The sequence below is a fragment of the Hyperoodon ampullatus genome (genome assembly GCF_949752795.1).
Source record: "Hyperoodon ampullatus genome assembly, chromosome: 14".
Classification (NCBI taxonomy): Eukaryota; Metazoa; Chordata; class Mammalia; order Artiodactyla; family Ziphiidae; genus Hyperoodon; species Hyperoodon ampullatus.
The window spans coordinates 60,402,854-60,473,719 of NC_136927.1; the positions used below are offsets into that span (position 1 = coordinate 60,402,854).

Consider the following 70,866-nt stretch of genomic DNA (forward strand, 5'->3'; position numbering starts at 1 on the left):
GAAGACCCAACACAGCAAAAATAAATTAATTAAAAGGCCCACTAAAGGATTAGTTAGTTTAGTGGGGTATATACCCGAGTTTGACTTTGCTATTCTGTACTTGTCATGTTTTATCATTTCCTGAAATGTCAAGTTGACACCCCCTTGTTCTAGTGGCGCTCATGCAGTGTTGGGATTATTACTAGGAGCTCTGGCTCCCTCACCCTTCCTGGGCTCACAAGGGTATGGTCATCTTTTGTCAACATTGTATCCTCAGAATTTTGCACAGGGCCAGGTTCACAGCCTGAGAAATAATTATTGGCTGAATGAGTGATCTTGACCGTATCTCTTCACTTCTCTGAGCCTCAATTTTCTTATCTGTGAAATGGACATCATAGCACCCATCTGCAAAGGAAGTAAAGTTTCAGTGAAATACAGAATTCAGTTCCCTGCAGTCCTGTGGGCTTCAGTCCCCCTTCTCCCAGGGGCTGGATCCCAAAGGTAGGAAATGAAGATCTGCTGTGGGGAGCTCATGGTCTGGTTGGGGGTGGTACTTAGTCACTGGAGGAAGGGAAGGTGACTCTCTGTGGGGCCAGGGCAGCCAGAGGCAGCTCCATCTGGTATTTGTTGGGACAGGGAGACCAGCCTGGCTGGGGAAGAGCAGGAAGTAGCCTTAAATAGACCAGGTAGGGTGTAAGGAAGAGACCCTGGAAACCAGGCTGGGGTGTTGGATTCCCCAAAGTTGGTAAGAGGGAGCCATCCTAGGCTAATGAGGGAGGGAGGGACTTGATAAAATCATTTCAGCCAGGAGAGGAGAGCCACCATTGTTGAGCTCCTCTGAGAACCTGGCCTTGGGAGGTGTGTGTGTGTGTGTGTGTGTGTGTGTGAGAGAGAGAGAGAGATTGTGTGTATAAATGTGTGTGAATCTGTGGGGGGGGCATGTGAGAGTGGGGGTGTGAATGTGTGTGTGGGTGTGAATGTGTGTGAAGGTATATGTGTGTGAGTGTGCATGTGAGCGTGTGTGAATATGTGTGTGTGTTGACTGCCATCTGCACCACACTGCTGCAAAGGGCTAACCTTCACTAGAGCCCCCAGAGCTGAAGACTACTACTCCCCCATCTCACAGGTGACCCAATGGAGGCCCAGAGGCGAAGCCATTTGCCCAAGGTCACAGGGTGAGGACTGCACAGCTGTCTTGACACCCCTGTGTGGAAAGAGGAGGGGTTTGGGCGCAGGGTGAGGAGGGAAGGAGGGGGTAATTAAGGGAGTCTCAGTAGACAAAGTGATGACAGATAAATGGTTCCTCACTGTTTCACGTGCTCTTGAGGTCACCTGGATGTTATCTTTCAAAGGAATTCAGCAATGCTCCCTAATCCCTCACCTGGGCCAGGCCCTGGGCTGAGCTCCAGGATAAAAGATAAGGCGTGGACTCCATCTTAAGAAAGTGTCAGGTTGGGGCAGGCATCAAAGTTGGGGGTGGGGTTGAATCCCCGGGGGGCCAGGGCACCAGTCTTCTTAAAACTCTGAGGTATAACTTGTATGCAATGCAGACATTGAGTATGTACTTGATGGATTTTTATATCTGCAAGTCCCCACATAACCACCACTCGGGTGGGGAAACAGCATCCCATCACCCCAGAGGCCCCTCGGCCTTCTCCCCTTCACTACTTCCTCCAAGGATAGCCCCCCCTCTGACCTCTGTCACCAAGCTGTTGCCTGTTTTTGAACATCTGGGGCCCATGCCTCTTTGGAAGGCATTTAAAAATTTATAATCCTGTATTCAGAAAACAGACCCAGATCCCAGTCAAACACAGTGCCATGGTTAAGGGGGGGACAGAGGGGACCACAGTGGTGGCAGGCTGAACCCCGGGGAGGCCCAAGGGTACATTGGCTGGCTGGTGACCAGACAGGGGAGCAAGACCACCCTGACGCTTTGGAATGAGACCGCATGATGTTTCCTGGCTCCCAATAGAGTCCAGTGCACCCCAACCCTGTATGTGGCCACTGCTGTCTCTCCAGCAACCCCCAGTCCCCATGATGCCCGTCCAGTGCCCACCCATACCCACAGTGGCACCACTGTCCAGATGGACAGTGGCTCTTGAACAAAATTCGTAATCTCTCTGTGCTTCAGTTTCTCTGTTAAACCAGGGATAATCTTAGGACCTACCTTACAGGTGTGTTAAGAGGCTGGAGTGAACTGATATTAAATAAGTTAATATTTGTACAGAGTTTAGGAGACTTTCTGATATGTGTAAGGGCTTATGTTAAAACTAAATAAAATAAACTAATGTGGATCGAATCTTGGCTGGTGTGAATATGCTAGGAGACGCAGGCGCTTTTACAGTTGGGCATTAGAACCTTGAGAAGGGGCAGAGATTTTCGTGATTATCATGTAAAGTGGGCAGGGGCTGCAGAAGGCGAGAGTACGGGGTCCTCAGGGATGGGGGTGGGGTGCGGGGGTCCTATCGCTCTCCTTTGCACAAGGAACACCCAGGAGGTGCCTGACAAATGCCGAATGCTTAACTTATTTCCCGGCAGGAGGGAGAGGGTCACTTGGGTCGCATGAACTTAGATTTTGCCTGCCAACCTCAGCCCTAGAGATACGGGCTGTGGAGAAGCGAGGCCCGGGTGCCGCGTGAATTACATCCCCAGGTCTCCTCATCTGGATGTGCAGCCTGCACCCCCACTCCCGCCTTCCCAGAGAACGAGGGCATTTCCCCACCTGCTCAGCCTGTATTCATGCCTGGAACACCTCATCCTGCAAGCAGTACATGTATTTCACAAGTTGGGGCCAAGGGAGGAGAGCTGAGTTCTCTGTCACAGCCAAGGTCCTGGAGGGTGAGACAGGTGACCTCTCTGAGCCCGGCAGGAAGCTCCTTGCCTCCTGTGTGGTCACATGGACGAGGCCAAGGGCTCAGGGCTGATCCCGGGTGGGCTTGTGGATCCAAGTGCAAGTCCCAGCTTGACTAAAGAGTCATTGTGTGAGATTGGCCAGGTCATGTGCACCTCTGAGCCTCAAATTTCTGTGTCTCTCTGCAAAATGGGCACAGCCACCACCACTACTGGATAGTTAGGAGAATTAAACATGATGGAGAGACTTCCCTGGTGGTCCAGTGGTAAAGAATCTGCTTTACAATGCAGGGGATATGAGTTCGATCCCTGGTCAGGGAGCTAGGATCCCACATGCCGCGGGGCAACTAAACCCGCGAGCCACAACTCTTGAGTTTGCACACCTCAACCAGAGAGCCCATGTACCACAAACTGCAGAGCCCATGCGCCCTGGAGCCTGTGCGCCACAACTAGAGGGGGAAAACCTGCACGCCACAACTAGAGAGAAGCCCGTACGCCGCAACGAAAGATCCTGCATGCCTCAATGAAGATCCCGCGTTCCACAACTAAAGACCCGACGCAGCCCAAAAAAAAAAAAAAAAAGAGAAAGAAAGAAGAGCCAGACTACTTGGGCTCTGCCATGGGGCATTAGGGAAATGACTTAGCTTCTCTGTGCCTCGGTTTACTCATTTGTAAAACAGGGATAATAAGAGTTCCTACCTCACATGGTGGTTGGGGGATTAAATGAGTTAATAACTGTAAAGCACTTGGCATATTACTCACCACAGCAGGCATTAGCTGTTATTACTGCTAATAATTTTGCATAGTCAGTGCCAATATGTAATGTGTTGATATTAACTCAGTGGCTAGAAGTTGGGCTCTGAAGCTGGCAGCTAGAGTTTGAGTCTCAGCAACATCACTCATTAGTTGTGTGACCCCATAAAAGTTACACCACCTCTCTGTGCCTTGTCTATAAAACAAGGTCAGTGCTATTATTTACCTGGAGTTGTAGTGTATAAAGGGGTTAATCAATGTAAAGTGCTGACACACAGTAAGCACTAACTATGAATGTTATGTTGCCATCATTATATAACTGTCATTAATATTATTAATATTCTTATGGAGGGGACATAAAGAAACTAACATTTATTGAGCACCTACTATATACTAGCACGAGACATGAATCATCTGGCAGGGTTATTCCAGGACAAGCATCAGCTTCCACATTTGGTAGAGGAGGAAAGTGGGGCCCCGAGAGGGTGACCTGCTTGTCCAAGGTCCCACAGGTGGTGAGGGGTGACCAGACCCCACTGTGCAATGCTTGGGGCAGGAAGACCCAACGCTTAGTGAAGGCCTGCCACGTGCCGAGCACCCTAGCCCCTTTAATCCCCATACTAACCCTGGAGGGGGTATTATTGCCACAACTGTGCCAATGATCAGCCTGAGTCTCAGAGAGGTGGGCGGTTTGTTCCCGCAGCTACAAAGTGGCAGAGCCGGGATTCAAACTTGGTTTTCTGTTGGAATTCTGCTCAAGCAGGTGTTTGGGTTGCCTTACCCTGACTCCCTCCGAGCCAGGGGAAACAAAGTCTTTGTGTCTATAAAACCCAAGAGAGGACCAAATGCTGAAGTCACTTCCAAGCCCTGGGGCCCACATGATCTTCTCCCAGGCTCGTGGGCACAGGGACAAACTCACGGAGACAAGGACACTCAACACCCAGAGGGGCCGTTGTTACCCAGAAATCTTTATTACAAAAATATTTTGCAAGCCAAAAAGTTTAAGTTGCAACTATATACAAAATAGGGCCTGTTTTCTTCCCCGCAGTTTGAAAATAAACTCCCGAAACCATGCTCCTTCCATACTGTTGTTTCGACTCCTTCCTTTTCCTGGGGTTCGGTTCACAAGGTATGGGAATCTCCAGGCTGCCGGGCTGAAGCTGAACTACGTGACTTTCTTGGCCTCATTCCTTACTCCCCTTCCAAAATTCAAAATAAAATAAAATTAAAATGGCACCAAGAAAACACTTTTTTAAAATTCTGTGTGTGTGCGTGTGTGTGCTCACATGTATGTGCTCTCTCTGGGCAGAAGAGAGGGAGACCAAGGTTTACAAGCCAACCTTTTGGAATCCGGAAATAGCTCAAGCCAGGTGGCTGGGCCACTGTGCCCCTAGATGCCACAGAGAAACTCTGGCTTGTGGGGCCAGAGCTGCCCACATGGCCTGTTGGCTCAGCCAGTTCCTGCATGCCATCGTGTAAAACAGATCACTGTCCCGCAGAGAGCTGGGTCTGCACTCGGCTCCCCGAGTTCCACCTGGAGGACCTGCTGATGGGCGGGATGGCTCAGCTTCTGCCTCTGACAGCCTGAGCCAGGAATCCCTTGGGCATCAAATGGCTGGACCCAGGGGGCAGTGAAGATTCGCATCTCAGCTCTGAGAGCTGATCAGTTACACATGAAGACCAAATAAACAGGGCTTGCAACACCTGCTTGCCCTGGGCCCAGCCAGGCCCCCACACTGAATTGGAGGGGTGCGGGGTCCGAGGATAACAGGGTCACGGCCTCTGCCCAACCTCTTGAGACAGAGGGACAGAAGGTGGGTCACTCCTGGCTTCACAGCTGCCCAGTCCTCCTGGCTGTCTTGGATTTATTCCAGTTTGATCTCGACAGGGTTTGGGAGCAGAAATGGAAGATTCCACCTTCAGAGATGAGCTCAGAGAGCTGGAATGGGGAAAACAGCCAGGCTGTTCCTACCCTGCATGGCCCTAAAGTGCTTGTGAGCGGTGGAGGGGAGGGATGGCATCTTTCCTCTCCCCTCTTTACAGGTGAGCAGACTGAGGCATTGGGTCTTGGCCAGACGGAGAAGGAGGCAGCCTGGAGAAGCACGGGCAGGTTCAGACTTAGCAACCGGGGGCTCGGAAGGCAGAAGTACCAGCCTCGTGGAGAGAAGGCTAAGCGTCTCCATGGAGCAGCCAACCTGGAACCTTCTTCCCCACCCTCAAGCCTCTGGGACTGGGAGGAACTCAGTTTCCGCTGTAAGAGAATCCCTCCTGGACAACCGACCGTCCAACCTTAGACTGCACAAGACCCAACCACGCACTTCAACACATGACAAAGAGCCAGGATAACACTGCTGTTGTTTTAAGAAAAATACAGAACAAAACACCACAGATCAAATTTTCTAACACCTCAGTTTCAAGATTGCACATTTCACATTTCTCAATAATTTACAGGCGTCCACAGCGAGAGGTTGTGAGTTAGTGCTTGCTGAAGGAAGCGAGCTCAGGTATGGAAGGGAGAGGTGGGGCCACGTGGAGTATCACCGTCAGAGGTCCTCCAGGTCTCGAGGGCCGTGAGGAGGAGGGGCGTTTTGTCCCTCAGTCCTTGGTGGCGGAGGAGTTCCTCTCCTCCCCGGGGCTTGTGGCTGGTCAGTGCAGGGAGGGGAGGCCAGGACTGCTGGCAGCCACGGCACCAAGTCTCGGGATGTGCGTCCAGCTTCTTCTCCATGGATGGGCAGTTCGATCTAAAGGGAAAACTTTCCCCAAAGCCCCAGGTGGGTGGTGCTGGGAGGAGGAGGTGGGTTTTCTCCCTCCTTACTCTGGAAGATCGGGCTGCAGAGTGTCAAGGAGGCAGTCAGTGGTCTCCAAGACCATGACAAAGACCCACAGTTGATGGACAGAGGCGTGAGAGTTCTTGCACCCCTGATGGCTCTGGCCAGGTCCCAGGTCGGTTCCCTGCCTAGTCTGGCAACACCAGCCTCCATGTGTGGCCACAGAGAGGGGCCATGGCTGCCGTGGAAATGCTGGAGAGCCAGCTGGGTTGGGGAGACAAGAGCTACCCTCACTGTTGGGTCCTGTCCCACCCTGGCCCTCCAGGAACTGGGCTGGCTGTCCTCATCAAGGCTGCCCGCAATGGGACAGGAAGGCTCATGGGGACAGACCCTAGAGATGACCACGGACCTGTTCACTTCCTTTGGACCTGGACACTGGCATACTCCGAGTAGGATGGCTCAGGCTTGGGGGCTGGCTGCTTGGGGTTCCGGTTGAGGTGGACCATGTCCAGGTCGGCGTAGGTGAGGGTGTCCTCGGACACAGGTGATGGGCGGGCCTGAATGCTGGCATACTCCGTGTGGTTGTTGGGTTCGTCGGCCTTGGGGGTGGACTTCTTCCCCTTGGGCAGGTTCAGGTCTGCATATGTGATGTCGTTGTTGTCCTGGATCTAAATGAGATGGAGAGAAGGTCATTCTGGAGCCTCCAGCCACTCACTCACCCTCAGTACCAAGTCTGGTTGCTTCTCTCTCTTCTTGGCCTCCACTGGCTCAGCCCTAGTTCATGCCCCCTCTTCTCCGGCCAAGGTCACCTGTCTCCAGCCTTGCCCTTCCAATCAGCCTCCTCCTCACACGGCCTGAAGGGTCTTCCTAACCATCAGTGTAGTCGCCTCACGTCCCTGCTTCAATGTCACCCCCTCCTGCGGGTCTCGCCTGCCTTTCCTGATGCTCTTCCCTCTGCCTACAGTGTCCAGCCCTCCTTCTTCTTGTAACGAAACCCAATCCACCCTGTCAATTTCATCCTAAGACCCTCCTCTCAGCTGGGTCCAGAGCTCCGTCTCTGTGCTTCCTCAGTCTCTGCTTCTGCATCACCGCACCCACCACCTAGGACTGTCTGTGCCTGTTTGGAGGTCTGAGAAGATGCTGACCCCCCCAGTGGATGTGGATATTCACTTATTTACTCATTTATTCAACAAAAATTCACTAGGCATCTGTTATGATGCAGAAACCAAGGCTGGCACAGAAGAAGCCCCATGGATGTTAAATGAACGAATGAATGAGTGGTGGGTGGATAAATGGATGGCAACAATTTCAGCCCCACTCCTGGTGAAGCTGGGGACTGGGGGACAGAAGACAGGCGTGTGTGAGAATGAGGCCAGCAGTGAACAGGAGGTAAATGTTCTGTAGGCAGAAGTCGGAGTGTGAATCCTGGTTCTGCTCTCTCTGGCTGAGGGACTGGGCAGTTCACTTAGCTTCCCTGGGCCTTGGTTTCCCTATCTGTAAAGTGGGTCTAATAATAGTATCTATTGCCAGGGTCACTGGGAGGATCCGATGAGATGGTCCAGGTAAAGCTCTTAGGACGGAGCCTGGCTCATGCCAAGTACACATATGTTCAGCACGTGTCAGCTGTCATCTGCCACCTGGCAAACCTTAACCTCTCCCACATGCTCATCTTACTACCCACAACCGCTGCCTTGAAATTACCCATCATGAATGACATACTTTGCTTCTTCTGTGCCTGGCACCTGCGCTGTAGAAGTGGAGGGGAGCTACCAACACCCATGATCCCACCTGATGCACAAAAATAACCTCAGTCCCCAACGGCTGACAGGCGCCCTGCTCTCACGTGGATCACCCGATTTAGGCCCTAACACAACCCTGCTTGGTAGGAGTTATTTACACTATTTTACGGTGAAGAATCTGAGAGCCAGAGAAGTTAAATAATTGGGTCAAAGTCACACAGCTAGAAAAGAGCCAAGGTCTGCTGGCCTCTAAAGCTGTGGTCCGACGGCCCACAGCACTGGGAGTCCTAGTCACAGGGCTGCAAGCTCCACAAGAGCCTTGCTCACTGCCCAGGGCCTGGCACATAGTAGGTGCTCAGGAAGTCCCAACTGACTGTGAATTCTGTACAGGTTTCAGTGCTCTTTTCGCCATCCTTCTTTCCCTGCAAAGTTCCAGAAAGAACTCTGACTTTGAAAGCCCCAGAAAGTAAAATGACGGGGGAGAAGGCCTTCCTGTCCCATGACTGGAAATGGTCTTGGATTTCTAATCACCACCTGAGCTCATGCCCAGGACCCGCTGGAGACAGGAAGGGTGGGGTGGGGCTGTGCTGGGTCAGGAGAGTTTTGGCCTAGAAGCACCGTGCCTCTCACCAGCCCTGACTCTCTTCAACAGACTACAGAGACGATGATGACAACTGCCAGGGAAATGTCAAGGACAGCTGCCATGTTCTCATTCCAGGCTCAGGGTAGGGCCTGTCTCCTTACAACGCTCAGAGGAGCCCTCTGCCTCCAAGGTCTGACAGCGTCAGCCGGTGCAGACAGGGCCAGAGTTCTTGGAAACAGGCCAGCCATGGTGGCTGGAAATCCCCTCAGTGATGCTGGGGCGAGAGTGCCAGCTCAAGGGAGTGTGTCCTTGCATGAGGTCATTAATGACATGGGGTCTTCCCATCAGCAAAGGCAGCGCAGTGCTGCATGTTACCCCACGTGAGAGGCACAGGGCTGCAAGGGTGCTCTTGGTGGAAGGACTGGCTGGGCACGTGCACGGAGGCTGGATGGCGTGATGAACACTAAGCCCGACTCCAGGGCACCATTTAGACAGAACACATGGTGGACGGTGCCCTTCCAAGCTGTGCAGTGTTTGGCACTGAGTCAGACTCTCGGTGGTATGATTTCCTTGCATCGACAGGAGTTGCAGATCCTGTTCTAAATTAAGACTCCTTCGCCAGGGTGGGCGGGTGCCAGGGGTGGAGGATCCTTGCTTTCCTGAGTCCCCCCTCCCTCTGCTCCAGCTGGGAGAGTCTGTCCCAGCCTGTTCCTGTTTCCCAGGAAGGGCATCACACCAAGCACCGTACCTGGGTTGTTTCTCTAGTGTTCTTCTCAGGCTCATGCAACCTAAAAAGGAAAGAGACGCACAGATAAAAATACCCTCACTATCTCCAGTGCTCATGCAAATGGATAAGAATAACATTAGGTTCCACTTCCTATATGGGTGGAGGACACGGATGAGCGATCCCCAACAGAAACACAACTGCTTATCACATGTTTGGACCAAAGGGCTTTTCAGCAATGCACTACCTTTTTTTTTGTTTAACCTACTTTATCATCAAGGATCTTTACAAATTATAATACTCGGTGCTGGGGAAGGTGCAGGGAAACTGGCAGGTTCACACACTGCTGGTGGGAGGGGCTGAATGACACAACGTTTTCTGGAAGCCGCTTGGCAAAGTCAAGAGCTTGGAAGTTGTCCTCATCTTTTGACTCATAATCGCACACTTGGCCGGGTTGGGGGGAGGGATTCAAAATATAGAAAAAGCTTTATGCACAGAGGCATTTACCACAGAACGAGATGGGGGAGGAAGGTTTACACCTCACAGCTCCACCAACTGGGACTGGTTAAGGAAATTAGGATAGATTTGTAGATAAAGACTTAAAAGGTTTATGAGGAAGTGTTTTTTTTTTTTAATTACAAATGATTACATTAAAATGATAAGTATAAAAGCAAAATTCTCTGTGGAATGATTTCAATTATGAAAAATGTGTGGATAACACTGGAAGGAAACATAGTAAAATGTTAACAGCAGGGATCTTCGGGTGGTATTTTTTCTTCTTTTTAGTTTCCCATGTTTTCCCAATGTTCTATATTATACACATCTAAGTCACCATTAAGAAAGGAAAAGAGAAGGACCAAGTGTTCTGGTTAATCAAAGAAGCTCTTCAAGCACTTGATTCTGTAATTGGAGGCTGTGGCTTGGCTCACTGCAGGGTCAAGGTGGTGAGCAAACCAGAGCCACTGGCTCTGAAGGAGTTGTGTAAATTCTCAAGCTGGCCACTCTGGGGATGTTAGCCTGGATCATGTCAGAAATGAGCAATGGGGCTTGGCAGTGGGGTTATTAATGGATTTGGCATGAGCGCTTGGCTCAGAAAGCAGCTCTGGGGCAGGACGGGCCCCACGTGGCCACAGCAACGGCCCTCCAGGAGCAGGGACATCGTCTGGAGAGGAGCATCACTCAACTCAGCTCCATCCATACCCCTCCTGCTTCCAACGGGTCTGGCTTCTCACTGCCTTTGGTTCAAGTCCAATGCCTCGCCCTGCTCGTAAGCCCTGTGCAGTCTGTCCCTGGCTGACCTCCCTAGGGGTCATTCACTCCCTCACCCTCATTCACCCACTTATTCACTCACCCAATATTTCTCAAGGGCTACTTGATGTGGCCCACTTTACATGTCAACAACAGCCTTGAAGAACACCCAACCACTTTTCCTCTTGGTTAACCTTTGTTCATCCTTCAAGACTCAACTACGTTGTCACTTCCTTGGGAAGGCTCTGACAGTGCTGGGCTGGCTGGGCTGCCCCTCTGTGACAATTTCAAACTTCTTGCATATTCTCCCATCTGGTTTGTGTGTCTGGCTGTCTGCCATGCTTCTTTACCACATAGGTATGGGTGCTCAAAACTGACTTGGAATGAATGACAATCAGGCTGCCCCAGGGCCTTTGCACACTCATTCCTCCTTGCCTCTTCATCTGATTCACTCCTTCTCTTCCCTCAGAGCTGTTTCAAATAGTTCTTTCTCAGGGAAACCTTCACTGAATGCCAAATTCCATTCTCAGAACACTGGGCTCCTCTATCAGAGCAATTATTACAGAACAGAAGCAGTTACCCATTTTTCACGTCTGCCTCTCCTCCGGTCCCTTCTGTCTCAGTGAATGGCATTGCTGTCACTCATCCCTGTGCTCAGCTAAGGAAGTCGGAATCACCTCTGATTCTCCTCCCTCTTCCTTTAAAGCCTGTGTCTAATCCACTGCAAGGTTTGTCGACTCTGCCTCCAAAGTACATATCGAACCCCTCCACTCCGTCATCACCACCATCCAGGTTTTAAATTTCTGAGGAGCCTCTGGCGTCTCTGCTCTATTCCTGCCCTGCCTGCACTCCACTCCCCCCATGTAAAATGCATCTGCGATGTCATATCATCTTTCTGCTTAAAAGCCTCAACTCCTTCCCACCACGCAGTGAAATCCATCTCCGAGTCCTGACTGCCTGGCCTGCGTGATGTGCCCCCACCAATGCTCTAGTCCTCTGTCTCCGCCCTCGATCACTCAGCGCTGGCCCCCTTGCCTCCTCCATGGTCTGTGAACACGTCCAACTGCTCCTGCCTCGGGGTCTTGGCACTGGCCATTCCCTCTGCCTGGTCCACTCTCGCCCCTGATATTCCCATGGCTAGAGCCTTCTCGCCCTTCAGCTGTCTCCTAAATGTCCCCTCCTTAGATGGCCTTCCCTGACCGCCGACCACACACCCACCCCCTGCCCCCCCAACCTCTGCTCTGCGCCTGACTTTGTGTTATTTAGTCAGTGCCTGCAGCACAGCGTGTATTAACCTCCTAGCTTGTTTGGTAACTTGCCTCCCTGTGGACCACGAGCTCCATGTGGGCAGGGACTAGGCCCATGTCATTCACCACCGGAGCCCTGACACCTAGTAATGGGCCAGTGCACCGTTAGCATGCCATAGATGTTTGTTGAATGAATGAACATCTCTCCCATGGGATCAAAAGTGCCACGAGACCAGGGCTAGTGTCTTTTTTGCTACTCTTTGCAATCCCCCAGCTTAAGGCCTGGCGCTCAATCCAGATGAATAAATGAAAAGAGTCAGGGAAGCCTTAAATATTCCAAGAATAAATTCAGTGAATGTCTGACAAGTGAACAAATGGCCGACCGAATGAACCCCAGTGCCCAATTAAGGGAGCAGAACCACATTTTTCCCTCATCTGAGCTGGGGAAGATTACAGCGTTCTCCTGTACGTTCCTAACCTGGGGAGTTAGAAATAGCCAGTCCCCCCACTGGCCCTGCAACGTGATGGGCCCTTTGAGCTCAAAGTGGTGGCATTGCCCCCTCCCCTGCTCCGCCCCCTCCCAGGGTGCTGGGTTGTTACCCATGCCAATGTCCTCTGGAAAGTGTCTGATCCCAGTCAGCCTAGCTGAAGCTGGCGGCTGCATGGGAAAGCGCCATTACCGCTCACTAGCTAACGTTTTGGCTTAGAGAGATGAAAGGGAGCAAGTGATCTCACGGCTCCCTCGGTAGGCTCATGCTAGAAAAATAAAAAACAGGCAGAAAACGGTTGGCTTCTCTGGGGAAGAAGAAACAGGCAGCAAGAGGCACTGGATCAGCGATGAAGAGCCTCAGCTTCAGCATCAGAGAAATCTGGGTTGACTCGTGGGTCAGCACTTACTAACGGTGGGACCTTGGGAAGGTCACACGACTTCTCTGAGCCTCAGTTTCCTCAACCACAACATAGGGACAACAATAAGCTTCTAGAGCAGGGGTTCTCAAAGTCCAGCTCGGAAGCAGCAGCATCAGTGCCACCTGAGAACTTGTTAGGAATACAAATTCCGCATCAGAAACTCAGGGGGTGGGGCCAGGAATCTGCATTTTAACAAGCCCTCCAGGGAATTCTGCTACACACTCAAGTTTGAGAACCTCTGTTGAATTAAACTGGGACAAGAGTAAATCATAGGATTTTTGCAATAATTAAATCACCAATGGGCTAATATAGGTAAAATCATAGATCTGTGCCTGGAACACAGTAAATGCTCAATAAATGTTAGCCGCTGATGCTGCTGTCAATATTATTATTATTATTATTATTATTATTTTTTTGCGGCACGCGGGCCTCTCACTGCCGTGGCCTCTCCCGTTGCGGAGCACAGGCTCCGGACGCGCAGGCTCAGCGGCCATGGCTCATGGGCCCAGCCGCTCCGCGGCATGTGGGATCTTCCCGGATCGGAGCACGAACCCACGTCCCCTGCATCGGCAGGCGGACTCTCAACCACTGCGCCACCAGGGAAGCCCTGTTGTCATTATTATTATTGACACACCCCTTTTCTTCCAGAAATGTACTGTCTAATTGAGGAGATGACATGTAAAAAATAGTGACAACAATAAAAACAAAACAAAAAAGAGAGACACTTCCATATCCGGGGCTGTGAAGCCACCGACAGGGAGAGTTTCAGGGATTCAGGAAGTTAGAGATCGGGGATTGCTGTGGTGGTTTGGGATGGCATTTGTTCATTCATTTATTCAACAAACCTTTACCGAGCACCCATTCCATTCCGGGCATGGTGCCAAGTTCAGCAGCAATTAGCAGTGAATGTGAGGGAAGTAACCCCTGCCTTCAAGAGGGGTGGGTTATACTATGGGGACAAGTGCAGAGACAACTTGGACACGCTGGGGTGTCCACCCAGGGGCGTCCACCCAGGGGCATCAGGAGAGCTCCCAGGAGGGGCCTCTGTCCCTGGAGGAGGTAACACCCTTGCTGAGCCCAGAAGGAAGAGCAAGAGGTAACCAGGTAAAAGGAAGGGCACCTACACTAGCTTCCATGTGGCACAACTCCCGGGGCGCTGTTCAGAGCCTGCCGTGACTGCCGCCCCCTGAAGCTGTGCAGACCCTGGGTGGCTCAGGAGCAGGGGTGCGGGGCACATCTCAGGGAGAGAGGCCCAGCGCACAGGGCGAGGAGAGCGAGGATGCAGCGTGAGGGAGGAGGTGAAGGGGGGCAGCATCGGCTGAGCCATGGAATGTGAGCTCCAGGAGTGGCTGGAAGTAGAACTGTCCAGTGCAGCAGGTCTGGACCACGAGGGGCTTGAGGGCCTCAGGAGGGCATCTGGACTACCTCGAGGGCCACAGGGAGCCACTGAGGGGTTTTAGGCAAAGGATGGAAGCTGAGCCTTGCCCTTGAGAAAGAGTGTACTTGGGTGGGAAGTGTGACAGGTGAAGGCCCGGCAACAGGAAGCACGTTTCCCTGGGGGCAGCGAGAAGCCTGGTTTTGCTGGAGTGGTGGCTCTGCTTGTTCAGGGATGGGGAAGCTGGGAGGCTGGCCAGGGCTCAGAGCAGGAAGCCACCTGTGGAGGTCAGAGCAGGCTCTCTCCCAAGGGCACCACAGACTCCCGCTGTGGGGCAGGAGGGACACATAGTGCTTCCCAGGGCCCGTCAGACAGGTCAGATGCTCTCGCTGTGTGCAACTGCAGTGCCTAGTATTTCCCCACTGCATCTGTGGTCCCCAACACAGGACACAGCACCCCTATGCCCCCAACCTTGGTATTGTCCTTGACCCTACAATCCATCAGCAAGTTCTCTTGGCTCTACCTGTGAAATATATCCAGAATCTGACCATGTCTAAGCCCATCCCATCACCCTGGTCTAGGCCACCACCAGCTGCTTGGACTGCAGCAGCCTCTTCTCTGGCCTCCCTGCCTGCACCCTCACCTCCTTTAGCTTGGTCCACACAGAGTGGTCAGGGTGATACTTTTCAAACAAAGTCAGATCATCTCCCTCCTAAGCCTCCTCATCCAACCGGGAGTAAAACCCTGAGTCCTAACAGCTACAGGCCCTAGACCCCTGGCTTCCCCTCCAGATCCTCAGTTCTGCTTTGCAATTCTGAAATCCACAAAGCTCTAAAAATATCAAAAGATTTGCAAAACACATTTGGTGGCAAAACCTGTCACGAACCAACATGAAGCTATTTATAGTTTGTATTTAGCGTCCTTGGTGTGGACGTTCATGTTTCCATGCGGGTACATTCACGTGGTAGATGATGGGGCGCTGCCTCTACTCTGCTGGGGTGAATGTCGGGGGCCTTCCCCAAAGCTGCAAAGTCTGGATTAGTCACCCATCTGCTGCATGGGCCACAGCTAAGGTACGTGGGCCTGCACCTCCTGACCTCATCCCTTCCTGGCCCTTCACTCCTTCTGCTCCAACGGCTGGCCTCCCCTATCCTCCCGGCACTGCCCACCTCGGGCCTCTGCCTCGCCTGCTCTCTCGCCCAGCAAGTGTCCCCTCACAGGTCCCCAGCTCCAGATCCCTGCTCATATGTCCTCTTCGGAGGAGGCCCTGCCCCTGCCCTCCCTGCCCCCCAGTCTCCATCCCCTTGCTGTGTTTGATTCGTCACCACCTGACAGGGCATTATACTGTTTTGCCTCCAGGCTTACTGCCTGCTTCTCTCACTGGCATCTGAGCCTCATGAAGGCCCAGACTGACTCTTGTTCACTGCTGTATCCTGAGCGCTCAGAACAGAGCTGGTGCACAGTAGAGACTCAGCAAAAATCACCGATAATGTGAATCAACAAACTAATGTACCATCTGTGATGTAATGTCATCGGCTTAGCTTCTGACCAGGTCACGGGCTTCAGGAGGGCACAGATGCTTCTATCCTACTCATGCCGGCACTGCCAGGGCCGTCTGTGCCAAAGCACTCAATGAATATTTAGTGAACGAAGGAAAGAAAGAGCAAAGTATACAATTTGGATTCGGGGGCAGAATGTGCAGGAGTTTTCTGCCACAGTCCAAATGGGATTTGATAAGGGTCTCACTGTCTGTGGACAGCAAGCAAGAAATCAGTGCCTCTGTGTGCAGAAATCCCCTCAAATCCCCTCATTTGAGATAGTAATTAAAGATGGACCTGGTGAGAAGAGCTTACAAAGGAAAGAAATAGAACGGTTGACTGGCGCAGGAGTGAGGGTCAGTGGGTGTGCATTATGCTTTGCAGTTTTGGAGGCAAACAACAAAATAAATACAAAAGCACCCTAACCCAGTGATGCACTTACCTTGTAGAAGAAGTGGAGCCCTTAGCTGAAAGAGAGAAGAAACAAAAGCCAGTTATTTAACCTGGAAACACACTTTTCTCATGTAAGAGTGAGTGTGTGTGTGTGTGTGTGTGTGTGTGTAGAGGCGGAGACAGAGGTTTACCTCCAAGGATGTTGGGAGGAATTATTGAAATCACCTCTAAACCACAGGAAACCCCACGTCCACCCCACTGGGGTGTGCGGCCCATTATCTTCAATGGAGGAAGACCAGTGAGCTGGGCCTTCCTGCTTTCCCATCTCTGGGAATTGCCAAAGGTCAGATCCCAAAGCAGCCTTCAGCCTGGGAGGGGTCAACTGCCCTACCTCTGTCTGAGCCTCACTTCCATCCATCACACTCCTTACCAGAGACCCTACAGCAAGCCTGGGTCCCCATCAGGGCCCTTCACTGCTGGAGAACAGGTTTTGGCAGGTAGGGGAGTAAATGGGAATCCCACTTCTGCCACCGACTCACTTGCTGTGTGACCCTCTGTGGGTCATTTTCCCTCTCTGAGCTTGGATTTCAGTGCTTTAACTCACAGGGTTGGGCTGGACATTCATTTTCATCTCACCACTTTCCGAAAAAGGATCTTGGGAGGAAAGAAAGGGTCCATCTGGCTCAGAGATTTTAAGCCTGTGATATGGGGCATCCCACAGAGAAGCCACTGGGGCTCAGCCACCATTTGACTCTCATTTTGCTGTAAAACTGTAATTAAAAAGCAACCCGCACAGGCAAATGTGCTTTGCACCACATTTTAACAGGCTGGAGGCTGCCACCATGCAAGAATTCTCACTGCCAGATTAACGCTTGGTGCCTGGGCAGGTACTGGATTTTTAGGTGAGTGACACCAGTTAGATGCTGCAGCTCAGCATCTAACATTTGAATGGAGGCTGATGGGTTGCCAAGTGCTGGGTCATGAGTCATCTCAGGGAGTCCAGTGATGGGACCCATCATCTCCATTTTATACCAAGGACACTGGATGACTCCCTAAGGTCACACAACTGGTAAGTGATAGAGTTGAAATTAGAATATTTCACTGTGAGTATGAGGTAGAGGATGGCAGATACCTCCAGGGACCAATGAGGGAGAAGGGGTGTCTCATTAGGATGGAGGTGAAGTGCAGAGTGGTCTCAAACGTAGTCCCTGGAGACCCACTGTCCAGGTGTGAATCCTGGCCTCAGCATCCACCAGTTGTGAGACCCTGAGCAAGTTTCATAACTTTCCCATGCCTCAGTTTCCTCATCTGTAAAGTGGGGTTAGGTCTGTGAACAGTTCCTGGAACATCAGATGTGACTGAGGGCCAGTTGTCACTGTCTCTAGAGCCTATGTGTAAGAGCTGGGCTCTGCACACAAGCAGACACACCACTCAGGGCTGGGTGGCCTTCACCAGCATCTGCAGTTCTCCAACACCCCTCACCCTCCGGAACACTGGGTCACTGATGCCCAGGCCCATGGTAATGAGCTCACATGTGCCGGAGCCTGATGTGGTGGCCAGGGATGAGGCTCCAAAGGGGACTGGGACACTAGTGGACACCGTGAACGCTCCATCCAAGGGCAGGCTTGTCACTCTTGGTGGGCAACAGACCCTGCTTCCCCACCTGAGGAGGAGTCCTTCCTGTGCGGGGGCTCCAGGAATGTTAGGGAAACCACCCTGTAGATCACCTGGCAGAAGCTCTTCTGGATTCCAGAGATGGGGGCCCTGACGCCAGCCCTCCTGGACGGGAGCTGGAGGCTCAGGCAGTGTCTCAGAGCTGAGTCCCTCCAGCCAGCCCAGCGGGGAGGGAAACTTGGGGACCAGAGGAAAGGGGGTGCGGGAGGGGTGCGTGGCTGATGCACAACATGCCTGTTGAGCTCTGCCTGGAGGTCTGGGCACAGAAGCATAACTCAGGACCACACTTTGCATTTTATAATCTGCGGCATGTGGTGGGTCACAACCAGCATTTTAAAAAGAATATAGTACAAAATATGACAAAAAGGAAAATATCAGAGTTCCAATTTTATAGATGTGTGTGCATTGGGTTGAGACATGAAATGTATTTCTATCACTTGTAGCCAAAAAAGTTTCAGAAACACTGGCTTAAAATAGTCTCCTTCAAGAGTGGGGAAGAGAACATGTATCTTTTTAGGTCTGAGAATGTGTCAGAGCTGCTGTTTCACATGAGCTTATTTGTTTCATAACTATCCTCTAAGGCAGGCACTGCCACACCCATTTTACAGGTGAGGAAATGGAGGCTCGTGGAGGCCAAATTGTTTAGAGCATAAAACAAGGGTCTGGAACCCTAGTTTGTCTGACTCCAAAGTCAGAGGTCAACAACTACACACACACACACACACACACACACACACACACACACACACACACACACATGAGCATGCAAACAAGGGGATGATGTCCTGGATTTGAACTTATACCCTTCTGCTGCAGTCAAAGGCCACACATCTTGGCACAGTGAAGGGAGCTTTCCAGGGAGGTGGCTCATGTTTCCAGGCCCATGTACAATACTGACGACAGGAGTTAATACTGAGCACTTGCTGTGTGCTGGGCATCTTACTAACATTGTACCCACAGTCAGCCATTTAATCCTCCCAACGGCCTCAGAAGCAAGTTGTGGTATTATCCCCACTCCCTTCTAGCCTCCTGCCAGGGTGCTGGGCATGTAACCTGGACAGGTAAGGGGAAAGCAGAAGTCTGCCCGGGGCTCCTGGGAAACACTGTTTCCTCCCTGAGGCCCTCTTGCCACCCTGGCATCTCCCTGCTTCCCACCTTGGTAGTGGTCCCATGAGGATGGGAGGCCTGGAGCAGTGATGGCTGTGAGGGTGCTGACCCACCCAGATTCCAGCCTGGTGAAGGGCCCACACAGCCATGGCACTGTTACCTCTGGACTTCTTGTTACCGGGAGTAACTGGACATCTTTATGGCTTAAACTGTGTGAGGTCTCCCGCTCTGGGAAGGACAGCCCAGGGGCAAACTCATGAGGAGGAACTGAGGGATGCACCCACCTTTCTTCTGTCTGATTCGAAGGAGGTAGAGGGCGGCGATCAGCAGGGCCACCAGCAGGGCACACACTACGCCCACCACGATGAAGATACTGTTCCAGTTGTCAGCCTTGTCTAGGACCACACAAAATAGAGGCTTCTTGTAGGAAAATTTAAAACAAAAAAAAGGAAAACCCACTGCCCCTATTCACCATGAGGCAGGCTTCATTAACTGCAAACATCTGGCTCAGACATTTCAGGCCACATGGGCACGTCCATGGGTCTGCACACACCTCTCCTCATGGGTTATCCACCGGCAGTGCAAAAACTGTGCCGAGGTAACAGGGGGGAAACGCTGCTGTCAGCCTCGGAGAGGCCCAGCTGCAGGGCATGGGCAGGAATCTCCCTCCCGAGGAACAGACATATGTTCCTCCTCATCTAAGTGAGCCGTGGAGCGGCCACACAGGGGCGCAGGTCTGTCCGGAGCTCCTAATCGTAGCTGGGGCATCACACAGCGCAGGGGGCAAGGGTGGTGAGGAGTGCTGGACGGGCGTCTGGACATGCAGAGCCCCGAGGCTGTGCCCTGGTCCGTGCCCAGGGCCTGGGCCTAGGAGCGCTGAGCCCAGGACATGGGACATGGAGACAGGGCAGGGGTGGTGCCGGGCACAGGCAGGGGATCCCATATGAGGGCACAGTGGGAGGCCAGGAGCAGGTCTCAGACACGTGGGTTCAAATCATTGCCCTTTGTGGTGTGACCTTGAGCAGGTCATTTAAGCCCCCCCCCACACACACTGGCTTATGTTATTGAGGCCAATAGTAATCTCTACCTCATTGGATAGCTCTGAGGATTACATCACTAACTAAACCAGCTCACACATCAACCAGCTAACTCACTCTTTCATCCTTTCTAAAAGTATTTCTTGAGTGTCTACTGCATACCCAGCCCTGAAGCTACAATGCTGCGACAGCTATGGTCCTAGCAGCTGAGACTCAAAGCTGGGGGGTCACCAGGGTCACCTCCCTCAACATTGCCAGAAGCAGGCGGAGCAGCCCAGAGACGGGCACTGACTTGTCCAAGCTCCCCAGCAAGACTGTGACAGGCGGAGTGGGTCCACACAACCTGTCTCCAGAGGCAGGGCTCATCCTGTGAAAACCAGCCATTGGTGGCACCAAAGGGCACCGTGACAGGCCCCAAGGCTTCTTTAGAGCTGTTCCCTTGAAGGATGCACGAAGGAAGGAAATGGACTCTATTCTAATCCATTCAAAGGGTCGCTACATACAAGCGTACAGGTGATGGAACATTCCACAGTGGTCCCAAAACACCAACTAGGTGCTGCCGTTTTGAAGAAAGAAGGGAGACACATCGACAACAGGTTGGATGGGGGCTGACGCCTTTCACTCTCCCAGAAGGGTGGCAGCGTCACCATCACCTTAAATGGGCCTAGGAATGTTCCCTGGGAATCGTCCCACAGAAATAGCTGCGCATGTAACAGAATATGTACAAGGACATTTAGTGTAGCATTGATTTTACTTGAGATAAGCCACAGACACCCTGAAGCCCCCATCCCTACTCCCAGTGGGGCACCCTTGCGATGGCAGCCAGGGAGACAAGGCCCAGGTAAGAAAGAGCAAGCCGGAGGGAGGTGGGCGGACATGGAATGGTGAACACAATTACTGTTAGTGAAAGAAAGCAAGAGGCAGGATGCTATGGACAGGACAATCTCTCTCCTTCCCTACTTTCTTTCTTTCATGGATATTTATGTCAAAAGATCTATAAAGAATATACCAAACTCTAACAAGTGGTCACTCTTGGGGGTGTGGGGTTTGGGGGTGGGAACTCACTCTAAAGTTCTATTTTACATCTATTGACTTCTAGAGTGTTCTATAATAAGCATGAATTACTACCTTTAATATTAAATAAAAAAGGTAAAGAACTGGGTCAGTTGGAGTGGAGGCCTCACCAAGAGGTTCATCTGCATCCTGGTTCTTCTGGGGAGCAGAGGCCTCCAGGGTGTGGCTTTTGGTGACCGCCGGCTGTCCGTCATGCTCCACCTGGCAGGTGAGCAGCACAGCCTCCCTGTGGGCAGAGGAGTTCACCACGAGCCAGCTCGTCCGGTTAAAGGTCCCGTCCTTGTTCTCTAGGAGGGTCGAAGCCATGTCTATTCGGGACACATTTCCGTTCTCCAACCAGGTCAGCTGTAGGCGCTGGGGGTAGAACTTGTTCACCTGGCAGGTGACATTCACCTGGTTCCCCGCCATGGGGTGCTGGGTAATCGTCAAGGTAGGCGGAACTGAAACAGCACAGGCAGAAGCTCTGACCTTATGGAACCAACAAGTCACAGGAGAGGGGCTGGATAACAGCTTCCAGCACAGCAAGGGAGTCACCAGAGGACAGGGCCAGGCATGCAGCAGGTGCTCAAACACCGAGGGTCTCTTTGCATATAAATGAAATCATAAGCACACTGCAGGGCACACAGTAGGTGCTCAAGGACTGAGCTCCTATTAGGTTAATAATGTGTGCCATCTACAAAGCACAGCCCCTGGCATGCAGTTGGAATATAATAACTGCAGCAAAATATATGAAATCACCAAGCACATAGGGGCCTGTAGTTGGAGAAACTATTGATAAAGTAAAGGAAACTACTTAGCAGAGTGCTTGGCACATGAGGGGTGTCCACCTGGCAGCTGCCGTTAAAACAGTAGTTAGTGACCAGCTCATCTAGGAGCCTGGTGATGGGGCAGGACTGTCAGGAAGTAGATTCCAGGCAATTTGAGGCCTGGAGCAAAAGGCAGGGAGGAGGAACAGGCTGGGGCCTTGAGGGCAGGTGCGGGCTTAGGCTGGTGTGAGGGGCTTCTACCTCGGATGGTCTCAGACAAGTTGGCTGTCCCACGAAGAGGAGGGTCTCCCTGCAGGGTGATGTGGGTCACCTCGCAGATGACCTGGGAGCGAACATCCCCCGGGGCCAGCACCACCTTGGCTGTGCTGGAGATGCTGTAGGAAACGTTGTTTCCCTCTGGTTCCACGTTGGTCTGGGAGGCTGAGAGCTCATTGCCATTTTTGAACCATTTCAGGGAGATGTTTCTGGGGGAGAACCCGTGGGATTTGCAGGTGAAGCTCACTGTCTGCTCAGGTGTGACCCTCACTGCGGGGCCTGATACCACAGGAGGAGAGGGTTTGGCTACAAAAGGAACATTTATAAATGATGAACATGATTGTAATTATCATCACTAATGATAAAAATGTGACACAGTTAAGAACCGCCACACATATTATTTTTTAAATTCTTCACATAGTTCTGGGAGGGCAGTGTCATCATCCTCATCTGACAGAGGAGACACACAGGTTCCCAGAGGTGGCTCTGAGTCAGGGGCAGGGCTGACATCGAATTGCAGGCCTGAGTTCAAAATCCACCTTCTTACATCTGCCAGGTGATTTCCCACCAGTTTGGGCAAAGGAACAAAAGTACTGATTGGTCTTACTCTCCTATTAACTGTTCCTAGCTGGGCTCCCCCTGGAAAACTTAGGTAAGTTCTGAGAAGTGTTTACAGAAGTAAATGCAGGGGAAGCGGGGTCATAGCGGGACCACATGGAAGCTGAACCAGGCTGGCCGTCCAACAAGAGGTGTGGCCACGGCACCTCCCAGCTCCTTGTCTGTGAAAGGGGACGGCAGGCATTACCCTTCCCGGGCTGCAGTGAGGGTTAAATCAGGCAGTGGGAGCATTTTTGCTATGAGTAAAACACAAGATGATTCACAAAATTAAACAAACACAGATCCATCTTTAACCCAGACTGTATTTATACCCAGAGCTGTGCCTTCAGGTGTCTATGAATTTACTGCATAGTTTTCATTCTTTCCACGAATATTCCAGTAGGACTAATGTATCAATCCCTGAATTTCACAGGAAGGGGGCAAATGGATGTTTTTCTGAATCTGGGTTCCTCTCCTGGGTCCGTTTTAGGTTGAAACAAAGATCACTGAGTGCTAAGAAACCAAAGGTGGTTAATTTCTTAATTGTTATTCATTCAGAAGAGACATAGACACAGGCCTATGAAGCAGCAGAAGCACCTCTTGTGTCCTGAAAATGTACACAAATCAGCAAATCAAAAGTGAGGGCAGTTTCTCCCTGTAGAAGGGTCCTCTAGGGTGTCTCCAAATTGTTCATTATTACGTAACACCTCCTGTAAAAGTTGGCAGACAGCAACTATTATAAATATTTGCATTTGTAAATATTTCACTTGCTTCCTAAAACTCATCAAACATTTTGAGGACATAGTAAGGAGGTGTTACTTGAATAAATCAAGTCAAAAAAACACCAGCATCCTGGACCTAAGTAAAGGGAGCAGATACTGTGATCAGTTAGCACTTATAGTTTTTGGGAGCCTGATGCTGGGCTGATTCCTCCAGGAACCTCAGCTCTCTCATTCCCCACATCAGTCCTGAGAGGGAGGCTCGAGAGTGGTCCCATTTATGGGATGAGGCCTCAGGGAGGATGCAGCTGGCCAAGGGCACCCAGCGAGGAAAGGCCAGAGCTCATCTCACTGCACACAGCACTGACTGATTTTAGGGTCTCTGATCTTTATTCTCAAGCCTCAGCATCTGATTCTAGACAAAGTGGATCAAGCACCACCTGGTAAGATGAGTGAGGATGTACGTAAAACACAGAGCCTGGTGTATAGTTGCTTAATCAATAATACAATAACATCTTAATCATAAGATCTGGTCATTCCTAGGTCTGAAACTATGTACTTATTCTCTAAGTAAGAAGGCAAAACAAAAGTATTATGGAAAAAAACAAGAAAAGTCTCAAATCTTGTTCCCTGCGGTTGCCATGAAAATTCCACATGAATAAAGGAGTAGGAAACCACCAAATTATGATTCTCTCCCTCTTTTTAAAAATAATCCCCTCAGGGAAAAATTTGGGGGAACTGGCTTTCAAAACACACAAGGGATCATAGGCATTTTCCTGCAGGTCAGCACTTTACAGAAGCTGGAAGCATTTTGAAAGGAGGGAACACAGACTTGGTCAGTGTCACTGTGGTGTACTGAGGCAGGAGGGCTCTGGGCTGAGCAGGGAGTGTCTGCAGGGATTCTAGCACCTGTTTACACACACACACGTGTTTAAAATATGGGAAAGTTTCCCCAGAGATGAAGCTCGGGTCTAAACAGGGTGGTCTGCGTGGGCAGGAAGCCCCTCTCAGCCCAGATGAGCTCACCGGGGAGGTGTCTCTGCCTTTCCACTCAGGCTGACTTCTTTGGGCCTCCTAAAAGCTGTCACTGTCCTGGACTATTCTGAAGCACCCACACCCGGAAGAACAGTTCTTACAACTCAGGCACTACGGGGGACCCACCTTTGTCAGGGAAAAACCACAGCCTTCCCTCTGTGACCTCAGAGAACATGTAGATCAGGGCTACTCTGTCCTGGCTGGGCACCAGCATCCTCTGCAGGAGTTAAAACACTCACCTGCCCAGGCCCACATCTGGCCAATTAAATCAGAATTTCTAGGGTGGGGATAGGGTCTGGGGAGCTCGTCACTGTCTCCCATGTGATTCCAATGAGGAGCTGAGGTTGAAAGGCACCCAGTCCCACCCCAACTCCAGTTGTACTTAGTCCTGGAGGGAAAGTGACCCATCTGAGGTCCTCTGGCTCCGGCACATCAGAGCTCACGTTGGTGGAACACGTTCCGGGTGCCAGGCTCTGCTCTAAGCTCTTGACATGTATCCTTCATTCAGTTCCTGCAGCAGCTCTGTAAGGGCAGTGCTGTCACTGATGGATGAGGACACTGAGCCCCAGTGTGGAGAGGGACTCGTCAGAGGTCCCAGAGCCAGGACGGGGCAGAGCTGGGATGGAGGCCCAGGCAGGGGGGGCTCGGCCCAGGCTCTCAACCGCTGTGCACTGAGCTCAGTGACACCCAGCCCACTCCATCCAGGGCTTCCTAGATCTTCTTCAGTCATCACAGACCCCTGAAAGGCAGCGTGATTACCACCATTGCACAGAGGGGGAAACTGAGGACTAGAGGGAACTGAGATATGCCCAAGATCACACAGCCTGGGAGGCCAGCACCACCACTCCCTGAGGGGCTGTCCTGTCATCAGGTCATTGTACCCTCAGGACATCCTGCAAAGGCTGTGTGATTATCCTCTTTCTACACGTGAGGAAATGGGGCCCAGTACAGGGAACTGGGTCACAGCCTTGAAAAAACACCTCGACTGGGGGGCCCCTACTCTGTGCTGGTGATTTAGACAGAGCACCTCAAATCCTTCCAACTCTCCTGAAAGGAGACCATGATGATCACCATTTTACAGATGAGAAAACTGAGGCTGAGAGAAATGAAGGGACTGTCTCCTCATCCCCCCCACCCACTGTGTCCCAGAAGTATTTCCTGTCGCATCCAAGCTTTCATGGCCATCAGCAGAGCAAGAGCCCCACCTTCACAAGCCCCCCCACTGACCACCACCCTCCCCTTTTCCCTCTGAGATTCTTGACTTCAAGCAAGTACAGGGAGGAGTGGCCTCTGAGGGCCCAGGCCTGGGGACCCTGTAGCAACAAGGGAAGACATGGGCTCCTGACACCTGAGTCTAGAATATGAACTCTTGCTCACGCGGGGCCCCCAGCACCCTCTAGGGAACACCTCCCCCTCCCCATCCTCAGTCTGCTGAGCCAGGAATGGGCGTGCATGGTGCTGCTGGGATTGCACTGGCCCCTCTTTGCTCTGTCCATTCTACCCTTCCCAGAGCTGCTCCCCCATGAGGCCTAGTGAAGGAGCAAGATCGCAACAACGGAGAGAAAAACTCCTGATGCTTTTAAGTGTGTCTTTTAGGAACACATTCAGGACATCGTGAGACATTGTAGTATCTGTCTGATCTGGTTGTAAAGGTAGCCCTGCCTCTCACACAGGACTTTTTCTCATAGTTATTACTGAAGAACAGAACAATACAGGATTTTACAGGAGAGGGTTGAAGCTTTCTCTACACTTTGACAAGCACAGTGGGGGTGCAGAGAGCAGGGTGTGAGTCAGGATGCTGGGGGTTCAGTCTTGGCTCCCCTACCTGCTCACCAGCCACATCCCTTTCTGAGCCTCAGTGTCCTTCTCTGTAGAAGGGAGAACAGACAGCCCTTCCTTCTGAGCACTGGTTATAGGGAGAAAAGGCCATGAGGAAGATTCAGCGTCTGTCAGGCTGCTGTTCCCTGGTCCCCTCCTCTCGCTCCTTTCTCATCCAGGGAATCATCTGGGCAGGTGGCCTGGGGAGGAGGACGAGCAGCCTCCTGGGAGGCAGCTGATCTGAGTGGTGGTGGAGCCCCTTACTAGCTGTGATTGGCTGAGCAAGGGAACCACCATCTGGGAAGTTTAGTAATAGCTGCAAAGTCAGGATAAAGGCACCTTCCCTATGTCCAGGGGTAATGGGGAGATTCGATTGCTACCACATCTAGGAGGGAAATTTGGCAATATCCACACGAATTAAAATACACATAGTCCATGATCTAGCAATGCCACTTCCAGCGGGCATCTCCCACTTGAGTAGAGTGATGCAGGACGAGACTATCCACTGCAGTGCTGTTCTAATATCCTAAGTTTGGGAACAACTTGGTATTTGTCAACAAAAGACTGACAGATGCTGTCTCCATATGCTGAGTGCTTTGCAGCTGTTGAAACACTGGGCAGCTCCAGGTGCTGATATGGAATGAGGGATTTGTGGCTAAAAATAGGGAGAGGTTCCCAGTCACCTTGGGCCTCAGGGCCTGAATGTGAGGGGCAGTCTGAACCTTGGGGAAACCTATGAAAAGGCTCCCTGTTCAATGGTTAATTCAAGGAGCTTTTATCTTGTCCCCTCTATGTGCCAGGCTCTTTCATGAAACCAGCTCCAATGGTGGTGCAGGAAGGAATCTGGCCTGGAATCAGATTGGGTTCTGGAAGGATTCCCTCACTGACCATGTGACTGCGGTCTAGGTCCCTGTCACGTCTTGGCCTCAGGCTCCCCATGTGTACGTTGGGGGTTGCACTGGATGGTGTCTAAAGGTCCTCCCTGTGTCACAGTCCAGGATTCAGGAGCTAGGAAGAGGATCCAGGGTCCTTGCCAGAAAACTCTAAATGAGCACCTTGGCTACCTCAATGGGACAGCCCCTAAGTCACCCACATGGGGAACCTCTTTCCTGGGGAGGGACATTCTGAGATGACCCAGCTCTGCTGGGAGCCTTCAGTGACTGTGTGAGTCGGTCCCTGAGTCACAGGAGGGTTTTCCCAACAGACCCCCAGGAAACACCCAACCTCTGGGTATCTCCTCTAGCCGTCAGAGTAAACACTGAACCTGTGCAGTAAGAATTTCTTCTCAGTGTGATGTTTCTGAAGAGGAAATAAAGAAACCCTGTCCTGGATAGACTTCTCTTTGGAAGGGGAGACAACATAAGTTCCATGCGAGAAGAGCCTTGTCTGCTTTGTTCACTGCTGCTTCCACAACATCTGGAGCACGGCCTGGCACACAGTAGGTGCTCAATAGTTGCTGAATAAAGAGAAGACTCAGCCACATTGAGGGGAGCACTCTCGGAGGCAGGAGGTGATACCTGGGCTGTGACGGGGCAAGTCACTCAGACTTGCAGTTCCCTCATCCCTGGAAACAAAGGGCTAGACGGGATGGAAAAGGCAAGGGCTGTGGAGCCAGGCAGACTGGGGTTCCAGACTTTTCCCAGTTTTACCAGTTGTGGGGCCTTTGGCAAGTAGCATGACCTCTGCAGGCCTCAGTTTCCCTGATCTGTAGAAGGGAGTGAAATCTGATCATGATATAAACACCCACTGCTGCACTTGATTCTTTTTTTTTTTTCTTTTTTCTCAAAGGGTGGAGGGCATTCTTGTTGACTTGTTGTCACAGACCAGGGGGACAAAGGAGACCCAGGCCATACTCACCACTCACAGTGAGATGAGTGCCTGGTCCAGATATAACCTCGATGTCAGGGCTTCCTCTCCGGAACTTCACACAGTAGTACATACCGGTGTCTGCTGGGGTGATGTTACTGATGCGGATGGAAAAGTCCATGTTGTCTCTCCTTGTAGTATCTGCAACACTTGTTACTCGAGGGAAGGAGCCTCCTTTGAAACTGTAGATTAACTCTCGGCCTGGGTCTGTGCCCCTGAACCACTTGACGGGCCCCACGGGGAGCAGGGTGGTCACGTCGCAGTGCAGAGTGGCCGTCTCTCCTGCAGCAACTGAAACTGACGTCTCAGGCTGAATCACCTGCACCTCGTTCTCACCTGCCACTCCTGGAGGGAAACACAATCCAGTTACTTATTCATCCTTATGTGATCCTGTAGGTTTTCTCAAGTGTTTATCAACAACAGTTTTCACTGACTTTGTGCACCATGAACCACACCTGAACTCAGCCCCTTGCACGTGTATCACATGCAACCTGCCCAATGAGCCTGTAACGTGAGACCCTAATACAAGAGAGGAAAGTGAGGCACAGAGAGGTTAAATGATGTGGCAGAGAGTAGGTCTGAGTACTTGAGCCCGCTCTGGAAGTCATGTCTGAACTGGGCTCTCAATTCAAATCTGAATTTACCAGGAATAAAGAAAGGGGCACAGTGTTCCTGAGAGCGGGAGCAGCCTGGGCAAAGGCTCAGAGGTAGGTGGCAGCATGGTGTGCGGGGGGCTCTATAAGGACTTTAGATTCTGTTTTGGGTCTGGCTCAGGAAGCAGGACCTGGAAAAGTACTCAGCAGTTGGGGCTTGTCCGGGCCGTGGACTTGTGAAGTACAAGGACTTGGGTGTGAGTCCCGGCTCAAGGCTTATCGCTGTGTGACCTTGGCTATCACTCAGGCGACCGTGAAGATCCCATAGGGAGGCCTGTGAGTATGCTCGATAACTGCACACTTGATATTGCTTGATACCTTTAGTTTGGGCAGGTCCCTTTACTGCCCTCTGAGCCTCAGTCTCCTCATCTGTCAGTTACTATGGCCCCGTCTCCATGGATCTCTAGTAGGAACAAACAACATGCCTAGGCCAGGACAGTGTCAAAAAGAAGGGTCTGGTCTTTGGAGCCATCTGAACTGGTTTGAGACCTGGCTCACTTTTTATTCACCCATGACCTGAGTTTATGCATTGCTTTAGTATCAGTTTCCTCATCTACAAGATGGGTAGACCACCCCCAGGCCTCTGCGTGTTCTGAAAAGAAAATGAGATCACACGCAGAAGTCACTTAGCACCAAGCTGGGCACAGGGGAAGCTACTGTCATCACACAATGAATAAATGAGGAGGGTCAGCTGCTCAAACTTCACTCCCACCAGATCTCGCTGATGATCCTTCAGGCCAGGCCCGGGCTGGATGCTGGGACACACAGGGCCTGGACCCAGGTCGGGCCTCCAGGGCTCCCAGGCTGGACAGCTGGAAGGGGTCCTAGAGGCTGGCGGTGGGGAGGGACCTGAGCCCCAAATTGGGGAGGACTGGGGCACATGAACAGGGACTCCCAGTAGAGGAGGTTGGGAGGGAGGGAGACACAGGAGGAAGATGGACAGGCCTGGTGAAGATGCTGTGAGAGGTGCTGTAGATGCTCGGAGTGAGGTGCAGCCAGGGCCTTGATTCTGAACAAGGTGGGGGGTGGGCAGAAAGGACAGATCATGAAGACCTTGGAGGAACACACACATACACACACACACAGAGACAGAGAAAGAACCACCGAGGTAGGCAGAGGGAGAGGCAGACAGATGTGGAGTGAGAGACTGAGAAGGAGGCGGGGGCAAAGAGAGAATAAGACCGAGACACGGAGTGGCAGCAGCCTGGCAGAGGTGCAGATGGGCCAACTGGTCTCTGGCTGGTTGCTCCACTGACCCTTGATGTGACCCTGTCCTGTCCTGACCGAGGCCACCTTGCCTTGTACATTGGACAGGGTTGCAGTTGATGCCCCGAGCAGCCCCTCACCTCTGGCTGAGCTGGAGAGAGACCTTGTGAATTTACCCAGCCACAGACTCCTTCACTGCAAGTAAGCCCAGGGCCTCGGGACAGGCCTCTCATCCCCTTCCTGTGGTCCCAGCCCTGATTCCCATGCCAGGGATTGCCCGTTTCTCATGGCCAGTGAGTGGAAATGCGGAGTGGCAGCCTCAGGACGGCCTGACCCTCATGGTGCAGGGAAGAAACCACTGTCTGCAGAGGACAGGGGCTTGGGGTAGAACTGTTGACCAGGTGTGTGAGAGGCACACGGAGGAGGCCCACAGGGGCAGGCAGGGAGCCCAAGAGATCCCAGGCAGCATCAGCAGCTGCCAAGAGCATCCAGCCAGGACCATTCCCGAAGGGTCTGCATTCTACATTGGAGACTGCACTAGAAATGCCACTGGCAGGAAGCATGGGCGCTGGGGCCAGCAGGCTCGGGTGAGAGCACGGTCCACCCTCAGCCAGTTCAGCACCTGCCCTCCCTGGGCCTCCACTCCGTCACCCACAAAGTGGGGTACTGGCACCCACCCCCCCAAGATAGTCATGAGGACACAGTTGAACATAAGTGCTTGCAGCACAGGTCCTGGTTAAACTTTAGTTTCTGTTCCCATTATTATCACAGATACATTATTATATACTTGATTTTCTCTGGATTGTCATGTTTCCCCCAAGCAGGATGCAGGATCCATGAGGAAGTGTTTCCAGCCCCCTACCTAGAACACGGCCTGGCACACACCGGGCCCTTGATAAATACACGTTGAATGAACACATTAATGAAGGAAGGAGGGATTTCACTTGCTCCTGGGCAAATCCTCTCCCTGAGGCTCTTTCTTCATCTGTTAAAGGGGCTGTCACAGGCAGGTCTGGGAGATGGCGAGCCTGGAGCCCGGGACTGTGCCTGGCCCATAGACACGCAATCAATGGTGGTTATTATTATCTTTATCAATACCACCGCACAGGGCTGTGAGTCAGCAGCTGGCGAGGGAGGCGGGAGCAGAAGAGGAGGTGCGGAGCCAGGCCTGCGGCTGGGGCAGGGCTATTCTTGTGCTGCAGCCGGAGGCCTGCAGTCACAGCCAGGAGGCCACAATAAAATCTGGAGTTGTGTGGGGCTGCCCCCCCGCCCCGCCTTTTTTAGCTCCTCTCAAGCTCTCTCTACCAACTGCAGCCAGATTTAGGAGGCTTAATTAATTAGCTAGTGTTTATAAAGCGTTTGAAGAATTTTAAAAGTGCGACAGAAGTGCCAAATATTATTTTAATCTGCTTGTGTGTGTGTGTTTCCAGCAGAGTCTTTCCCTCGCTTGCTTGCTTTTCTTTTTCTCGGCAGGTTCTGTTCTGGGAATCGGCCTTGTTAAAAATCACTCCCGCGGTTCTGGGCCTGGGGTCATCACGCTGGCATCACTGACAAACCCATTTCCCGCTCTCTCCTGCCCTCCTGGCAGAGAAAGCGATGGTTTAGCAGCCTGAACTGTCTCTGGGAGAGGAGGGCAGCTGGGCATCGTCACATGATGCTGGTGGGAGTGGAGAGTGGCACATCCGTTCGGGAAAGCAGTGTGGCAGGAGGTACCACAGGTGTGAAACCTGTTCTCCAGCCTTTGCTGGGCTGTTCCATGAGGACATGACCCCGAATATGGAGTGGGGTTCCCATGTAACGATCTTGAAAAAGTTGGGAAAAAACCCAAGTGGCCAATGACAGGGGATGGTTAAGTGTCCACTAGATGGAATTACAGGCAGCCATAAAAAACCATCACTGTGAATCTGTAGCAATCTGGAAATTTTTGCATGGCATAATTTTAAATGATACTGTGGTTAGCAAATAAAATCTGTTTATTGCAAAGCATTTAGAGAAAACAAAAAAGTATAAAAAGAAAATAATAATCTCATAGAATACCATCAAAGATAACTGTGATCAACATTTTGAGGTTGTTAAAATATGAGTGAATAAATATGTAAAATCATACTCAGGTTACTAAGGATATGTGCAAACATTTTGCTTCATTCATTCAGGTGTTGTTATAAGAATTAAAAATTGGAAATATTCTAATTTCCAAGAAAAGGAGGCTGCTGATCCCCTGATGATGAATTCACATGATAACCAAGCCTACATGTGAGGATTACAGTTATGGACACAGAAATAGATTACAAGATCAGAGTCAGTTCCTGAGTGATGTTTTCAGTGTGATCCCAAACTTCTAGTTTTGAAAAAAATGTATATCTGATATTAAAGATTAGTAGTAATTAACTGTGAGTAGTAGACTTCCAAGGGATTTTGCTTTTATGTCTTCTGTTTGTGTTACTTGTGCAATAAAAAAGCAGGAAAACTGCTTTCAGTATGATCATGACATTGTAAGCTAAAACTACGTATAAACAAACAGCTGCAAGGTACGATACAAAGCTATAAAACACAACTCTCTTTGGATCGTGAATCTCTTTGGATCATGAATCTAATGGGTTTTCCCTTTTTTTCCTTCTATTTTGGGTATTTTCAGATTTTCTAAACTGGATGCCTATTAAAGAATATTTACAGTATCCCATTTTGTAATAAGAAAATACAGTGCTTGGTGCAGAACAGATGCTCAATAAACATCTGCAGACTGACTGATCGAATTGTCTAGAGAAAAGGCCTAGAATGATAAACATCACGATGCTGAGGTAAATTACGACTGGGAAATGGGACCAGCATGGACCAGGGTGGACACGGGGATAGGCATATTTTCTATTTTATAGCAAATAATATATTGAAGTCTCTCTCTCTCTTTTGTAGTGAACATTTGTTGCTTTTGGAAGAATATTAAGTAATGAAATAAAACACGTGAGTAAGTTATCTAATGGAAGACGTCAGCACAGTGGGTGGAACTGCCCCGTGTACTTGTTGTAAGAGGAACTCTGTCCACAGGATGCAGGGAGCTCACAGCATGGGTGGACAGTGATGAAATACCAGAATCTGCTATGAGCCAGGCCCTCAGCTCAGGGCTGTGTCCTGGCCTCATGGGGCTTGCACACGAGCAGACAAGATAGACTTTAAAGAAATAACTCCAATGTTACATTTGGACTGAGCCCCAACCCTTTAGACAAGGGACTCCTGCTGGCATCTCTGACCCCATCTCCTGCCTCTCCCCATGACCTGCTTCCCCCACCGCGCCCACTTTGTCCTCCACGAATAGGCCAAGGAGGGTGCGAGAGATGAAATAAGATGGGGACTGAAAACTGACCATTGGACTTGGAAAAATATTTGATTTTCTTTTTTTACAACAATCATGGGGAGTTTTTGAGATTAAGAAAAGATGAAAACAATTTCATCAGAAGTGAAAAAATAAGCATGGATGCTTTTCTAATGGAAAAAACAAATCAACTTAGAACTGAAACTTGCCGGGAGGGAAACAGGGCCACTGTGATCTCTGGGTGTGATTCCTCCTGCTTCATCAGGATGCAGAGGCAAAGCTGAAATGCACATTTCCCAAGAGCCAGCCTTCCCCTGATGGGCACTCACTGCCACTTGCATGGGAGCCTGCCTGCACCTGGAAGCAGTGGGTCACCAGAGCAGGGGTCTTGGGGACAGACTGGAGATTACCCCTCAGATTTCCACAAACTCAAGGAGCCCGGGGCTTGGGAGGCTATGGCCGGAGGTCTGGCAATGCCCGGGGCTCAGCATCCCAAGATGGCATCCACCGCGGCCCCCACAGCTGGGGCAGCTCAGCATCCCCCTTTCCTGACCTCGATCGTTTTCGGCCATCCTCAGAGGGCTGCTGGTTTATCCCCCCAACACAGCAGCACCTCATCAGGTGCTGCCTTTGGTATCTTCTGGGTTATGATTTGATGTCTGTGTACGAGAGTGTGTAGTGCAGGAGTGTGGATAGGAGTATGCACACAGGAGTGAAAGAGGGCAGATGCAGGAGTGGGTACACAAGTGCACAAGTGCACCAAGGACAAGTGTTCACACACATGTACATGGGTGGGCATGTGTACAAGATGCTCGTGTGTGCAGGAACGTGCTCTGGTGCAGCTCAGAAGTGTGTCAGAAGAGGACCAGGGACCAGGGGCAGGAGGGGGACGTGAACTGTGCCCAGCAGAGTATCTGAATGTGGGTGTGAAACTGTTGGTGGCATGAGAGGGTCTGTCTGCACCTGAGGTGTGAACAGATAGATATCTGGGAGGGGTGTGAGCATGTGGGTGCATAGAATGTGTGTGTGGGCAGGGGAGGATAGGAGTGGGATGTGCGCACAAGTGTGTGTGTGTGTGTGTGTGTGTGTGTGTGTGTGTGTGTGCGCATGCAGGGAGGGCACGTGTGTGATGGAGATGGTGTATACATGAGTGTGAATGTGAGGGTGTGTGTGCTTTAAGTGCTGGGGAGCAGGGGCCCAGCCTGTGTGGAGACACAGGCTGTCTGTGTACACCGTGTGTCCACGCACCCGAGTGTGTGAGTGTACCCAGTGGTGAACATGCCTGGCACATACAGGGTGGTGAGAGAGAAAGGAGGGCAGGGTAGATGCTTCCCTCAAATCTGGCTCCTGGTGGGCAACGTGCTGCATGGCCCCTGGCACAGGGTCCTGCCCTAGACCAGAGACTCAAACCTTTACTGAGCACCTACTGACTGGGTGCTAGCCGTAGGGCACAGTGGTAAAGAAGTCAGCCTGGAAATGCCCTGCTGAAGCTCATGACCCTGGGTGGGGCAGACGGTCCCCAGGATGCATTCAGGAGGGGGCTGCATGGGTGATGGCTGTGTAGACTCTGCAGTTCCCAGTTGGGGAGCCTGGGGCTCTGATTCAGGAGTACCAGCTGCAGCAGGCACTGATCTTCCTCTGGAGTCAGAATGATTCATTCATGCCCTTTCAAACCTCACTCCATTGCTAGGCCCTGTCCTAGGTGCCACAGGACACAGAGCCAAGTAAGATGGATCCCCACCATTGTGGGGCAGAGTCCCGGACACAGGCAATGATCATGTGCAGGGTGATCAGTGAGCAAGAAGAGGCTTGGGGATAGGGTACTGGAAGAAGGGTGAGATCTGAGAAGACTTCCTGGAGGTGGTGGTCCCTGAGCTGCATCTTGAAAGCTGACAGAGGCTGGGGAGAAAGGAAGGCATTCAAGAAGGTGGAACTTTTCTTCCTCTGCACAAAGATGCAGAGGAGAGAAAAGGGACAATTCAGGGACCAGGGCAGAGTCTTTGGGACATGCTCAATGGCTGTGAGCAAGCTGGGAAAGGGCTAGGGACTGGGTTAACCTAGCACCTGAAAGGATGGCTTCAGTTACCATCTGAACAGCAGGTCATCACTGGGAGCAGTCTACTGGTACCCATTGCGTGGAGATGCCACAGGTTCTGCGGTGGAAACTAGCACCTGCCTTGGAACCAGCACAAATGAGGATACACGTGGCCTTGTGAATAAGGTGCGGGAGGGCCCAGTGGGCCCAGGGTACTTTCTCCTTCACCCCCACTCCAGGCAACTCAGAGAACTGGGTACTGTCCATACCCTTGCAGGGAAAGGGCAGACCCTGGTCGCCCCTTCCATGCAGCAGGTAAACTCCTAAGGTGCCAGGACAGTCCATAGCTTGGGCTCTGGGGCCAGAAGACCTGTATATCTCAGCCCCAGTGGAGTGACTTGGCAGAGTCACTTTTCTTTAAGCCTCCACTTTCTCACCTGTAAACAAGGGGGTACCATCGTCTCTCTCCCCAAGGCCAAATGTTCAGTGGTTGGAAGAGCTGGCCTGAGATCTGTACGTTTCCTCGACTCCCATCTTTCTCCTGACCCACAGCCAGCTATTAGCAGAGCTTGCTGGCTCACCTTCCAAGATCTGGCCAGACTCTGACCTCTCCCTACCACCTCTATTGCACCACCGTCCCTTACCTAGATCCTTATCTCAGCTTCCAAACTGGCTTCCCTGCTCCACCTCACCTCTGTGTAACATGTAACCTCCCTGAAGCCAGAGGAGCCTCTAAAACCTAAGGTAACATCATTCCTTCGTGCAAAACCCTCCTGCACCCTTCACTGTACTCAGAGTGAGACCCAGGACCCTTGCGGTGGCCCCCAGGGCCCTGCAGTCTTGCTCTCAACCATGCCAGATTCTCTACTCACCTCAGGGCCTTTGCACTTGCCATTCTCTCTGCCTGGCACTCTCATCCCCTAAATATCTGCATGTTGGGTGCCTCACCTTCTTCTGGCCTAAGAGGCCTTCCTTGGCATGGTATATAAAACACTACCCCTCTCGATGTCCCCTGCTCTGCTTTATTTTTCTACAACACATATCACCCTGTATCTACAATACATATCACCTGACATATTACAAGCATTTGTCAATTTCATTAGCATCTATCTCCCTACCCTAGATTTACTTATAAGCCCTCTGAGAGGGACTTAGTTTTGTTCCCTGCAGTTTCCTTCAGGTTTATACCAGTGCCTGGCATTTGTTGAATGCATGTTCTGGTTTGGATTCTAACTCTGCCACTCAGGAGACCCCAGGAAGTGTCTTAATCCCTTTGGACTTCTGGTTTCTCATCTGTAGAATGAGAATGATGATGATAATAATAATAATAATAACACTAGGGCTCTTCTAGGATGAAACAGGCTAATGTGTGTAAAGAGTTCAGTGCTGCTCCTGGCACAGAGGAAGCACTTGGTGCAGGGCAGTGTTACCATGCAGTGGATATTTAAGGATGAAGAGGATGACGGAGGATCACAGCCTTAAGCCTGAGAAGCTAAGGATTCTCTCTGAGGCAGAACTAGCTCTGCCCCAATGTCTGCACAAGACCACTTGGAGCTGGACCTGTGGGCAGGCTGTATGCACTGTTGGCGGGAGGCCGGGGGGGCAGGGAGGGTCGGAGGCCGGGGGGGCAGGGAGGTTCAGAGCCCTGGCGAGCATTTGCTAGGTCTAGACTGGATCTGGAGGCAATGAAGAAATGCTCGCAGCGCAGCCCTGTTTGCAAAGCAGCAGGGAAAGAACTATGGATACGTGTGAGCTGTAAGCACCCTTCATATTCGCCAGGCCTGGTGGGGACCAGGTGAGGCTGGGAGAGCATGCAGGGGCACTAACACCCACCATCCGCTTCCTTGACAACCTAAGGACCTCCTTCCCACCTCCCCATTTTGCAGAGGGAGAAACTGAGGCCTGGAAGTGAGGCTTGGAGAGGCTGAGAACCCAGGTGGTGTCCTTCCAACCTCCAGGCCCAGCTGTTACTCTAGGACAGGCCCTGGTGCTTCTCAGCCACAGTCTCATGGGTACAACGTGTGGATAGGTCACATAACGGGGAGCCTTCATTTATTTAACTGTCATGACGGCCTAGTGAAGCAAGTGCTGTTATCATCAGCCCCGTCCTACAGGTAAGGAAGCTGAGACCCTGAGAGGCAGGGGAGGGGCAGAGGCAGGACTCAAACACTGAGGTCAGTCACATGCGATCTCTTCCCCCTGTGACTGGGTCCCCTCTGGTTCAGGATTCTGGATTCTCAGGCTGCCAAGGACGTACACACATTTTCCCAGCTGAGATAAAGGCCCCCTTAAAAGGAACACGCATTTATTAAATGACATTTGCCAAGGTTTCAGCACACTCTGCTGCCCACAGCAGATAGTCTCTGGACAAGATTTTTCCCCAAGCTGACACCATCCGCTGATGCCTTTTATAGTGCTTTTTGCAGTTCACAAAAGCACTTTCCACAGCTCTTAATTCCCTTAACCCTCAACAGTCCCTGTGCGGGAGGAAAGAGTGGTAGCATTTCCATTTTACAGATGAGGAAACTGAGGCTCAGAGCAGGGCAAGACACCTGCTCCAGAGCACACAGCCAAGAAGTGGCACATGCTGGATTCACTCAGGAATGTGCCCCAAAGTGGGTACCTCCCCACTGCCTCCCCTGCTAGAGAGAGGGTCTGGGGTACCATCAAGATGAAGGGTGAGAGAGGCATCCTGGCTGGAGCATCTGAGCTGGAAGGGACCAGCAGGAGAGCAGCCAAGCTGAGCCTCCACTTCATAGAAGGGGAAACTGAGGCCCAGAGGGGCAGTGTAGTGAGTTCCAAGTCCCGGCTGGTAAGTGATGGAGCTGCTCTGTAGAGCTCCAACCATAAAATGGTGATCACACAAAGATAACAGTAATAGTAATAATGATGGTTAATGAGCATTGAGCACGGGTATTATCAGGAGCACGACAGGCTTCACCAGCCTCCGCAGGGACCCAGCAACACAGGCTGTCATCACCCCCACTTCACAGAGGGCAAGACTGAGGCTCAGAGAGGTACAGCCACTTGGCCAAGGTCACAGGGCTGCGGAGCAGTCTGACTCCACCCACAACTTCACCCACTGTACCACATAGCCTTGTGCAATGAGGGACCCGCTGGGGGAGGCTGGCGCCAAGTCAGGCCCAAATCAAGGCCTAAAGGGCGTAGCACGAACTGTGTCATGTTTCATGGTTTGCCTGCTCGTTCACCAGGGTGTCTACACTGGGGCAAGCTGTTCTGTATAGCCAGAATTTAAGTACCAATTCCAGGGTTTCTGGGCCCCTACCTCCATCCCAGCTGGCACTGATATTTTGTGCTTCCTGATATTTTAGGGATCCCTATTTCAGCACGATAGGCAGGGATTTGCAGTGTGGTCATGGCCCCCATTACAGAGGTAGGACTGTGTAGTGGTTAGAGCACAGGTTTGCTTTCCAACCAGGGTTACTGCCTGTGTGACCTCACGGCTCTGAGCTCCCTTTTTAAAATGAGCGTCTTTCTTCATTCAACCAATATGTATTAATCTGCCTACTGTTACCAGGCCCTGTGTAAGGTCTCAGGAGGCCCAGCAGTGAGTAAGACAGACATAGTTCCTACTCTCATGTAGCTTATATTCTAGTGGGAGAGACAGGGCTGAAATAATTAAACAAATATAGAAATGGCTAGGAGTGCAAACGAATTTGGTGCCACAACAGAGAATAACAAGCAGAACCACTTTTAGAATGGGGCAGTTGTAAAAGGCATCTCCGAGGAGGTGAGACTGCAGCTGAAACCTGAAGAAAGCAAAGACCAAGGAAGGTGCTCCAATAGGACAGAACAGCAAGTGCAAAAGCCCTGGGGTAGGAAAGCAGCTGGTGCATATGAAGGCCAGAAAGAAGACTGCTGTGGCTGAAGCCCATGGAGGAAGGCAAGTGTGATACTAGCTGGGGCTGGAGAGACGGATGTGGTCCAGAAAATGCCACGTCTCATGGATCATTGTAAGGAGTTTGATATTACTCTAAGGGCAGTGGGAACCACTGAAAAGTTTGGAGAAGGACAAAGAGGATTTGATTCACTCCAGCTGCTCTGGGTAAAGAGACTGGAGGGGGTAAGAGTGAAAACAGGAAAGCAGTGATGAGGATGCTACAGTGTTCAGGGGTCTGAGTGCAAATCCTACCTCTGCACATATAAGCTGTGTGACCTTAGGCAAGCCACTTCACCTCTCTGAATCTCTCTTTCTTCATCTGTCCAATAGGTATAATAATAGTTCCCATCTTACAGAACTGTGTGGTGAGAATTCAATGAGATGATGTACAGAGTAATGATCATATCACATGACCTCACATGTTCAATGTCAAGTGCTCAGTGAACCAGATCCTACTTGGTCTGGCCCTGACCTCTCCTAACTCCCCTACTGCCTATCTCCCTTAAGTCCAGACTCACTGGCTATTCCTGGAACACAGCTAACCCATCCCAGCCTCAGGGCCTTTGCACTTGCTTCTCCTTCTGTGTGGCCTGCTCTTCCCCTGATAGTCTCATGGTTGCTCCCTCAGTTTTATGCAGGCCTCTGCTCCTCAGAGAGGCCCTCCCTCTCTCCCCACTCAACCTTCTATTCCCTCGACCTGCTTTAGTTCTCTTTACGGCACTTGTCTCCACCTGACATAATGTTTACTTGGGTCTGTTTTTCCTTCCTCACTAGAGTGTCAGTGCCATAAGAGCAGGTATTTTTGTCTGTTTGCAGTGGTATCCCTAGCACCTAGAGCCACCCCTGGCACATAGATGCTCAAAAATATTTGTTGAATGAATATTTGTAATTAAAATGACCATAATAAGGACAGAAAAGTGGTTGAGTAAACCAAGCCTTGGATCCAGCTTTATTTAACTCTCACTGGTTACGTGGCCTTGGGAGGAGCCCAACTCAGCTTTGGGGAATTTCAGTTTCCTTATCCATAAAATGGGGATGAAGGAGTCTATGTTTTTTGGCTCATTGTAAGGATTAGACGATGGCACACATCTAAGCATTGATGGATGAAATGATGCCTGATGTCTACCATTTGCTTTACAATCCTCCCTCCTCCCCCCACCCCCAGAAAAATGAGGGGCAGGTGAAACATGAATGGCAGAAGAGTGTTGAAGCTTGGGTTCCTCACACCATTCCTCATCTCGCAAATGTTTGAAATTTTCCAAAATAAAAAGATAAGGAAGAGGCAGCACAGATTCACAACTCAGCTAGTCCCTAGCACACTGTGCACTACTTTCTTCCAGCATGGGCCGCCACTTCTGGAGGACAATGCGGGCTCTGAAGAATGAGGGCACTAGAGCCCACCGTGGCATCGTCACCCACCAATGCGGGGCTCCGGCTCCGGGCCCCTAGCCTGCAGGCTCATCCCTCACTCCTGGCTTCCAATCTCCCCCTGATCTGGGCACCTGATCTCCCTCAGCTCCTGGCTTACTCTGCAGCCATCTCACACTCTGCGTCCCCAGTCGGACGTGCCAGGAAATCTTACAGACACAAAGAACCAATTCTGTATAATGGCCAGCTTCCATCTCAGCTGTTTTGCATCTCTCTGGACTGAGGGCCTGGCAGGACACCTGGCAGGGAAAATCCACCTTGTGGAGGGCTCCATCAAAAGATCTGTCCCAGGAATGCCCAAGTTAACAGAAAAGCAGTTTCAGTTGTGAAAACAGATGATTTCTTCTTCAGTATGGGACAGAAACACATCTTGGGAACACCCGCCGCCTCTGCCTCCCAGAAGGATACACTGATTGACAGAAATATGCGAGGAGCGCCAAGAGGGCAGGACGCCAGTACCCCAGGGCCTCAGTGTTTCTACCTGTCGGGGTGAAGTGACGCCTAGTGAGTGTACAGCATGGGTGCTATGGGCATCCTGACTCTGCCACTTACTGTGTGGCCTTGAGCAAGTTGCTCTGTCTCTCTGAGCCTAGTTTCCTCACTGGTCAGATGGATTTGATTACAACCATGCACATCACCCAGGGTAACTGTGAGTACCACTGGGATCATACATGCCCAGTGCTGAGCCCAGTAAGTGGCCAGAAACAATGTTTCCCATTATTATTACTTTGGTATTTTCCAGGGAATTTGGGATCCTGTCAGACTTCTAGCTTTAACGATGGAAACTTCCAGCACAGCTCAGTTTTAAAGAGCCTTGGCCTGGATGACAGGGGGCTTGGCATGCCACCCAAGGCCTTGCCAGGGATCTGCTGTGTGAGCCTGGCCCGTCCCTTCCTCCCTCAGGGCTGCAGTTTTCTCAGCTGCACAAAGAGGTGCTGACTGATGGTTCTCTCAGGCCCCCTCCTGCTTTTCTGGTCTAGGACTCGACAATTCCAGCCCTGTGGATCCGGACAGAGACACCTAGAGGCAGGCTGTGCCCATGGCGGGCGCTCAGTCCCAGTAACTATTCCATCACACCAGCTGGTCGGTCTCTGCGCAAGTTGTCCTCCCCAACGGCACAAAAGCCACGGGGAAAAGTGCCAATCTCGTGTTCACTCTCAACAGCTTTTGTTGTTCTGTTAGCACCTACTGTGTGCAAGGAGCTGTGCTGGGTGCTTTTACCAACATCAGTCCCACTCCCATAGATGAGAATACCCAACAGAATGAAACAATGATGATTACAACACTGGTTGAACGTAACGTGCAATAAACTGGTACTGAGCGCTTACTACATGCCAGGTATGGCTTCAAGCGTTATACATGGGTTGGCTGACTTAGTCCCTGAAATACAGTTGTTGATGTCTTCTCCATTTTACAGGTGAGGAAACCGAAACACAGAGCTCAATAAATTGTCCAAGTAGGGTACGCTGTGTCTGTACGTGGAGAGGCTACAATGCAGAACCACTATGTGAACCAGAGTTAACATATGTGATAAAGCAAGGGGAAAGTGATAAGTAGCCTTAGATAAATCCTGGGGTGAACGTTCAGAGGAGGAAGAGATCCCACGGAACATGAGGCAGCACAAATGGAAGGCTGAGTAGGATTCGGACATATGAAGATAGGGACGTACAGGGAAGGGCATCTCTGGGGGCAGGAACAGCGTAAGTGAAGGCACAGAGATGAGAAAGTTCAGCTGAGGGTGTGGATTTGTACAAAGGCATTTACCAAACTGGGTTAGGCAGCGTGTTAATGGGCATTAAACAAACCCAATGCTTCTTGTTCATACGTCTGGGGAACCCTGGAGTAAACAAGGTTCTGGCTGGGCCTTCTACAACTGCAGGCCTTCTCAGGGTCTCTCAGGTGCCAGTGCACTTGAGCTGCCAGGAAAGCTTTGGCTGCAGGGAGGAAGCCTGGTCGTTTAGCAGCATCTCAACAGGTCAGCTCTTTGGAGAACATGTAGCTGAGAAATAGGGCCTGTCAGGGAGGGAGCCCAGGCCTTGTTGTAGGTTTTTTTTTTTAAAAAAAAGAAAACTTGGACCCACTCAACAGTTTTGAGCAGGGGAGTGACATGATTAGAACTGTGTTGACAGACCAGAAATCTGAGCACATTAAAAAGAGGCGGAGCGGGGGGCACCTTCCATCAGTCCAGGACTACAAATAAGAAAATAATCTGTCGCACGGAGCCATTGGAAGCAGCAAGCGAGCGTGTGTGGGATCTGTACAACAGTTTTAGACTGCCTTCCTCTCACACACCCCCTCTCCATCTGTCGCAAAGGGCACCAGGAAGATGCAGGGAGGAAGATTCCAGCTCTGGGGCCTCCAGAGCTCGGCAGTCCAGATCAGGGGCTCTGACGGGAGCCACACTGCTCCCAGAGCTGTCGTTTATGAGGACCAAGGGGCTGCCAGTGCTTGCATCCTCCGGGCACTTTCAGAGAAATGACCATGGCTCAGTTAAAAACTTCTGCCCCAGAAGGAACCCTTCCACAAACCTCTGTCTGAGCTGGGCGGGGGCCCCTCTGGTTCTCTTCAGCTTGGACTAAGTAACCCTGATTAAGTCATTGAATTTCTTCCCTCAAAGGCTGCCTAGCCATGAGGCCAGGATTCAAAATCCAGGCTCCCTAACACTTACTCCTTGGACAGGTTACTTCCCCAGTTCTGGACTTTATTTTCCTCATCTGCAAAATGGGGGTAACAGCCAACTCATGCTTTGCTTCGCCGACTGATGGGATTACGCAGATGAGGCGCTCAGCACACAGCCTGGAATACAGGTAACATTCAAGGAACATTGGTTCTCCTCCCTTCTCTCAACACACGGTTCCCATCAGGACTTCATACGTACTGGATGACAAGTAAAGGAATGAATCACACCACGAGTCTCCACGGGGTTGGTAAAGGAATAATTAATGGCAAGAAAGTACCCAGAGAACACCAAGGCCTTAAAGGACCTTCCACAGACTGAGCTCTTTGGGGCCGAAGTACTCACCCCCCTTTCTCTCCTCGTGAAAGAGGAAGTGAGATGAACTTCACCACTTAGGAAAGTACAGAGGAGTCACCAGCTTGCTACCCTTTTCCGACAGGTGAGAGGTTCAGCAGAGGGCCAGCTGTCCCCCAAAGCCTGACCCCCATTTTGGCCTGGCCTTCTCCAAGTCAGAGCGAGGAGTGAATGGGAGTTTATCTGAAGTCTGCTCAGCAGGGGTCCCAGAGGTCCCCAGACCTACGTGGGGCCAAGTGAGGAGTCTGCAGGCTCAGCGTCAGGCACCGCTGTTGTGCTGCAGAATCCGGCTGCCCGGCTGTCCCCACCCCAGCCCCTTGCCCTTCTGCCAGCCTCACAATCTCCCTCGGTGAAGCTGTTTGAGGAAACAGGCCTCACGTTGGCTCCAAGAACGCAGGTTGGTGACTTCACCAGCCTCTTTTCAGAATTTCCCTTTGGCAACATTTGTGCTGAAAGCAATCTTTAGAAACTTCTTTCCCTGCCTCCCCCAACCAAGATAATTCACATGACCAGCCCCCTCCAAACAGTGATCATGTGAAGCCATAGCAATCATGTGACACTTCCCAGGCTGACAGTTCTGCCAGAGACACTAGTAGTCATTCAATCCAAAGCTGCCTTCCTAAGCCTGACATTTGAGTTTCTCAAACAAATCCATTTTCTTAGAAAATTGGACAACTGCCTCCTTCTACCTTCCTGCCCTTCTGTCCTGCCGCTCTTCTGCTTTGTCATAAAGTCCATGCCTGGAGCCCTGAGAGAAGGGTCTGAAGACCCATCCTTCAGCCAAACCAGGTGAATTCCATGCCACGGGCGAGGGTGACCAGGACCCCGGAGAACCGAGTGAAGGATGCTGGGATGCTTGAGCTCTGGCGGTGACACCCCTTCCCCACCACCCTCAACCAAGAAGTTTATTCTTACCTCCTAAGATTTATTTATTTCAAAGTTAATCTTTGCCCCTCTGCTGCTCCCACTTTTTCAGGCTATTGATGCTGAATGGATTGGAACAGAAGTTTTATGGCCTAACCTTTACCGTTTTATAGTTTGTTTTTATAGGCAAAAGGGGGAGAATTTCCTCCCGAGAAGGGTGTTGGTGTTCCCAGGTAGCCCTGGGAAAGGCAGCTGCCCACTCATTAGTCAGCGTCACCCCTCATTTGCCAGGGATGGAACCACGGGGTCCTGGTTAGAGAAGGGTCTGGAATAGACATTTAGAAATCAACTTGGGCCCAGTTCCCTGCTTCAGGAAAATTAAGCACTTGAGAGAGACCCTCGTGCACTTCCAGGCCAGGAAGGACGGCAGGGCAGGGCCTCGGACTTTTGCTGGGTGTAAATGGCCGGCTCAGGCAGGAAGGAGTAGATCGGAGATGCCACCGGCTCACCAGAGAGCCATGAAATCTATCAGGGCTTCCTCTTGTCCAGCGAGGACCCAGCTGTAATTGAAAGACTGGGGGAGGGGAGGTGGGGGGATGCCTGCGTGGGTTCGGGGGCTCAGGGTAAACTGTGGGGCAGAGAGAAGCTGCTGTCCACCCCCACTACTCCCTCCACCCACTGTTTGCTAGTTCTCTGTTTCTCACTGCTATCAGATGGTTACCAGTCTCTAGGCAAATGCAGGAGGGGGGAGGTGCATACTGAGCTCATCTTTACCTCCTTCCTCAGGGGAGGGGAGGTGCAGAGACCCCTGTGCTGACAACACAGCTTCAAGGAGCCAAAAACAAGATCCCCATTCTCCCTCCAACAACTCCTTTAACGCAGTTTCTCCACCCCCCACCCCCTCCCAGGATACTCAGGGTGCTGCAAAACCCCTTTAAGAAGCAGGGCTCCTCAATGGTGACCTCACCCCTTGGCGAACACACGGTAGACTTCTGAGCCCGCCTGCTGGATACAGCCAGGTGTTTGATGTAGGCCAACGAAAAGACATGCTCAGAGCCACAGGTAACAGCCCCACAGAGCACCTGAGCTGCAGGGAGTTGCCTGGAAGCCCGGGGAAGGGAGGAGGAAGGAGGAGGGGCCGGAGAGCAGCAGGGAGCACGACCATCCAGCGAGAGGCTTTGGCAACCACGGGGACAATCCGCCGTGTTTCCACATCAGGATCTGTGGATTGCAGCAGCTCACCCCAGGGTTATCCTGGCCTCCTTTCCTCTCTCTCCCGCATACTAACACTGTTTTACTCTGCGCACAAGAGGGATAGCTCACTCTTCCTTAATTGCAACAGCCTGATTCTGTTCCATCCCGTCAGTACTGGAAGGACCTCTGCCCCTTCTCTTAGACCCTGAAGTCAAGCATGTGGAAAACATAAGAGCTTCTAGAGAAGCCAGGGGCGCCTTGCTCTCAAAGCCTCTGACAGCCTGCCTCCGCCATCAGATTGGGCAGGGGCTGGTGAACCAACTCATCTGGGTCTGTCCTGGTGCCCAGCACAGTGCCGCACAGTCAGAGTCGAGAGAGACTGTGTTCCATCCTTGGCTGTGTGACCTTGGGCAAGTCGTTGTCCCTCCTCTGGGCCTCAGTTTCCGCATCTGTAACCCTGGTTACGGGCACCTCTCCCCCATTACTGCTCGACATTAGCCGAGTGGCGGTCTGAGAGGCCTGAACCCGCAATCTGGGGACGGCAGCGGTGGGGGGTGGGGGTGCTTACCTGACCAGGCGCTGGACGCAGCGAGCAGCAGGCAGAGCAGCGGCCTGAGGCGGCCGGGGGCCGGGCGGGCGGGCTCCATGGGCCGCGGCTGCGGAGCGAGGAGGGAGAGCGGCCGTGAGTGCGCGCTCGGGCGGGCGCGGACTGGAGCGGGGAAATGACTAAGGCTCCCCCCTCTCTCTCCTCTCCTCGCGGCCGGGCTCCCCCCACCCCCCGCCCGCCCGCCCGCCCGCCACCCGCCACCTCCCCGGTACGGGCGCCTGGAGCGGCTTAGGAGCCGCCGTCAGCGCCGCGATTTTCGGAGAACCCCCCGCCCCCCGGAGAGATCGAGAGACGGAGAGGGGGAGAGACCCCAAGCACGCGAGAAACGAAGCCAGGGACGGCCCGAAAGAAGCGGCAGGAGAGGGAAACAGACCCAAGGGAGCCAGGCAGAGAGCCAGAGACACAGAGAGGCGAGAGAGGGGGAGAGGGAGAGCGAGCGAGCGAGCTCGGAGTGAGCAAGGCGGCGCGCAGATCGAGACAGCGCGGGAGAGGGAGGACCGACGCGAGGGCAGGGCGAGGGGCAGCGGGCCCGGCCGCCCCCGCCGCTGCCCACCTGCCCCGCCCGGGCTCTTCGCGGCGCCGTGGCTCGCCTCCTCTGGCCCACAGTCCCGGCCACGGCCCCCGCCCTCCTTCCCCTCCCCCTCCTCCCGCCGGCCGCGCGGGAAGCTGCGGGGCTCCAGCCCGGCCGGCACCTCAGCCGAACGCCCCCGGCTGCGCGCCCCCGGAGGGAGGGCGGCGCGCGCGGCCCCGGCACCCCCGCACCCCGGCCCGGGCCCAGGCTGCGGCCCCCGCCGGGGGCGCCCCGCTCGGCTCGGGACTGGACGAGCCCGGGCTCCGACAATAAGCCAGTTCAGAAGCCCGCGCGGCGGCCCCGGGCCCCGAACCGCCTCCCCCGCTCCCCCTCCCTCGGCCAGCCGGGCTCGGACCTGCGCCGCCGGGCCGGCGAGGGCTGCGAGACGGTGGAAGAGCCGCCGGGGCTGCCCAGAGCCCGGGCCCCTCGCTCCACTTTGCGCAAACTTGTTTTTCTAAGGTCAGCGCCGCGAGCCGGTTACATCGTCCTCTTAAGGTGGACTGGGGAAGTTGCGGCCGGCCTCCCCTCGCCTCCGGACTCCGGCCGCGGGAGGCTGGAGGCGGCGAAGGAGCGGGGGAGTGAAGGAAGGGGGAGCCTGCCTTTCGCCCCTCCCCAGTGGCCCTGCTCCCGTGCCCCAAAGCCGAAGGCCCCTCTCGGGGTGGGTGAGGGCCAGAGGGGCCCCGATTCTTTCAGAGCTGGGCCGAGGTGAAGGAAAAGCAGGAAGTAAGTGAAGGTAGGGGGAAGGGGGGGAGGAAGGAGAGAGTGATGGTACAAAAATAGCGTGTGTGTAGGAAGGACTTCAGTACCGCCTGGAAAAGCTCGCGGGGAGGAGAGGGAGTAGAAGAGGGGCTGTGGCCAGGAAACCCGAAGGGAAGGGTCCGGGCCTCCCTGGGCAGGTGGGCTCTTTTAGCGAGGTTCCTCTCTGTCAAGGACGGCTGATTCAGGGGTGCGGAAGGCCCAGGCAGGGGTGCGGGGCCAGGGGGGAACTTGAAGGCCTGGGCTTCAGGAAGATGGCCGGTGGTGAGGAAGATGAGGGGATGGGAGGAGAGCAGGGGCCAGAGGTCTGGAGGCAGGACAGAGTCTGCTGGTGAGAAAAAGCAACCATTCTCCCTTTCTCAATCTCTCTCTCTGTTTCTCCCCTTCTTTGATGGAAAACTGTGTACCCAATAGCAGCCAGCCCAGAGATAGCAGGTGGGAATCCTCTGGTCACCCGGCCAAAGAAGGCTCCAGACTGTGGGAGGGAAGGGAGACCAAGACCCTCTGCTAATTGTAAATAACAATAACCATTTGGCTTCAAAAAGCCATTAGGACGATATGAAGCAAGGTGGGAGAAGGGCCAGTTCTATAAACTGAGTGGGGATTGAAGCTCAGAGAGGGAAGGGACTTGCCCAAGGCCACACAGCAAGGCCTGGGTAGAAACCAGATTTGAATTTCTGATTCCCAGGCTAAAGATCTTTGTACAGTGACAGCCCCCACTTCTCCCCCACCTCCCCGGACCCTACCCGAGCCTCCCTGTCGAGTGCCTAGTCCTGGTATGATGCTAAGACAAGGAGGCAGGCAGGGTGCTGCCTAGGTTCAAATCCTGCCAGCCACCTCTTGTGAGCTGTGTAGACTTGAGAAAATACCTTGTCATTTTTGTGGCTCAGTTTCCTCATCTGAAATGAGGCCAACAGGAGTATCAACCTAAAAAGACTGGTGTGAGGTTTAGATGTATTAATATTTATACAACACTTTAAAAAGTGCCTGGCATGTACCCAGTGCCACATAGCATTTGATAAATAAGTCAAGCATTTGACAGCAGTCCTTGGGAACCCACAGGGATCTGGGCAGTATTTGAAGTGCAAGGGGATTTTCTTTTCTTTGGGTGGGGGAGTACAGCAGCGACCCACGCCATGTCCCTGTCCACAAGGAATTTACATTCTAGTGGGGAGACAGATAGGTAGACAAGCAGAAATAATTAATGAACAACAGAAGGTCGAGCTTACACAGTGAGAAGGGTGCACTCATTTAGATAAGGTTAAGGCCTCCGGAGAAGCTGGGAGCTGAATCACAAAGAGGGGCAGCAAGGTGAGGATTTGGGGATTTGTTCCAGGAAGAGGGACCAGCACATATAAAGGCCCAGGGGCCAGCTTGGCTGGAGGGGAACGAGTGAAGGATGGGGGAGAGTGGTCCAGCTGGGTGGCCTTGGTAAAGCGCCTGCATTTATTCTGCAGGAAAGAAATCGTTGGTGGGTGTTAAGCATGGTCTGACTTATGTGTTTAAAAGGCCACTCTGGCTATAAGTGGAGAGTGGGCTGGAGCGCAGGGAGTGTGGAATCAGGACACCAGTGAGGAGTTTTTCTGGGATCCTCCTAGTATCTGAGGTGAGGGTAGGGAGTCTCTAACTGTTCAAGGCCACATGTGACTCAGACCACGAAAGTGACCAGTGGGGCTTCTGGGAAAATCCATCCCCCGAATCCATCTGGGTGGAAGTGGGGGCCGGGGCCGCTACTGAAGGTCAGAGATGAGGCAGCCTCTGGCCTGGGCTTCCAGAAGGCTCTGCTGTTCACTGTATACACACACACACACACACACACACACAAACCTGCCTGGGATTAGGAAACTGTGGATTAAGGGAGGATAATAGTGGAACCAGCTGCTATTTATATGTAGCACCTTAGGCCAGGGCGCCCAGCAGGACTTCCCGACACCCTCACCTCCGCCCCAGGTGGGGGCCCTGGCCTTGTCCTCCTGACCCAGCATCCACATAAAAGTCAGCCGTGGCTGACTGTCAGGGCTGGGAGGTCATTGAGACCAATGGGCAGCTGGATATACTGAGGTGGGGGGACAATTTGCCTGAGGTCACACAGATTATGGCAGATAATTGAGGTGAATCAGCCCCCTTCATAGCAGGCATCTTGGGCTGCCCCAGATTAAAATAAAACTGCCTTTGCACCTATCTCATTCATTCACACGCTCATCCATGTTTATTGAGCGCCTGCTGTGTGCCAGGCACTGGGCTGGGCACTGGGGATGCAGCAGTTGGGAAAAACAGACAAAAACCCCACCCCAAGGAATTGACATCCTGGTGGGGCAAGCAAGTCAGTCTGTAAAATAGCTAATCTGTGGGATGGGGATAGGCTGCAGGGTAAATAAAGCAGGGAAGGGGCCCAGGGCTAATGAGAGAGGAGGGCATCAGGAGAGGCCTCAGAAGAGGTGATATTTGGGCAAAGACCTGAAAAATGTGAGCTGGAGCCAGAGGTGACTCCATCCAGGCATTGGTCCTCAACTCTCTCACTCCCTGGAGTAATGTATCAGCACATCCCCGGGCTGGACCTTCTCTCCACATCCAGAACCAAAGCACTCCTCACCCCTCCCTGCTACCACCTGGGTCTGAGCCTCCATCATCTCCCACCTGGGCTCCTTCTTCCCACCCTTGTCTGTTCTCCACTCAGCAGCCAGAGGTCAGCCCACATCCCCCCACCCTGTTGTCCAGCATCGGTGGAAAGAAGATTTGAATGAGTGTGTGGAGGGGAGGGTCAGGGCCTTGACGTCAAGACAGCCTATTTGACTCATTAGACTTGGGGAAAAAATTTTTTATGAGCCTCAGTCTCTTCATCTGTGAAATAGGAATAACAAGGTCTACCCCCCCTCAAGGGGTCGGTGGTGGCACAAATGTGAAAGCAACTGTGGTGGGAGCATATCTGGAGTTTGCCTCCGCAGGTGGGGTGTTGGTGCCCCATGTGTACCAGGCCCTTTGATGTCTTCGAAGCCTTAGCAACCCCACTATGTCTCCAGAGGTGAGGAAACAAGCCCAGGGACAGAAAGCAACTGGGCCAGGGTCACTGCCAGGGCACGCAGGAACCTGCAGGGACCCAGTGCTGCCGGGCACCAGCCCTGTGGGCTCTGCTTCTCGCTTCCCGTTACCCTGGGCTTGGCGTCAGCACGCAGGCCCGCCAGCCACCTTTGTGTGGAGCCTCTCATGAGGCCGGAGCTGCCAACGACCTATTTTTCTGGGCAAGAGGAGCCATTTGGAGTTAGAGGCCTCAGCTGTGGAGCCAGAGCAATAAAAATAAAACCAGCAAGGACTCCTGGGCAGCCTGGATCGGAGAACCAACCGCCCCAGAGAGGAGCTGCTGAGGGGCTGGAGAGAAGCCGGTGGGGGCCGGAGGAGGGACCGTCCTCACTGTACCTGGCTCTGTTCTCTGACCCATAGGTGGGTCATCTCCAGAGGTCACAGAAACTGCAGTTCAGAGGGATGGAGTGACTTGCTTGGGACATGGGACACACAGCTAGTGAGTGACCAAGCCGGTTAGGATTCGAACTCAGTTCTCCAAATAATACCGACAGTTCCCATTTGTTCAGCATCTACTATGCTTTACAGGCATATTTTTGCGACATTTTCAAACCACACCTGGGTACTCATAATTCCTCTAAGCTGCCTTAGAGAGGTCTCTGCTCACAGGTCACCTTGCCAGACCACCCTTTTAAAAGTCATCTCCCCCCACCCCAATGTGCTGTACCTCCTTCCCTACTTTCTTTTGTCTTCATTGCACGCATCACACTTGCCAGCGTTGTGCATCTGCATTGCATGTTGTCCATCTCCTTAACTAGCTACAGGTCAGCCTAGCCCTGGGGCCCAGTGCCCCGCTGTGGGAGCACATCCTATGGCTCAAACCCCAGCACTGCCTCAGACCAGCCGTGGGGCAAGTTACTGTGCGCATCTGTGCCTCACTTACCCAGATTCAGGGATTGATGGAACCAGACCTGAAAGGTCTCTTGTAAGGGAAATGAGTTAATCTGGGAAAAGATGTTGGCTGTTGTCATTGTTTTCTCCCAGCACTGCGGCCCCAGGGCCTTAATAGTGAACAGTAGGTTATCAGTAAATATCTGTTCAATTACAAAAGTGACCTGCCCAAGATCACATGGTAAGACATCAGCAGAGCCTGGATTTGAAGGAGAGTTTCTCTGAGCCTGTGCTTCAACGCACCCTACTTTATAATCACCTTTCCACAGCCCCCACCTTCCGGCCACAGCTGAACAAGAATCAGAGCTGAGCAGGTATCATCCTCACCTGGAAGGACTGTTAAAACATAGATCCCAGGGCCGCACCCCCAGAGTTTCTGATTCAGTAGGTCTCAGGTAAGATCTGAGAATCTGCATTTCTAACAAGGTTCCAGGTGATGCTGCTGCTGCTGGTCCAGTGGTTCTCAAAGAACCACTGAATGGACGGGTGGGACTGTTTCGTGAGCCCAGTTTCAGCTTTTCTGTTTTCTGTCCTCCCAGCCTAGGGGAAAGCAGAGGGGGCAACAGTACTGGTTCAGAGACTGCAGCTACTGCCCCAAAGCTGCAGGGCTCTGACAGATCACAGAGCCAGGGCCTGGGGGAGCCGTGCTGTAATTAGTGCTTTCCAGGGGAAGTCAGCAACTAAACGACTTGGCAGGCAGGCAGGCAGGAAGCTCGCCTGAGCTCGTCAGGGGTGGGACTGCACTGCCAGACCCTAAACACTGTTCTCAAGCTCTGGGGATCTGGCTCTGCCTGGAGCTGAGCCCAGCTGTGCAGAGCCTAGCCTCCCCCTACACCTCTGGGTGGGGATCCCCTGCAGGGTGGAGATGCAAGGGTGGCATCAGGACAGAGTTGATTGGCTCAGCGTGTACTGGGGGACCTGTGTTCAAGTGCTGACTCTGCCCGATGATAATACTAATCACAGCTAAAATGTAGGACTGTTAACTAAGCCCCAGGCCGGAAGGATTTCAGTGGATTCTCTCACGCTCCTCTCACTCCAACTTTCTTATGTGGACACAGTTCTTATCCCCATTTCACAGATGAGAAAACCGAGGCACAGAGAGGTTAAGGGACTTGTGCAAGAGCACACAGCTTGTGAGTTGCAGAGTTGGACTGTGAATCCAGGAGTTCCCATTCCCCAGCCCCTGCTCCAAACCTCTGCACATTCTGACTTCTGTAGTACTTTGCTGTGAGCCTGGAGGCCCCACAGCACACTCCCTGGATCTCCATCACCATGGAGGGGCTTGCTGATTTCCAGGCCTCTCCGTGGTGCTGAGCACCAGGCCTGCTGACGTGTTGCAGGCATGAAAGTATCTGGTGAATGAAATAATGAATCAGCAGATGAGTCTGACTCTTTCCAGCTGTGATGGGACAATACAGTTCGGTGGCTGGGAGGCGTGCTTTCAACTCCATTTCCTCGTCTGGAAACAGGTTGAGGGCAGGATTAATGGATATAAAGGGAGTGAGGGAGGGAGAGAGAGAGAAAGAGAGAGAGAGAGAGAGAGGGAGAGTGCAAACAGCAGTGAGAAGCCGGTTTGGCACCTGCCTCTGTCCCGCCTTCTTCCATTCCTGCAGTTGCTCGGGAGAAATAGGGCGAAATACCTTCGTGTCTTCCTTGAACCCTCCCTTCCTTGCCCCCGCCCCACTCACAGTCCTGCCTGCCAATCTCTTGGCTCAACCATCAAAAGAGACCCAGAATCTGATCACGTCTTACCACCCATATTATCTTCTGGTCCCACCTGCTTCCTTCCATCTCCTCACTGGTTTCCTGTCTCTCACTGGACTCCTCATCTGGTCCTTCCTTCAGTCAAAACCTCCAACAGCCTTGCCTCTCATCTCTTGGCATAAGCCCCAAAGTTCTCAGTGTGACCCACAAGGCCCCTTGTGATCTCACCCACTCCTCCATCTCTGACCTCGCCTAGCCCCTCTCCCCAGCTTGCTCCACTCCAGCCATACTCAGCTTCTCCGTATTCCAGGAGTACACCCAGCAGGTGCCTGCCTTAGGGCCTTTGCACTTACTTCTCCCTGTGCCTAGAACCCACTCTCCCCAGCTAACCACCCGGCTTGCCCCGTCTCTTTCTTTGTGTCTCTGCTCAGATGTCCCCTCCTGGGAGAAGCCTGTCCTAACCACTCTTTGTAAAAGTGTCCTATCATTTCTTACCCCCCAACCCACTTTATTTTTCTTGGTGGCATGTAACTACGACCTACTCTTTGGTCTCTGGAGCTTTCCCCTACCCCATTCGAGCTCCATGCAGGTCTCTGTGTTTGCTGTCCAGCACATGGAGCCTTGTCTGTGCAGAGCGGGGCCTCCGCACCAGCTGCTAACAGAGTGAAAGGAGCCCGGCAGGGAGCAGCTCGGTCCACAGGCACTGGCGGCTCCCCTGAGGGGCGCAGGTTCCTCTGCCCCCTGCCCCCGCTTGGCCTGGGTTTCCTCAAGAAACAGATGTCCTCCGTGAACTTGGCTTTCCTTCCTAGGCGGGGAGGCCAGGACTCCAGTTGGCCTCATTCCTGTTCCCAAGAGGAAGTATCTGTCCCTGGGCAGGAAATGGCCTGGCTCTCAGGGGAAGCTGAAGCAACACACACCATGCACCCTGCTCCCAGCTTCTGATGAGTTGGCACTGTGGCCTCAGGGCAGCGGGTGTCCATGCTGCTACCACGCTGCCACTGCCCCTGGAGGGAGGAGGGCGGTGGGATGGAGGTCCCCCCAGAACTCATTTCCAGAGCTCCTTGGCCTCTTACCCCATGGGAGCCTCACAGCCATGCTCTGCAAAGACTGGGCTTGCATGTCAGCCTTGCCCGGCTGGAGTTTGTTCCACTTACGTCTACCCACTTGTACAGATGAGCAAACAGAGGCTTCAGGAGAGGCAGAGACTGCTGGGCGACATATTGGACCAGTGGAAGCAAGGTGATGAACCCAGATCTTCTGATACCAAATCCTTTACTCCTCATCTTTATCCACAATCCACCCTCTTCCCTGACCAGAAAGAAAGTAGTAATGGTCCCCATGGAATGGATAAGAAGACTGAGGGAAGAGAGGGAAACAGGGTGGCCCAAGGTCTCCCCACCTAGATGCTGACAGGCCAAATTGGAAGGTATTAGTCTGTGTTTGTCCTAGTGTTTCTTCTCCCCAGTTTCAAGCAAATACTGGGACTTAGTAAACAGCTATCGTAAGGATTTGGCAGAAGGGTGCCCAGAGTAAGAGCTTCTTGGTTTTTGTAAAGTCTGAAACTGAAGAAATTGCCAGAGAGAAGTGGGAGAGGCTGGAGGGAGGCAGATGTATTGCACGTGGCTGCTGGTGGGTCCCAGACTGGAGAGGGTGCTGCCCTGCCCCCGACGGGATGGGGGGTGGGACAAGGCCTCAGGGCAGGCCTCCTGGTGGCCCTGGGAGGCCAGACCTGGGTTCCAAGGCCTCGGGCCTCGCCACAAAGGCTCTGCAGTGCTGCTGAGCTAGCGGACCCCCTGGAGTGGGACAACTCTCATGGCCTGCATTCAGTCAACAGATATTTGTTGAGCAGCTACCTTGGGCCAGGGGCTGTGCTGCGTGCTGGAGGCATTTACATGCTAGTGGGAGAGATGGGAAAATGAACGCATGAGTCATGAAATACCCTGCATGCCATGTGGGCAGCGGTAGCTGCTGAGAAAAAGGAAGCAGGGTGAGGGACACAGACTGATGGTGGTGAGGGGTGCTGCTATTCTGTGAAGGGCGCCAGTGAAGGTCTTGCTCAGGGAATGGAGTTTCCTAAAGGACATGAGAGGGAGAGTCACAAAATGAAAGGAACAGCCAGTGCAAAGACCCTGGGGTGGCACGGTCAAGGACATGGGCAGCTGTGTGGGCTGGGGTGGGGAGGTGAGCTTGGAGAGGAAGTAGGGTTCACAGGCAAGGCAAGGCCCTCAGCTTTCACTTGGAGTTACAGGAAAAGCAGTGTAGACAGATTCCTGGAAACCACCTCAGATTTCCTGGTACTCTCTAAGACTCTGGAACTGAGCAAACTCTGGAGAGGAGGGAGTCCCCAGAGTGACCAAGGGTGAACTTGCTTCCCCTCATCCCAATGGATAGGATCACAGACCAGAGGAGTTTACCGTCAACCAGGGCTTCCCAGACTTTAACCCAGTTAAATGTAGATTCTGACTCAGTAGGTCCGGGTGGAGCCTGAAACTCTGCATTTCTAACAAGCTCCCATGTGAAGCTGTAGTTGCTTGTCCACAGACCACACTTTGAGCAGCAGGTGCCCAACTGTGTCCGTGGCCTGAGAATCTTACCTGCTGTTCAATTTCAAGCCTAAATCCTTGGGGTGTCCTTTGAGCCTGAGGGCCTGAAACTTGTTAACTGTTGCTCACAAGAAGCAGTGGGGGCTTCCCTGGTGGCGCAGTGGTTGAGAGTCCGCCTGCCGATGCAGGGGACACGGGTTCGTGCCCCGGTTCAGGAAGATCCCACATGCCGCGGAACGGCTGGGCCCGTGAGCCATGGCCGCTGAGCCTGCACATCCGGAGCCTGTGCTCCGCAGTGGGAGAGGCCACAACAGTGAGAGCCCCGCATACCGCAAAAAAAAAAAAAAAAAAACAAAAAAAACAACCAATGGCTCTTTCCTGCCCCAGGCAAGCCCCACCCCTTCCCTGGGAGCTTGCGGGGAGCAATGGACACTCCAGAGCCAGCCTGCTGGGGTCCACACTCCAGCCCTGCTGGCTACGGGTGGTGTGACTTCAGGGAAGAGATTTGCCTCTCTGCTCAGTTTCTCACCTATAAAAAGGAAAAAATAGCCTTTTTTTTTTTTTACAGGGCTATTTTGAAGACTTAAAGAAATAATATATATCACAAGTGTGGCACACAGGAGGTGCTCTATAAGTGTTAAACATCACTCCCTCTAATTCTGCCTGTCCTTTAAGATGTGTAAAAAGATGTATTTTGATTTTATTAGTTCAAGTTTTTCTATTTTCGTGTCTGTCTATGAAGTATATATTAGTCTAAAAGTATATAGTACATTTATAAAATACACAAATAAATGGACATTGGGGTGCATATTTAAAATATTTTTACTGATGGGAATATGATTAAAACATTTTTGAAGATGACAGATTTAAAGCCCGGTGGAACTGATAGAAATAGAGAGTATTAGAGCTGGAAGGAATTTCAAAGTCCTTCAGTTCCCCCATCACTCCCTCTCTCATCTGACATGCAAACCTCTCTGTTACACTAGATTGCCACTAGCAGTGGGGAGCTCACTACCTTTATGGACAATCCAATTTGTACAGCTCTGGGAACAGTTTCCTGAACTCGGTGCCTACCTGTATTTCAGCTCCTCTGAGCTCCCACAACCTAACTGAACTGCTCCCTCCCACTTCACGTGTCTTAGTTCTGCAATCTCCCAAGGGCCCAAAGCTAGGCTGTGTGCATAGTAGGCCTTCAATAATGTCCCATGAATGAGTGGGAGTGGCAGAGAGATGAGAGGGGGATGGGAAGGGTGACATTCCTGTCATTCCTCATTTGGAGGCTACACTAACATCTCAGTGCTGTGCCCTCCTGGGAGTGTGTCCATCTATATATTGTGCATCTATTTGTTTGCGTTTGTTTGCATGTGTTTGTCTGTACATATGTGTATGTGTGTGTTTTACTGTTGTGGCGCGTCTCCATGGATGTGTGTGTGTGTTGCACTACAAATATCCATGTGTGCTGTACATGTCTTTCTCTGAGTCTTTGCATGTCTGTGTGTTCAGGGGGGTGTCACTGTAGGGTTGTGTGTCTGCCTCTGATTTGTTTGCATTGTGTGTATTACACATGTGTGAGTGTGTGCTGTCTGTAGATGTCCACGTGTGGTGTGCATGTCTCTCCCTGTGTCTATGTGTGCCTGTGTGCCTGGGGCCTTTCTTTGTGTGTTTCGCTCTGTGTGTGTGTCTGCATGAGTGTGTCTCCCCTCCCCTGCTCCACCATTTCAGGGAGCCTGGTAACTCCCTGAAGCCTGGTCGACTTAAGGCCGTCTGACTGGCATGCAGCAAGGGTTCCACACCCCTCCTATCCTGCTCGGCTGGGCTGCGCTAATCACTGGGTTACATGCAGATGGCAAATGTGTGGCTGCCAGGCTTGGAGGAGGGACTATGTGTGTGTGTGGGGTATGCAGATGAGCAGACACCGAGGAGGAGTGAGAAGGCAATTTAAAGGCAGAAAGGGGAAAACAAGCTTCCTTGGCTTTGGAGTTAGGGTTGGGGTTCTCTCCAGACGCATGGTTTTTATTAAGAGGACACGATGGCTGACGTTTTCCTTCCCCTAATCAACCTAGCGTCTTAGAATCACAGGATCCTAGAATCCTAGAATTTTCCATCTATAGGATTCTAGAATCTCAGCCTTATGCAACTCTAGACTCTTAGAAGCATATTCAAGAACTCTAATCCCTTGGGATCTTAGCATCTTCAAATGTTGTTCTTCTCTCCGTCCCCCTTCTCTTGCTTTTCTTTGTACAGAATCATGGCCAGGGAATGACTCTGAAGGTTCATCCAGTTCACCCTGACACCGCCCCCCCACCCCCAACCCCCAACATTGGGCAGGGCAGTGGAGAGAGAGGCCCAGTCAGCTGGGACGTTTTTGGGGATGTTGCGCTGGAATCTTCCCTCGGCAAGGACTTGTCTCCTGAATGGTCTGGGCTCATATTACCCCTCCACCTTCTGCAGGATCTGAGACAGCGGTGCCTTTGTTCCCAGGGAATGTTTTCAGCCTTTCAGGAACTTGTGTAACAGGCTGCAGGTGTGAGGAAAGCCTAGGGGCGGGGCTTCTCTGATGGCCTCAGCAGTGGAGGCTCAGTAACCCAGTCTGGGGTGCAGTGGACACCAACCAGGCAGCCACCCTCCCCAGGATGTCCACTGAGGTGTCTCCTTCCCCTCATCGCTTCTCAAGATGACAGCTTAAAAGGTCAGATTATGTCTCATCCCAGGGATCCTGGGAGCCATGGATGGTCCCTGAGGGAGCTCACTCCACTCACTTTGAACTCCAGGACTCTGTCAAACTCTTTGGCGTGGCAGCTTTTCAGGCCCCAACTACTAGCCATCCCATCTCTCCCTCCCACATGTGACCAGCCACACAGAACTCCCTACTCACCTTGAATCTATTTGACATCTTCATGCCTCAAATCTTTGCATGGGCTTGTTCCCCTCTGCCTCTTCTTCAGGGTGCAAACTCATTCATCCATGGAGCGCAAGCTCCCACTCAATTGTAAGTGCCATGAAGGAAAATGTTTGACTTATGTAATACTTTATTTCCCAGAATCTACAACGTTTGGCACACAGTAGGTTTTCAACAAATGTTTGTTGAATGACTAACTGATTGAAAGTATCCTTCACAATTTCTCCTCTGAAACCTCTATTCTCCAACCCCTTACAGGTATTTCCCTGGGACCCAGAACTTACCACTTTAGGCTATGGGTCTTTGCTTACATTGTCTGTCTTCTTTACTAGACGAGGAACCCCTTGAAGCTGAGATCATGTCTGGTCAATGTTTACCTGCAGCATCCAATTCAAAGCCTGGCACCCAGCAGGTGCCCAGTAAACACAGGGCAGTTGCCAGCAGCCCGGCTTGGTGACGTGCAATCCCCTTTTGGTCCCAACTGCAAGTGCTGGTCCAAGCTGTTGGAACATCTGCTTCAAAGTCTCATTTGCAATTATACGTTCCTAGGCTCCCGCCACTTAATGTTTAATAACTAGACAGCTAGCCTTCTCTGGCAGCCACATAAGCCCCTGATTGCCTCTTGTCTGAACTTGGCCCTGAGTGAGGCCGGGACCGCTCTGGGGTTAAGTGTAAAGCCCATATCCTGAGTCTGGGGCCAACATAAGGCGGTAGCCTCAGAGATAGGAGGAAGGAATGCCCACTGGCTTGAAGCTCCTGGATGACTTTACCAGGCAAGGCAGGTTGGGAATTGGCTCCAGCTGGCTCCACCTCTCCTCCCTGCCATATAGGGCTGTGTCTGCTCATGCCCTCGTGGGCTGGGGAGGAGGAGAGAGGAAAAATGTCTATGGGACCTTCCCTGACTCACATCCGAGCTGGGCGAGAAGGAAGAAAGGGGGATTCCGCCTGGGCTGTGTCCCAGCAGGAAAGGTGGATCTATCCTGTGTGGCTCTTCCCCCAGAGGCCAGGGCCAGTCCACGTGAGGGCTGGTGGCACCACAGATTGGGTGCTGGCAGCTGTGCCAGCCTCTCTTGGCATAGGGCTGGGGCGTTCTTCCAAGTGGGCTGTAGAAGGGGATGAGGCAATGGTAATGACCTGACCCTTGGGTTTGCTCAAGCACCTGCCCAGCACTGGGAAATCCTGTAGACTGTGAGGCCGGCCTGCTCTGCAGCAGACCTCTGCAGGGTTGCTGGGGCGAGACAGTGAGGAACAGTCATGGGAAGGCTGGGGAAGAGGGTACAGCAAACACAAAGGCTCTGAGGCTGGGCTGCTGGTACCGCTGAAGCCTTGGGGTCCAGAGAAGGGTCAGGAAATGAACTTCAGAGCCAGTTTCTCAGCGGATGCTGGGGGAAGGTGCTGCTGGAATTCACACCTGGGAATCGTTGACTTTTCAGATCCCAGAGGGGAGTTTCAGAGTCAGGAGACTTGGTTTCCAGGTCTTTCTCTGCCTCTAGCAAGCCCAATGATCCTGGGCAAGTCCAGGCAAGTCCTTGCCCGGTGTTCACGCTGCCACTGCACTGACTGCACAGCATGACTGCCCGACCCCTGCCAGGGTGGAGAATCCTCCTTCTCCCCTTAGAGGTCATCTGACCCAACCCAGGAAACTGAGACCAGAAACTCCACCAGCAGAGTTGGCAGGGCGGGTCTGGGTGGCAGCTTGGGCTTGGTGCAGGACATTCTGCTCTTACAATGGGCAATATCTATCGAGCACTTACTATATGCAAGGTGCCATGTTAAATAAACCCTTTACCCACATCCCTAATCTAATTTCATCTTTGTCCCCTCCTTCCCTCACCCCCTTATCCAGTTACGACAACTGTTGACTTTTAGAACCCAATTCTGGTCCACTGGTCTCTTTCCACCTCAGTGCTGCCCTCACTGCCCACCAGCTGCTCGCTCCGGGACGCCGTATCAGCCTCCTCTCGGCTCTCCTGCTCCACCTCGGCTCCTGCAGTCCATCCCCAGCCAGCCTCCAGGAGGCCTTTGAACAATTTAAATTGGATCATGTCCCTTCCCTGCTTTTGAACCTCCAGGGCCTGCCATAAGGCTTAAAATCAAACCCAAATCCTACGGCTGGCATTGCTCAAAACGCCCTGTCCCTCAGTCCTCTCCATCCTGAGGTGGTACCATCCCCACTGCCCACTCTGCTTCAGACGCACAGGACTCCTTCCTGTCTTCGAACATGCTGGTCAAGTCCAGCCAGGGCTCTGTGCTTGCTCTTCCCTCTTCCCGTGACCTGCCGCTGACTGCTGGCGAGGTGGTGCCAGGGATGTGCTTTTTTTTTTTTTATTTTTGCGGTACGCGGGCCTCTCACTGTTGTGGCCTCTCCCGTTGCGGAGCACAGGCTCGGGACGCGCAGGCCCAGCGGCCATGGCTCATGGGCCTAGCCGCTCCGCGGCATGTGGGATCTTCCTGGACTGGGGCACGAACCCGTGTCCCCTGCATCGGCAGGCGGACTCTCAACCACTGCGCCACCAGGGAAGCCCCAGGGATGTGCTTTTTGATTTTGCCGCCGGCTGGGTCTCCTGCCTTGAAGCTGGGGCTGAGGGTCTAGGACTGAAGCCCAGCCTCACCCACACCCCTCTGCCCAAAGGCCACCTGCTGCAGCTCCTGTGGAGGCTTCTCAGGCCCCTGGAAGCCCCCAGTCTGATTGCTGATCAGCGATCCTATTTCCTGCCCACCCTGTGGGTTTCCAGCACTCCCTTCTCTCAGCCGCAGTCATTGTCACACAAGTTAATGGAATAACAAGACACTTTACCCATTATCTGATGCAAATACCTTTTGTTGCCAGAGCCAGCTCCACAGCTCAGCTCTCCCTGCGACCCAGCCCATGGGCCTCCTGCTCCAGCCTCCAGCTGACACCAGGTGGAGGGGGACCCCCCAGAAGTCTGTCCAGTGCTCGGGTCCAGGAAGGAGGGTCAGGAGGCACCGACCCTTCTTCTAGCTACCATACAGGAAGCCCACTGTGAGCTGGCCTTTTGCATATTCAGTCTTCACATGACTGCATGCAGTTCCGACCCCCATCGTACAGACTTGGAGATGGAAGTTAGGGTGTCCAGTTAGGGTCTGTCTGGACATGCACAGCTTGACCCCATCCCCCATTCATTCCTTAGGGCTTTATCTGTGTGATCCCTTTACTTTAGAGCCCGTTTTTCTATTAGGTACTATTGGCATCTCTATGTATAGATGAAGATGAGGAGGCAACTTGCTGACTGTCAGTAGGTGGGACTCTGTGCCCTCGCTCGGGAGCACAGGAAGGTAGATGTGTGAGTGTGGGGTGTGGTGGGGGTAGCGGAGCCCCCAAAGCTCACTCCCTCGGAAGCTTCCATCCCGTGACCCCACACTACCAGAATCACCTGACCTAGTTCACGTTTAGTGCCTCAAGCATGTACAAGGCACATGGAAGTTCACCAGAGACAAGACGGACAGATCTCCTCCAGATGACTGGGTGACTCTCTGAGGACAAACAGCAGGACAAGTGATGGTTTCCCCTCCCACCCATCTCCCCCGCCGCCACCCGTCCCCAGTCGAGGATGTGGGGAGGAGAGAAAGTGTGTGACAGTATGAAGGGGAGAGGTCTGGTCTGGGTGGGACACCCAGTGTGGGTAAAGGCTCTCCCCCCTCACTTCGCCTCTCAGTGGGTGACCTCACCCATCATCAGCTTTGAAGCTCCGTTCACCCTGATGACTCCCACTCAAGTAACCCCACCTTCTTCCCCGACGCTCCTCCTGGATGCCCCACGGGGCCTCAGACTCAAAGTGCCTGTAAAGGACCTCACTGTCTCCCCCACCTGTTCTTCTCCTGGGTGTCTTTGTCCTCCCAGTTTCCAGAACGTTCCCACACCCTTTGTTTGCCTCCCTCCCTCTCCATAGCCACCCAGCCCCAGTCCCGCCTGGTCTGTCTCAGAAGTGTTTCGCCGAGCAGCCCATCTGCCCCATTTTCGCTGTTGCTGCCCCAGCTCAGCCCCACCTGCCCCCTGAGCCGAGGGTCTTCCTGCCTCCAGTGTCTCTGATTTCAATCCGGCCTCTCCAGGCCGTAGGCCAGGCTTTCCGAATGCGAGACTGTGTCCTCCACACTTCAGGGGCACTCTGGCCGTCCTTGGGATGCGGTCCAACTCCTTAACCAGGACTTGAAAGCCTTTCTAAGTCATCAAGTACTCCCCCAGGACCCTGTGGCTGTCACATGGCATTTCTCCGAATACGCCTCCTGGTCTTTGTGTAAGAGCACCATTCTCGCCACATCTGCCTGGCAAACTCCTGCTCGTCTGTCAGAGCCCAACTCTCAAGGGCCTCCTCTAAGGAGGCTTTTCCAACAAGCTCCCCCTTCTGGGTTGGAGTCCCTTTCCTGTGCTTCCCCAGCCTATGCATGCCCCTCTTTTTTTTTTTTTTTGAGGTACGCGGGCCTCTCACTGTTGCGGCCTCTCCTGTTGCAGAGCACAGGCTCCGGACGCACAGGCTCAGCGGCCATGGCTCACGGGCCCAGCCGTTCCGCGGCATGTGGGATCTTCCTGAACCGGGGCACGAACCCGTGTCCCCTGCATCAGCAGGTGGACTCTCAACCACTGCGCCGCCAGAGAAGCCCCATGCCCCTCTCTTAGTGAACATCCTCATGAAGTGGCAACTTGTGCCTGCTTCTTCCTTTCTCACCAGACCTGAGCTCCAGGACAAGGCTGGGGTCGGGGCGGTGTGTGTGTGGGGGGGATGAGGTCGGCGGTTGGAGATGGGGCTCTGACTTTAGCTTAGCAGTAAGAGGGCAGGCTCTGGAGCCTCCACCTGAGTGGATCTGGGTTCAGATCCTGGCTCTGCCACTTTCTAGCTGTGCAACCTTGTATAATGGAACTTAAGCTCTCTGTGCCTCAGCCTTTTCGTCTGTAAAATGGGCAAAATAATAATATTGCCTCCTATACGGGGTTGTTTTGAGAATGAAATGAACATAAAGTACTTAGAAAAGTACCTAGCACATGGTAGATGCTCAATAAACAGTAGCTCTTATTATTACTCCACATCCCACATAAGCTACTCTTCCAAAGGTCTATTCCCCTAACAGTTAAAAAGCTAGTTCTGTCTAGGTCAGAATTATCTCTAAACCAGTTGTTTTCAAACTCAGATGAGCATCAGAATCAATTAGAATTGTGTGAGAAAGGCAGGTTAGTCAGCCTAGCAGTTCTGGGAGTAAGCTTTTTAGCAAGTTCCCTGCATTCCATTCTGAAGCAGGTAGTCTGAGGCCAGACTCAAACCCACTGCTCTACAGGGTGATAAAGGAGAGCTTTGCCATGGAAACATGACTCCCGTAACCAGCCCCTCCTCACCCGCACCCTCTGCACTAGCAGGGAAGTTTGGGGATGTGGCAGAGCAGTCAAAGCCCTGCCTCTGAGCCAGGAGGCCTGGGTTCTAATCCTGGCTTCCTTCTTCCGGGTAAGTGGCCTCCCGTCTCTGGGCCCCATTCTCCTCTCTGGAAAGTGGGGATCCCACCTCCCTGTTGTAAGGGTTGGAGGCTTCTCCATCCAGAGACGCCCTGAGAGAGAGGCACATTGAGGGCTCAGCAAGCCAGGGTGGGTGTTACCTTCGCCCTGCAGCCATTTGTTTTCTGAGGCCTGCTCTCCCTGAGTGTTTTATTTTCTGGCGATGGAGTCCAGCTCATGTCCGGGGCCTGCACCTGCATACAAATGCCAAGAGGACAGGCGGGACCTGGGATCTGTCCCCGCCTGCTCTCCACCAGGCACCAGGCTGTGAGTTCCCAGCAGGCCCGGAAGTCCCAGGATCTCCTGTGAGGCTGGGACCACCATGCCCTGTCGTGGCCGGAAGCAACCAGGATACCGGCCCCTTTCAGAGCGAGTGTCCCTGTGAGAGAGTGGCCACTGGGAGGTCTTCAGGGGACTTGGGAGCTGCTGGGACAATCAGTTGCTGTTTGGGGAGTGAGGTTGGCAGGGCCTTGCCCCTTGGCACTGAGCCCCTGCCAAGCCCCTGCCAAGCCTGGGCCTGGTTTTCCACTGCCTGGCGGTTCCAGGGCATTCAGGGAGGGGGCCCCGGGGGATTCATTGCTCCTGTCCCCAGAGCCTTAGCTGTGGTTGAAGAGGCTTGAGCAGGTTTGCAGAACAGCGAACATGCTCTGCCTGGGCCTTGCTGTCTGCCCAGGCTAAAGGTGGAGTGCTGGGCTGCCGGGGTCTGCACAGGCCATGGGGATGCACGAGGCCATGTGCTTGGGTGGCCCTAGTTGACTGGGGAAACAGCAGTGAACAAAACAACATCTCCGCCTCTATGCAGCCTATGTTCTCACGCAGTGAGATGTAAAAGCTGGAGACAGCGCAAGGGAGAAAAATAAAGCAGCATGAGGGGACACAGGTGATGGTGCAGGGACTATTTTTGCTGGAAGGATGAGCGAGTGTCTCTCTGAAAAGATGACACTTGAGCAGAGACCCAAAGGATGCAGTGGAGTGAGAGAGACAATGTGAACATCTAGAGGAAGAGTGTTCAGGAGGAGGGAACAGCATGTGCAAAGCAGCTGAGCAGGGAGAGGACCTGGCATGTTTGAGAAGAGCCTGGAGGCCAGAGCGGCTGGAGTGCAGGGATGGAGAGGGAGAGGGAAAGTGATGGAGCCAGAGGGGTGGAACTCCTCACAACCACCCGGCAGTGGTCCCACCATCATCACCTCCATCTTACAGATAGGGAAACTGAGCTCAGAGAGGTTAGACAACTTGCCTGAGGCCACACAGCTGGTACACAGAGGCACCTGGTCAGATACCACTCATTCTGATGCCAGAGCCTCCTATCACCGTCTTATGAAGATATTCTATTGTGAAGTACAGGTGGTGCCTTGTATCAGTATTCTGGGGCTCACTGGGGGCTGGCTGTTTTCTCTTTCACATTCAGCAGGGCTGCGTGCTGGGCACCCAGGAGCAGGACCATCTCTGAGGACCTTTCTGGAGATCTAGGGTCTGATAAGCCTGGGTTGTTATCCTTGCTCTGAACTCACTAGTCACTGGGTTTTTCTGAGTCTCAATTTACTTATCTGTAAACTGAGGCTATTCTCTCCATCTCAGAAGCCTGGCAAGAGGCAGATGAGCTCAGGATGTGGTGGGTGATTAGAAAACACGTACCCCTCCACTCCCTCCAGGCCCCTTAAGTTGTGGTCCTCACACCTCAGAGCAGCCTTCCCTGGACATGTGTTCAGGAGGAAGCATCTCTCTCCAGGGATGCTGATCTGCAGGCCTAGGGGGCTGAAACAGGCTTCCCAGAGGTGTGGATACAGGGGCTTGGAGGACCATGCCCTGGGGTAAAACCTTGTACAAATAGGAGCCGTTGGTGGCCCCCTCCCGACCCTTCCCAGGACTCTCCCTGCTTTTTCTTTGCGGCATCCATCATGCTTGTAATTACTTGTTTAGCATCTGTCTGCTTCTCTGGGCTGCATACTCTCTCTGCTGGCCTTGTTCATGGCTGGGTCCCCAGCACTGAGCAGCCTGCCTGGGGCATAATAAATGTTTGCTGGGAAAACAAATACACAGACGCCTGGCTGGCTGAGTGAATGCATGGATGCTCTTTGGAGCAGCTGGACTCAGTGTACCGCTGAGATCTGGGATCTGACACAGGCTCTTTAGGCACACGCTTCTTGTGTGACCTTGGGCAAGTCACAGTGTCCTCTGGAAATCTAGATAGGTTAGTGAAGAGGGGTGGCACGCAGGGGATCCTGGAGAGTTCGGAGGAATGTGTGCAAAGGCAAGGAGGCTTGTTCAGAGTACAGCCAGGCGTCCGTGGGACCGACGCTGGCCCTGCACTGGGGTGTGTGTGGGAGCGTGGTGGGCACTGTGTGGGAGGAAGCTAAGGCACAGATGGGGAAAGCCCTGGCCTCGTGACCCTCAGCGCCGGGAGGGAGGGCAGTTCCCAGCCCCTCGTGGGGACCAAGTCCAGGGGGTGATGCCAGGGAGCAGGGAGACAGGGCAGCGTCCCTGGGCAGCCTTTCAGGCCGGCGCTGGGGGCCTCAAGCTGATGAAATCAGACACAGGGCTGGAAGCCTGAGGAGCCCGGGATGCTGGGGATGGGAGAGGAGGGGAAATGAGCCCTCAGACAAGGGCCCTGGCGCTGCAGGGCAGCTGCAAGCACTGGGGCTGTGGATGGAGTCACTGCGCAGACTGCCCGCTCACTTCTTCCCCTCCTCGCAGAGTGTTTCTCAACTGGGGTCACGGGGTGTTTGGGGAGCTTAGCTCGGCGGCTGGTGCGTGTGCGTGTGTGTCCGAGGGTGACTCAGAGCGGACCTGCGTCTCTGCGAGACGGAATTCTATCATGGAAATCGTTTGGTGACCCTCGGGTGGCAAGAGGTCGCACAGCAAGCTGGCACTAGAATATTTCGAGCTCGTAGTAATGAAAGCAAACCGCGGTTTGGCGTGTCTTCAGGCTTGAAAGCCGCAGCAGCGTTCAGTCATTGCGGCTGTTATCGTCCACTGCTAATGGGGGCTGCTGCTCCCACCCTGGTGAGGGAGAGAGGGCTCAGAGAGGTTAAGTGACTTGCCCAGCGTCACAGGGCGGGTAATGGGAGGGCAGAGTCCAAGGTGCAGTTTGGCCTCTCCCCCTCCCCCAAGGCCGGGCTCCTCCCCAGTGGATCTGCTCTGAGCGGTTCCTAAGCACTGGTTTCCATAGCAGCAGGGCCATTCCTGCACAATGGCTCCCCCCATCTTCCCTGGGCTTTGCTGCTGGGGGGGCTGCAGGGGCGGGAGATGCTCTGTTTTGGGGGCAGCCGGAGTGACAGGCAGGGAGGAGCTGATGGGCCATTTGGATGGTCTTGGGGCCCCCAGCCCTTACAGAAAGGCCACTCTTTTTCAATTGTTCCATTTTGGCTCTGGAGTTGGGTTCACCTCCAGGTAGAGGGTGGGAGAGATAGGCAAACACCAGAAACAGAGAATGGGAAAGACAGAGACAAAAGAAATCATACAAAAGCCAAGACAGAAAAAAATGAAGAATCATGCACTATTTCCCAGACAAGTCATTTCATTTCCTCTTTACAACCTTGGGAGGTGGGTTCTGTTTACTACCATTTTACAGATGTGGAAACCGAGGGCAATTGCAGTGCTTCTCAAAGTATAGCCCAAGAGCCACCTTATCTCAGCTGGGAGGAGGCGGGAGAGGGTCCTGGTTAAAATGCAGGTTCCCTGCCTTACCCTGGACCTATGGAGTCAGAATCGCTGGAGTGGGGCCAGGAATCTGCATTTAGTGAATTCCCCAGGAGAATTTTCTAGAGAGCAAAGTTTGAGGTGTCCCCTGTCAGGATGGCTGTTCTGCCCTCTGCTTAAGTTTATGCAACATGTAATGCACAGCCAGGATTTAGGACCCAGAAGGGAGTGAGAAAGAGAGGAAAGTGACAAAGAGAAGCTTTTCAAAGCAAGACAGATATGCCTCCGAAGAGAAGGCAGAGAGCAGGAGAGGAGTAAGGCAGGAAGAGACATGTGGCGAGGAGTCTGCAGACTAAGAGAAGGGCCAGGATCTGGTGGGACCAGGGCGAGCTTTGCCGACCATGGACTGTCCATCACTCTAAACGCAGCCCTAACTCGACCCTCACAGCAGCCCAACGAGACAGTCCTGTCACTGCCATTCTGGACGAGGAAACTGAGGCATGGAGAACAAAGGGCAGAGCCAGCCTTTGCACCCCGGTGCCTGGCATTGGAAGAGGTCATGGCTCTAACCATCAGGCCAGGCTCTCTCAGCAGAAAGCTACTGAGGGGGAGGAGAAACCAGGTGGAAAGTCAGGCTTCAGCTCTGAGGCGCAGCGGAGCTCCCAGACCACTCCAGCTCAGGAGCCACAGGCTGGTGGCCTGTCTGCTTTCAGTCTCCCACCAGGTGGACAGAACAGGGTCTCAGACATGGGCCCAAATCTTGGCTCCAGCACTTACTACTTGTGTGGCCCTGGCACAGTTTCCTCACCTGCAAATTGGAGATACTAGAAAGACAGAGCTAAGAGGACTGCTGTGAGGCCTCATCTGAGATGGAATATGAGATGTGCACAGAGCAGACCTACTGCTAGTATGTGCTCAGTAACTGTCAGTTATGGTCAGGAAGTTAGCTGTCAGGAAGCATCTAGAAGCCCAGGGACCATATAGAAGGCCCTCATTAACGGTGGGTTTCTTGGGACTCTTTGCCCTAAACTGGGGCAAGGGAGGGGGAGAGGCTCCGAGTGAGTCCTGCTCTTCTCTGAGCCCAGAGAAAACCTACCAAACCCAGAATCATTGCTGGAGCAGAAACAACGACTCACTCACGCTCCCATCTGTTGCTACAGGCCCTCAGCCCCTGCGAGTCTCACCAGGTCTTATCCGGAGCCCAACCTGGGACTCCTGAGTGCTCACACCATCTTCTCTGCCCGGGTGCTGCCCTGGCTCTGATGGACCATTGTGTCCATCTGCCAGGGATACTCTGGGTACCTTGGTGAGGTACACAGCTGAGGCACAGGAGCCCTGGGGGGTGCCCCATTCACCCTGCCGGGAGGAATGAGTCCTTCCATCTTACAGATGAGGAGACAGAGGCTCAGAGTAGACTCGCCCCAGGCCAAACACCTGGAAATGGTACAACCAGGACACACACCCACATCTGGCTGTGCTCTGGTTGCCTCCAAGGAGTATGTATGGAGCCCTTGCTGTATACCAGGCATTGGTGACACACATGGCCATTACCTGCATCTCTCTCACAGGTTGGAGGCAAGCCGAGGGGGAAGGAGGTCCTTCCCGCATGGTGCGATGGGTGCTGTGACGGCAGCTGACATTCACCAAACACGCCAGGTGCACCCCCAAGGATTCTTCACGTATGGACCCGTTACCCTTCTCCACAGGTGGTGAGCATAATTTGAGTGGTGAGGCAGAGCCAGCCTTGGTCCAGCACCTGTTCTGAAATGTAGATGGTCCTAGGTTGAGTGGGAAGTGGGGTGGGGGAGGTTAGGAAATGAGCCTTGGGTGGTGGGTAGTGTGAGTGCCGTGTCTTTACTCTTATGACAGCGCAGACTGACTAAAGCTCTGATGTTCATTAACTCTATGACTTCCCCATGCTGCATTTTACAGGACTGGACCTTTGGGAGTCCACGAACATGAGGGTGAGTCTGTTATTATTACCCCCATTTTATAGATGAAGAGCACTGAGGCATAGGAAGTCTAAGTAGGGAGGATTTGAACCTTGTGCTTCAGTGTTAAGACCTGTCCCCTGATCCTGCTTTTTGGTTCCTTGAGAAGGGAGGGATGAGGGCAGGTTAGGGCTCTGGGTGGCTTCCCAGAGGAGGTGGGGTGTAGTCTAGGCCAGAAGACAAGTAGAAGTCAAGACACAGAAGTGGAGGAGGGAAGTGGGACCAGAGCCCCAAGAGTGGGGTGTGGGGAGCCAGCAGGGGGCTTGCCGGTGGGGCTGAGGAGGTCTGGAGGGCTGAGTGAGCAGAGAGCATCTGCCCGGGTGGGCAGGGCTCATGGGCCCCCTCAGGTGCCCCTGCAGAGGGGAGGAGGTGGCTGCAATCTCATCTGGTCACCGGGGTTCCGCTCTGTGAGTAAGATGAAAGTGAGGTCGAGCCCTCCTCTGCTCAGGATGCTCCCTTGGCTCCCAGCGCAGGTGGGGAAAAGCCAAAGTCCCTGCAGCGGCCGGCAGCGCCCTGTCCTGCTGACCCCCGCTGCTCCTCTGACCTTGTCTCCAGTCCGTCTCCCCTGCTCACTTGGCTCCAGCCACATGCTCATGGCCCCTCTGCCTGCAAAGCTCTTCCCTGAGATAGATACGTGACCTCCTCGCCTTCCCAAATTCCTTTTAGAGAGGCCTTCCCTGGCCATCCTATTTATAATTGCATGGCCTCCTCACCTCACTCCCTATTCCCCTTCTTGGTTTAATTATTACTTTTTCACAACACCTATCACCACCTGATATGCTAAGTAATTTTACTTATTTATTTAGTGTCTGGCAGTCCCTATGATAATGTCAACTCCATCAGGACTGGGATCTTGTCTATTTTGTTCATTGCTATATCCCCAGAGTCTAGAACAGTGCCTGGCACATAGTAGGTGCTCAACAAGAGCAATTGTTGAATAAATACGAATAGCAACAATGATCTCATGTTATCCTCATCATCCCTCTGCAAGTCATTTCCTCTATTTGCTGATG

The 70,866-nt window shown here is 52.7% G+C and overlaps 1 protein-coding gene across 4 annotated transcripts; it reads right to left on the bottom strand.

Annotated features, from left to right (window-relative positions):
• Positions 1-5,926: 5,926 nt before the first annotated feature.
• On the bottom strand, positions 5,927-46,330 carry LOC307063530 (tyrosine-protein phosphatase non-receptor type substrate 1-like; the record flags this gene model as incomplete). Of its 4 annotated transcripts, none has more annotated exons than XM_079719731.1 (8): positions 5,927-7,018; positions 9,409-9,460; positions 16,156-16,180; positions 19,172-19,282; positions 21,109-21,438; positions 22,006-22,326; positions 28,047-28,400; positions 46,243-46,330. In XM_079719731.1, 8 exons carry the CDS (start codon positions 46,319-46,321, stop codon positions 6,764-6,766), a joined length of 1,527 nt encoding a protein of 508 aa, XP_079575857.1. In that variant the 3' UTR covers positions 5,927-6,763. The 4 variants fall into 4 exon arrangements, with proteins under 4 accessions (XP_079575857.1, XP_079575856.1, XP_079575854.1 ...); XM_079719730.1 differs by having other exon boundaries at positions 5,927-7,012; positions 9,421-9,460; positions 46,243-46,321; XM_079719728.1 differs by having other exon boundaries at positions 9,421-9,460; positions 46,243-46,321.
• Positions 46,331-70,866: the final 24,536 nt, after the last annotated feature.